This window comes from Eleutherodactylus coqui, chromosome 6 (genome assembly GCF_035609145.1).
Source record: "Eleutherodactylus coqui strain aEleCoq1 chromosome 6, aEleCoq1.hap1, whole genome shotgun sequence".
Classification (NCBI taxonomy): domain Eukaryota; kingdom Metazoa; phylum Chordata; class Amphibia; order Anura; family Eleutherodactylidae; genus Eleutherodactylus; species Eleutherodactylus coqui.
In genome coordinates, this window is record NC_089842.1 from 34,621,980 (window position 1) to 34,694,068 (window position 72,089).

At 46.3% G+C, this 72,089-nt stretch overlaps 1 protein-coding gene across 1 annotated transcript; it reads right to left on the reverse strand.

Moving 5' to 3' along the window:
* Positions 1 to 24,693: 24,693 nt before the first annotated feature.
* LOC136633520 (phospholipase A2 inhibitor and Ly6/PLAUR domain-containing protein-like) lies at positions 24,694 to 50,216 on the reverse strand. Its single transcript, XM_066609280.1, has 6 exons — positions 50,132 to 50,216; positions 49,723 to 49,774; positions 31,116 to 31,303; positions 27,979 to 28,131; positions 25,392 to 25,526; positions 24,694 to 24,984 (listed from the first exon to the last, which is right to left on the reverse strand). Exons 1-6 carry the CDS (start codon positions 50,214 to 50,216, stop codon positions 24,800 to 24,802), a joined length of 798 nt encoding a protein of 265 aa, XP_066465377.1. The 3' UTR covers positions 24,694 to 24,799.
* Positions 50,217 to 72,089: the final 21,873 nt, after the last annotated feature.

Here is a 72,089-nt window from a genome sequence, read left to right on the forward strand (position 1 = left end):
TAGTTGGAGGACACTTTATCAATATCTCTATATCATACATCCCCTTTTTGGATGAGCAATGGTGGTTGATCTCTACAGATCACTTCCAAAGCCCATCCCTGTCACCTAGTAAGGGGAAATTCAAGGAGGAAGGATGTCAGCTCAACTTTTCTAGTGTTCTGAATGGCAGCTGATTGATAGTGAACAGCTGGTGACACATTATCAATCTATTTATATCACACCTCCCCTTTTTTCAAGTGGGTTTAATAGGTTGATCCAACAGATCACCTATGAAGCCCACCTCCACTCCACTTTGACAGAACAGAGCAGCTTTCAGGGCTGCAAAGGAACATTCCCAATTGGTGGTTCAGTTTACTACCTGAAGCAGATTTTCCTTGGTCATGGGTATCTGCCAATACCCCTGACTCAGATCCATAATAGCAATGTACTGGGCCCTGGCTAGCCAGTCTAACAGCTCATCAATGTGGGGCATTGGATAAGCATCAGACACCATGATGGCATTCACCCTACTGTAGTCCATGCAGAACTGGGTTATTGGGTCCTCCTTTAGTACCAGGACTACAGAGGAAGCCCATGCACTTTAGGTCTTCTGGATGACACCCAGATGCAACATCTCCCTATTCTTCTGCTTCATATTTACCTGCATCTCCAGGGAAACTCGATAGGTGGTCTGCCTAACCGGAGGGTGGCTCCCAGTATTCACCTGGTGAACTGTAAATTGGGCCCTCCCTGGTTTCCCAATGAAGGGTGACATGAAGGGGAGCAGACTCTGCTGCAGTTGGGACTGCTGGTCCCCAGAGAGCTGTAGGTTGAAATCTGCATCCTTGATGGATCCACTCACCTGGGTGGTAGCTAGCAGGTCTGTCAGGATCTCTTCCTTATCAGGTGCAGAGGAGGGTCCCCTCGTGAGGTCCCTTATCATCCCCAGGCTGGCATCTAAATGCCCAGTGAGCTGGAACTCTTGGCTTAGGGCAGTCAGGAGGAAGGTTAAGGACAGAACCCCATGGGGCCACTCTGGAGCCAGCTCTAAGCTGTCCTTTGTCCAGCCTGCATTTCCTGGATGGGGAGGGAGAGGGTCCGGAAGGCAGAGGGCTCCCTGCATGCTGGGCACTCTGGCTGCAGGTGACAGCCAGTATGCCAGCTGGATTCTAGGGGAATACCACCTTTTGCAACCCACCCGGGCATACTTCTGGATCAGTGTTGTTTACCAGTTGGCCTTCACCTGCTGCATCACACCATGCAATGGTACATGCAGGCCCCAACTGAGTACAATTTACATTGCTGCTATATCTTGTATCATTGTCTGTACTTACGGTATTACCAGAGGTATGTTAGGATCCTCGGTAACATCACACACGGGTGTGACATCACTGAGTTCCATGTCACAGGATACAGCAACTTCATTATGCGGCGTTAGATCAGTGAGCTCGAGAGGGATGCATACTGCATCGTCGCTGTCACTGCTACACCCTGCCAGAGCATCACTGGTCTTCGCAGGATCACAGATTACATCAACATTTTTATTCACAGAAACATTGATATTATCCTTGTACATGTCACCATATTTTGGTAATACATTTGCGGGCATATCATCATATACCTCCACCTTCTGCAAACCCCTCCAGGCAACTCAATCAAGATATACCTAGACCATCAGCAGGGTAGGGTGTGTGTCCCCAATTCCCATCACAGTCATAGTCCTTCTGGGAAATATGTCTGTGAGGGACACCAGTTCAAGGCGGATGATGGTCATTTCTGCATCAGTGCCATGCAGCCCCACAGTCACAGTCTTTCCCACAGTGACAGCTTGCAGGTTGCTAATGTCCTTTCTACCATCCCAACCCACCAGGAGAATACCTTCAGCAGACACAAGGGGCTGACATGACCCACTTTGTTGCAGGAAAAACATCTGCAGTAGAGATGAGCGAGCGTACTCGTCCGAGCTTGATGCTCGTTCGAGTATTAGGGTACTCGAGATGCTCGTTACTCGAGGCGAGCACCACGCGATGTTCGAGCCAATTCCATTTCCTTCCCTGAAAGTTTTGCGCCATTTTCTGGCCAATAGAAACAAAGGGAAGGCATTACAACTTCCTCCTGTGACGTTCCAACCCTATCCCACTCCCCTGCAGTTAGTGGCTGGCGAGATCAAGTGACCTCCGATTATTTAAAGTGGGGCCGCCCGCGGCTCGCCACAGTCACACACTGGGAGAGATCAGGGATAGTGCTGGTGCTGCTATAGGGAAAGTGTTAGTATAGGATCCTGTGTACAAGAACCCCAACGATCCTTCTTAGGGCCACATCTCACCATGTACATTACTGTTATGGCTGCTGGTAGCAGTTTTGCAAGTTTTTTTTTTGTTTGTATATCGGGCGTGCAGCCCCATTACAGCTATAGCGTTCTCAGGCTGCAGTCTGTACTACATAGCATAGGGACAGCGTTGCTGAGATAGGGAGAGTGGTAGTGTAGGATCCTGTGTACAAGAACCCCAACAGTCTTTCTTAGGGCTACCTGTGACCGTGTGCATTTTACAGGTTATCTGATGGGAGTTGTAGTCCATCACTATTACACAGCTAGGCCGGTTTGCAGCCTTCCGTATAATTTTTTTCTGGCTGCAGTTAGCGTTACATAACCGCTGTCAGCCACCAACTGTATGCCAATAATTAAAAAATTTTTACACCGCTCTGTGTCTGCCGTCAACTTCATGCACAGCGCACGGCGACAGCCCCTGATAGAGGGAATGTCATATACACGCTATATAGTCTGTATTCTTTTTCAAAAAATGTTTTAAATAAAAGCTCCTTCTTACGGCTACCTGTGACCGTGTGCATTTTACAGGTTGTCTGATGGGAGTTGTAGTCCATCACTATTGCACTTAGGCCTGTTTGCGGCCTTCCTGACTATTTTTTTTTTGCCTGGAGTTTGCCTTACTATACTTCTCTCAGCGACAAAGTCTACACACATAATTCCAAGATTGTTTACAGCGGGCTGTGTCTGCAGTGAATTAGAGACGCACTGCATACGGCCACAGCGACTGATAGAGGGAAAGTGATAAACACACTATATAGCTTGTATTCTTTGACCCAAAAAAACTAAAAGCTCCTCAGTTGGGCTACCTTTGACTGTTTAAATTTCACTGGGTGTCTGATGGGAGTTGTAGTCCATCACTATTGCACTATCGGGCACCCAGTCTTCTACGCAGTCCACTGTTGAAACTCTAAATCCTCTGGCTGCTGCTCTTCTTCCTCAAAGCCTATACTGCTACTACAAAAATGGTACTGGGGTCTGCATATGCTTCTGCTACATAAATGTTACAGGGGTCTGCTGCTACAGAAATGTTACAGGGGTCAGCGTATACTGCTGCTAGAGAAATGTTCCTGGGGTCTGCCTAAACTTCCACTACAGAAATGGTACTGGGGTCTGCCTATACTGCAGCTACAAAAATGTTACAGGGGTCTGCCTATACTGCAGCTACAAAAATGTTACAGGGGTCTGCCTATACTGCTGCTACAGAAATGTTCCTGGGGTCTGTTTATACCTTTGCTACAGGAATGTTACAGCGGTCTGTCTATACTATGGGTGCACTAAGTCTTCCCATCGCGGTGTTTTACCTATGTGGCACAAATAATACAGTGACTGACTAGGCCAGAATTGCTGGCCGAGGCCAAGTTGCTTGGCGAGGCGAAACTCTCCCATGGTTGGGCGCTCCAATTTCTTCCTGTGTAATACCATCTTTGTGCACTTACAGCATAGGCTAGGCCAAGGAACTCAAAGACTCCCAGTGTTGAGCTATCTATGTTACAACACATGGATTTCCCGTTGCTATGTAACTCAGGGCACCTTGGGTCACAAAGGTGGAGGCTTGGAACCGAGCCTGACCCTGGGCCCACTAATGTGCTTCCCACACAGACTATAGCGGGTCCTGGTCATGGTGTCTTGGGCTTGTAATGCCACCTCCTCCTCCTGCTTGGGGTCAGGGGATCAGCACTGGGCATCATGTATTTTCTCCTGTGTTACCACAGTTATCTGCGACACTGGTTTGGGCCAAAGAAGAGGGGCGTTACTGCATTGATGAGACCTTCACAGCTGTACTAGCATCGGAGTCTGCTCTATGCCCACGATTGCTGAGGGTGTGTGCAGAGGCCTATGTACTCGGCACAGTGAAAGTCTGGCATGTTTGGGCACTATTGTTTCTTCATGTTTATTACTGTCTTTGGGTTCCTTCGGCTCGCCTACACTGTGGGTGCACAAAGACTTCCTATAGCGGTGATTTACCTGTCCGGCACAAAGTGACTGACTGACTGACTTGGGTAGGGTGCATAGTGCAGATGCCTTTCCCCTTGCAGTGCCGCTAGAGCTATCCGACACCTAGACAGAATAAATACTGTGTGGCCACATGGGCTGCCCATTGCTATGTCAGTAGCAGCACCTTGGGTCTCACAAGGAATTTGCTGGGACAGAGCCTGGCCAAGGGCCTGCTCATATCCTTTAAACACAGGCTACAGCGGGTCCTGGTCATGGTTTCTTGGCTTGTAAGGCCACTTCCTCCTCCTGCTTGGGGTCAGGTGATCAGCAAAGCGCATCATACATTGTCTCTCGTGTTACCACAGTTATCTGAGAAACTTGTTTGGGCCAAAGGAGAGGAGCGTAACTGCATTAATGTTACAAGGGTCTGCTTTTACTACAGAAATGTTACTGGGGTCTGTCTATACATTTACTACAGAAATGTTACTGGGGTCTGCCTATACCTTTGCTACAGAAATGTTACTGGGGACTGCCTATACCTTTGCTACAGGAATGTTACTGGGGTCTGCCTATACTTCTGCTACAGAAATGTTACTGGGGTATGCCTATACTTCTGCTACTGAAATGTTTCTGGGGTCTGCCTATACCTTTGCTACAGGAATGTTACTGGGGTCTGCCTATACTTCAGCTGCAGAAATGTTACAGAGGTCTGCCTATACTTCAGCTGCAGAAATGTTACAGGGGCCTGCCTATACCTTTGCTACAGGAATGTTACTGGGGTCTGCCTATACTTCTGCTACAGAAATGTTACTGGGGTCTGCCTATACTTCTGCTACAGAAATGTTTCTGGGGTCTGCCTATACCTTTGCTACAGGAATGTTACTGGGGTCTGCCTATACTTCAGCTGCAGAAATGTTACAGGGGTCTGCCTATACTTCAGCTGCAGAAATGTTACAGGGGTCTGCCTATACTTCAGCTGCAGAAATGTTACAGGGGTCTGCCTATACTTCAGCTGCAGAAATGTTACCGGGGGCTGCCTATACTTCAGCTGCAGAAATGTTACAGGGGTCTGTCTATACTGCTGCTACACAAATGTTACAGGGATCTGCCTATACTGCTGCTACACAAATGTTACTGGGGTCTGCCTATACTGTTACTACAGAAATGTTACTGGGGTCTGTCTATACTGTTACTACTGAAATGTTAGTAATACTGGGCTATGCCTATACTGCTGCTACGGAAATGTTGCTGGGGTCTGTCTATAGTGTTACCACTGAAATGTTACTAATACTGGGCTCTGCCTATACTGCTGCTAAGGAAATGTTACTGGAGTCTGTCTATACTGTAACTACAGAAATGTTACTGGTGTCTCCCTAGACTTCTGCAACATAACTGTTAGTGGGGTCAGCTTATACCTTTGCTACAGGAATATTACAGGGGTCTGTGCATAGTATGGGTGCACTAAGTTTTCCCATCGCGGTGTTCTACGTATCTGGCCCTAAAAAAAAACCCAGACTGACTAGGGCATGGAGTGTGGGCCAAAGCCAACCTGTATTTGATCTCACATTAGCTCAGCTATCGGGGGGCACTGCAATGGGATTTATTAATGTACCACCACAGCATGGGTGGCTTCCTGGGACCACACAGACTTCCAAAAGCGGAGTTGTACCTGCTTGTGACTATGAAAAAAGGCCAGACTGACTCTGGCATGCAGTGTGGGCCGAAGCCCACCTGTATTTTATCTGACGTTAGCTCAGCTGTCCAGGGCACTGCAATGGGATTTATTTATGTACCGTCGGTGGGTTCCAGGGAGCCACCCATGCTGTGGGTGCACACAGACTTCCCATAGCGGAGTTGTACCTGCCTGTGACTATGAAAAAAGGCCAGACTGACTCTGGCATGCAGTGTGGGCCGAAGCCAACCTGTATTTTATCTGACGTTAGCTCAGCTGTCCGGGGCACTGCAATGGCATTTATTAATGTACCATCAATGGCTTCCTGGGACCCACCCATGCTGTGGGTCCATACAGACTTCCCAGAGCAGAGTTGCATCTGCCTGTGACTATTAATAAAAAAAACCCAGTCTGACTCGGGCATACAGTGTGGGCCGAAGCCAACCTGTACTTTATCTCACGTTAGCTCAGCTATCGGGGGCACTGCAATGGGATTTAATAATGTACCACTGGTGGCTTCCTGGGACCCACCCATGCTGTGGGTCCACACAGACTTCCCAGAGCGGAGTTGTACCTGCCTGTGACTATTAATGAAAAAACCCAGTCTGACTCTGGCATGCAGTGTGGGCCGAAGCCCACCTGTATTTTATCTCACGTTAGCTCAGCTGTCCCGAGCACTGCAATGGGATTTATTTATGTACCGTTGGTGGCTTCCAGGGACCCTCCCATGCTGTGGGTGCACACAGACTTCCCATAGCGGAGTTGTACCTGCCTGTGACTATGAAAAAAGGCCAGACTGACTCTGGCATGCAGTGTGGGCCGAAGCCAACCTATATTTTATCTGATGTTAGCTCAGCTGTCCGGGACACAGCAATGGGATTTATTAATGTAGCGTCGGTGGCTTCCTGGGACCCACCCATGCTGTGGGTCCACACAGACTTCTGATAGCGGACTTGTACCTGCCTATGACTGTTAATAAAAAAGCCCAGACTGACTAGGGCATGCAGTGTGGGCCGAAGCCCACCTGTATTTTATCCCACGTTAGCTCAGCTGTCCCGAGCACTGCAATGGGATTTATTTATGTACCGTCGGTGGCTTCCAGGGACCCTCCCATGCTGTGGGTGCACACAGACTTCCCATAGCGGAGTTGTACCTGCCTGTGACTATGAAAAAAGGCCAGACTGACTCTGGCATGCAGTGTGGGCCGAAGCCAACCTATATTTTATCTGATGTTAGCTCAGCTGTCCGGGACACAGCAATGGGATTTATTAATGTAGCGTCGGTGGCTTCCTGGGACCCACCCATGCTGTGGGTCCACACAGACTTCTGATAGCGGACTTGTACCTGCCTATGACTGTTAATAAAAAAGCCCAGACTGACTAGGGCATGCAGTGTTGGCCGAAGCCCACCTGTACTTTATCTCACGTTACCTCAGCTATCCAGGGGACTGAAATGGGATTTATTTATGTACCGTCGGTGGCTTCCTGGGACCCACCCATGCTGTGGGTCCACACAGACTTCCCAGAGCGGAGTTGTACCTGCCTGTGACTATTAATAAAAAAAATCAAGTCTGACTCGGGCATGCAGTGTGGGCCGAAGCCAACCTGTATTTTATCTGATGTTACCGCAGCTATCCGGGGCACTGCATTGGGACAAACAAGAGGAGTGATACAGCGCGAATGAGATGTTCACAGGTACGCTAGCATTGGAGTCCGCTGTAGCCCCGCGATTGCTGAGGGTTTGTGCAGAGGCCTATGTCATGGTACAGTGAAAGTCTGATTCCTGCCTACGATTGCCGAAGCTGTTGGCCGAGGCCTATGTCCCGGGGGAACTGCAACTGCGCCAGGTTGGGGCTGTGGAGCTTTTTCCTGGCTAATCCAGTCATTGGAGCCGGGAAAGAAAAGGTAACTGATTCACTGAGCCCGTCACAGATGAACTAGCATCGAAGTCCGCTTCATGCCCGCGTTTGCTGAGGGTGTGGGCTGAGGCCTATGTCCCGGGGGAAGTGCAAGTACGCCAGTTTGGGGCTGTGAAGCTTTTTCCTGCTATTCCAGTCATTGAAGCGGTGAAAGGAAAGCTAACTGATTTAATGAGCCCGTCGCAGATGAACTAGTCCGCTTCATGTCTACGATTGCTGAAGCTGTGGCCCGAGGCCTATGTCGTCGGGGGGGGTGCAAGTCTGCCATGTTTGGCAGCTCTGATTTATTTATTGTTCATGTCTTGGGTTGCCTAGGACCCACTTATGCTGTTGGTGCACACTTAGTTCCCATCGCGGTGTTTGACCGGTCTGGCACAAAGAGACTGACTGACTTGGGTAGGGGGCAGAGTGCAGATGGCTTTCCTCTTGCGCTGTCGATTGAGCTATGCGACACCTAGACAGAATGAATACTGTGTGGGCACATGGATTCCCTGTAGCTATGTAACTCATGCCCACGTTTGCAGCTCCTGACAGAGGTGGCACAGGATTGGAATGAAGATCGAACGTCGATTTCTCATCGATTCTCTACAGCATTGTGGGCTATCGCCCCGCCCCTTTTAAAGAGGGTCGCTACCTGGCCCTGCCGACCCTCTGCAGTGTGTGCCTTCGGTTCCTCCTCATGGCAGACGCACTTATAAATAGACATGAGGGTGGTGTGGCTATGCGGCCAGCGTGTGGCATGAGGGCAGCTGAAGGCTGCGCAGGAACACTTTTGTGTGTGCTGCGAACGCAGGGTCGTGCGGGGGGTGGGGGGGTGGGCAGCATGTTACCCAACAGAAGTGGCAGCGGAGTGTCATGCAGGCAGTGATTGTGCTTTGTTGCAGGTAGTGTGGTGCTTAGCTAAGGTGTGCCTTGCTAATGAGGGTTTGTCCGAAGTAAAAATTGTTAGGGGGGGGGGGGGCTCACTCTTGCCGCTATAGTGGCTTAACAGTGGGACCTGGGAGCCTGAGATGCAGCCCAGCATGTTGCGCCTCGCCTGCCCTATCCGTTTGTGTCGTTTCCATCACTTTCGCAGGTTTTGAAGATTTTCACAAATGAAAACCTTAGCGCAGCATGGGTCATATACAAAAATGCTCAAGTCGCCCATGAACTTCAATGGGGTTTGGTACTCGAAACGAACTCTCGAGTATCGCGGAAAGTTCGACTCGAGCAACAAGCACCCGAGCATTTTGGTGCTCGCTCATCTCTAATCTGCAGATATCCATAGGAGGCCTAGAGGGGGGAGAGGGAGCAGACTCCCCCCTCCACCCCGGAAGATCTAGGAACAAGTGGGGAGAGTCTCTCAAAGCCAGTTTGGCTTACTCCCTCTTCAGCTGGTTTCAGATTTCTGCAGGTCCCTCCTGTCTGTGTCTTTGGGGTCATGCTCCAACGAACTGGCAGATGTTGGCCACACTAGTTTCTAGGAACTGCTCCTTCAGCACCATATCTTCCAGGTTCCCAAACTGGGCGATGGGTTGCCCCTTAATTTATTGCCAGATCAGGGCTATTTCAATGACCTTGTCACCATCCTGTGCTCAGGGCACTTCTGTAAACACCCTCAGGGCCTTGCCCGTAAATACCAGACCCATTGCTCAGTGGGCAGCTGGTAGTGGCGGTAGACCTTTTAACACCCCCTTGGAAAAATGCCCAGGTCCCAGCCTTCCTGTAAGACAGGGAAGCATTCTTGTGAGGGTTGCACGGGCCTGCCAAAATCACGTGTCTGTGGTGAACTCCACGCTCTGCCGAAACTGCTAGACTAATCTGTACCAATTTTGCTAAATAGTTAAATCAGGCATTTCAGAAGGTTTTAGATTGGATTTCAGCTCTCTAGGACTTACCATTTGCAACATATATGCAAAAAATGGAAAGGCTAGTATCTATATCATTTTGAAATGTAGATGCAATGCTAAGATTAGACATTAGGTGGCAGTATTACATATGACATCTAGATCTTCATTATTACTGCACAGGCATCCTCCTTTTTAGTAAAATAGAATTTAATGTAATCTTGATCAGATCTCACAGGAATCGGGACCGAGGTGATGTCACAATGACCGCTTTGGTGCATGCTCAGTGTTATTTCAGCTCTGGATGCCAACAGGGACACTTCTTTGCTGGTGTGTGGTCTGATTGGTTGGTCGGGAGATGGGTGACCGAAAAGCAGCAACTCTGTTATTGTCTGTATTTTTTTAATTACAGCTTGTGGCATAAATTATATGTTAGCGTTATTCATTGCATCAGTCATTATGGCAATACCAAATGTTATATTTTTTTGAATTTTATGTTATTACTGCACACAATAAACCCCATTTGTAAAAAAAAAAAAAAAAAGTATTTGCATCATCCCATTCAATGACCCATAACATTTAAATTTTTCCACCAGCGGACCCACATAAAGTCTTGTTTATTGCAGGACGAGTCGTAGTTTTCATTGTTACCATTTTAGGCTACATGTGACTCGTTATTGTGTTTTTTTTCGAGGGGCGGATGTTTAGCAATTCTGTGTTACACCATTCTACATGTGAGATAACAGACATGTTAACAGACTACTTATGCATGTGTTTCAACCATTCCAGATTTGGCAGGACAGTCCCAGATTCAGTCTCTGTTACTGTGAGGGGGTCACTGAAGAGCGCTATTTTAGGATACAGAGGTTGTGGCTTAGTGTAAAAGGGGTGTGGATGTCCTAAAAATTTGCAGTGCCGCCCTAAGCACCCCCGCTACAGTAGTCCCTCTTGTTGTTCCTCAAGAGTTAGGAAGTAGGGCCACCAGGGGTAAACCTCAGCAACACCAAGCGAAACGTGCATGACTCCATACACCAGGGTTTTGGGAGGGAGTGTGGAGAAAGATAAATGAATGACCAGCGCCCTCTAGCAAGAGGAGCTGGTATTTATGTGCAGCAGACCGGAGGTGATTGGCTGCTGTAGCAATGCACATCATGGTTTCAGCACTCCAATTAATCGGTAACTATTATCAAACATGAACCAGGAATTTCAACTAATACTTGGAAAACATTAATTGTGGGCAACAACTTAAAGCAGAATCACTGTAGGTATTCCGCAATGGAATACCCGCAGCAATTCTGCAGAACTTCCGCTCTGGCTAAATTGAGACATGGTGCAGATTTGGGTGCATTTTTAGTTGCGGAACAGCTACAAATCTTGAGCTATCTTTTGTGCTCAAAATGCAGGAGAGTCTATAGACTTCTGTGGGAGCTGAAAAAAAAGGGAGGGGGAAGGGAGTTTAGATGCGTCCAACGCTCGGAAAAGAAGACAGATGCCTGTATTTTAGACTTTAGAAGTCATTAGGAGGATTTCTACCGACAGAGGAAATTCAGAATAGCAGCGCATTTTTTCTGCAAAGAGCCACTCTAGAACGTATGAATGGGTGATATATATGCTAATGAAGTTCACGACTCTATGGAGGAAAATCGTTCATTCATGAGATTTTTAGCAGAGTTAGCCACAATTCTTTTGCAAGCAGAATGTTTGTGCGATTAGGTCGCTCAAGTGAATGAGCGCTTATAGCCAAAGGGTTGAATTCCACAGCATCATTCTGCAGCATAAATAGGCATCTTTAACCCTTTGCAATCCCATTTTGGATTCAGTGCTTTCTAAGGGGCTTTCTCTTTCTGCCATTATACAATGTCGCCATCTGCTGGCTAGAGCCAGTACTGCTGTATGGGACATGCTGCAGAGGCCCCCGACAACAGAGCGACCAGTAATATACAGTAAGAATTACCCTGTCGGACTAGAGATGAGCGAGCACCAAAATGCTCGGGTGCTCGTTACTCGAGATGAACTTTTCGCGATGCTCGAGGGTTCGCTTCGAGTAACGAACCCCATTGAAGTCAATGGGCGACCCGAGCATTTCTGTATATTGCCGATGCTCGCTAAGGTTTTCATTTGTGAAAATCGGGGCAATTCAAGAAAGTGATGGGAACAACACAGTAACGGATAGGGCAGGCGAGGGGCTACATGTTGGGCTGCATCTCAAGTTCACAGGTCCCACTATTAAGCCACAATAGCGGCAAGAGTGCCCCCCCCCCCTTCCAACAACTTTTACTTCTGAAAAGCCCTCATTAGCAATGCATACCTTAGCTAAGCACCACACTACCTCCAACAAAGCACAATCACTGCCTGCATGACACTCCGCTGCCACTTCTCCTGGGTTACATGCTGCCCAACCCCCCCGCACGACCCAGTGTTAACAGCGCACACCAAAGTGTCCCTGCGCAGCCTTCAGCTGCCCTCAGGCCACACCACCCTCATGTCTATTTATAGGTGCGTCTGCCATGAGGAGTAACCGCAGGCACACACTGCAGAGGGTTGGCACGGCTAGGCAGCGACCTTCCTTAAAAGGGGCAGGATGATAGCCCACAATGCTGTACAGAAGCAATGAGAAATATAATCCTGTGCCACCGCCATCAGGAGCTGCACACGTGGGCATAGCAATGGGGAACCTATGTGCCACACATTATTCATTCTGTCAAGGTGTCTGCATGCCCCAGTCAGACCGCGTTTTTTTTATAAATAGTCACAGGCAGGTACAACTGGGAATCCCCAACTCCGCAATGGGAATTCCGTGTGCACCCACAGCATGGGTGGCTCCCTGGAACCCACCCGCTGTACATAAATGTATCCCATTGCAGTGCCCTGGACAGCAGAGCTAACGTCAGATGAAATGCAGGTGGGCTTCGGCCCACACTGCATGCCCCAGTCAGACTGGGGTTCTTTAGAAGTGGACACAGATGCATTTACAACTCCCTGTGGACCCACAGCATGGGTAGGTGCCAGGAAGCCACCGGCGGTACATAAAAATATCCCATTGCATTGCCCATCACAGCTGAGGTAGTAATGTCATGTTTAATGCAGGTGGGCTTCGGCCCACACTGCATGCCCCAGTCAGACTGGGGTTCTTTAGAAGTGGACACAGATGCATTTACAACTCCCTGTGGACCCACAGCATGGGTGGCTCCCTGGAACCCACCGGCGGTACATATAAATATCCCATTGCATTGCCCATCACAGCTGAGGTAATAATGTCATGTTTAATGCAGGTGGGCTTCGGCCCACACTGCATGCCCCAGTCAGACTGGGGTTCTTTAGAAGTGGACACAGATGCATTTACAACTCCCTGTGGACCCACAGCATGGGTGGGTGCCAGGAAGCCACCGGCGGTACATAAAAATATCCCATTGCAGTGCCCAACACAGCTGATGTAACGTCAGCTGTAATGCAGGTGGGCTAAAAATTAATTTGATTACACTGTAGGCGAGGGCCCCAAAAATTAGTGTATCAACAGTACTAATGTACATCAGAAAAATTGCCCATGCCCAACCAAGAGGGCAGGTGAAACCCATTAATCGCTTTGGTTAATGTGGCTTAATTGGTAACTAGGCCAGGAGGCAGCCCAGTTAAAATAAAAATTGGTTGAGGTGAAAGTTTCAACGCTTTAATGAGCATTGAAACGTATAAAAATTGTTTAGAAAAATTATATGACTGAGCCTTGTGGGCCTAAGAAAAATTGCCCGTTCGGCGTGATTATGTGAGGTTTCAGGAGGAGGAGGAATATTATACACAGATTGATGAAGCGAAAAGGTCCCCGTTTTTGATGGGGATACAGAACGATGCTTCCATCCGCGGGTGCAGCCTACGTATTGCTTAGGTATCGCTGCTGTCCGCTGGTGGAGAAGAGAAGTCTGGGGAAATCCAGGCTTTGTTCATCTTGATGAGTGTTAGCCTGTCGGCACTGTCGGTTGACAGGCGGGTACGCTTATCTGTGATGATTCCCCCAGGCGCACTAAACACCCTCTCTGACAAGACGCTAGCCGCAGGACAAGCAAGCACCTCCAGGGCATAGAGCGCGAGTTCAGGCCACGTGTCCAGCTTCGACACCCAGTAGTTGTAGGGGGCAGAGGCGTCAGGGAGGACGGTCGTGCGATCGGCTACGTACTCCCTCACCATCCTTTTACAGTGCTCCCGCCGACTCAGCCGTGACTGGGGAGCGGTGACACAGTCTTGCTGGGGAGCCATAAAGCAGTGAAGGGCCTTAAAGAGTGTTGCCCTGCCTGTGCTGTACATGCTGCCTGATCTCCACGCCTCCCCTGCTACCTGGCCCGCGGAACTGCGCCTTCGGCCACTAGCGCTGTCGGATGGGAATTTTACCATCAGTTTGTCCGCCAGGGTCCTGTGGTATAGCAACACTCTCGAACCCCTTTCCTCTTCGGGTATGAGAGTGGAAAGGTGGCCAGAATGCGTGTAACGCGAGGGTCACGAGAAAGGCATCCTAACATGAAGTCAGCCATGTGTGCCAGGGTACCTGTACGCAACACATGACTGTCCTCACTAGGAAGATCACTTTCAGGATCCTCCTCCTCCTCAGGCCATACACGCTGAAAGGATGACAGGCCAGCAGCATGTGTACCCTCACCAGTGGGCCAAGCTGTCTCTTCCCCCTCCTCCTCATCTTCCTCCTCCTCCTCCTCCTCACCGCGCTGAGATATAGACAGGAGGGTGCTCTGACTATCCAGCGACATACTGTCTTCCCCCGGCTCTGTTTCCGAGCGCAAAGCGGCTGCCTTTATGCTTTGCAGGGAATTTCTCAAGAGGCATAGCAGAGGAATGGTGACGCTAATGATTGCAGCATCGCCTCTCACCACCTGGGTAGACTCCTCAAACTTTCCAAGGACCTGGCAGATGTCTGCCAACCAGGCCCACTCTTCTGAAAAGAATTGAGGAGGCTGACTCCCACTGCGCCGCCCATGTTGGAGTTGGTATTCCACTATAGCTCTACGCTGCTCATAGAGCCTGGCCAACATGTGGAGCGTAGAGTTCCACCGTGTGGGCACATCGCACAGCAGTCGATGCACTGGCAGATTAAACCGATGTTGCAGGGTGCGCAGGGTGGCTGCGTTCGTGTGGGACTTGCGGAAATGTGCGCAGAGCCGGCGCACCTTTCCAAGCAGGTCTGACAAGCGTGGGTAGCTTTTCAGAAAGCGCTGAACCACCAAATTAAAGACGTGGGTCAGGCATGGCACGTGCGTGAGGCTGCCGAGCTGCAGAGCCGCCACCAGGTTACGGCCGTTGTCACACACGACCATGCCCAGTTGGAGGCTCAGCGGCGCAAGCCTGCGGTCGGTCTGCTCTGTCAGACCCTGCAGCAGTTCGTGGGCCGTGTGCCTCTTATCTCCTAAGCTGAGTAGTTTCAGCGCGGCCTGCTGACGCTTGCCCACCGCTGTGCTGCCACGACGCGCGACACCGACTGCTGGCGTCGTGCTGCTGCTGCTGACACATCTTGATTGCGAGACAGAGGTTGCGTTGGAGGAGGAGGAGGAGGAGGGTGCTTTAGTGGAGGAAGCATACACCGCCGCAGATACCACCACCGAGCTGGGGCCCGCAATTCTGGGGGTGGGTAGGACGTGAGCGGTCCCAGGCTCTGACTCTGTCCCAGCCTCCACTAAATTCACCCAATGTGCCGTCAGGGAGATATAGTGGCCCTGCCCGCCTGTGCTTGTCCACGTGTCCGTTGTTAAGTGGACCTTGGCAGTAACCGCGTTGGTGAGGGCGCGTACAATGTTGCGGGAGACGTGGTCGTGCAGGGCTGGGACGGCACATCGGGAAAAATAGTGGCGACTGGGAACTGAGTAGCGCGGGGCCGCCGCCGCCATCATACTTTTGAAGAACTCCGTTTCCACAACCCTATACGGCAGCATCTCCAGGCTGATAAATTTGGCTACGTGCACGCTTGCGCTCAAACATTTGCGCTAGCGACGGCTGGACGCTGCGCTGAGAGACATTGGTGGATGGGGCCGAGGACAGCAGAGGTGAGGGTGTGGGTGCAGGCCAGGAGACGGTAGTGCCTGTGTCCTCAGAGCGGGGTTGGATCTCAGTGGCAGGTTGGGGCACAGGGGGAGAGGCAGCGGTGCAAACCGGAGGCGGTGAACGGCCTTCGTCCCACCTTGTGGGGTGCTTGGCCATCATATGTCTGCGCATGCTGGTGGTGGTGAGGCTGGTGGTGGTGGCTCCCCGGCTGATCTTGGCGTGACAAAGGTTGCACACCACTGTTCGTCGGTCGTCTGCACTCTCAGTGAAAAACTGCCAGACCTTTGAGCACCTCGGCCTCTGCAGGGTGGCATGGTGCGAGGGGGCGCTTTGGGAAACAGTTGGTGGATTATTCGGTCTGGCCCTGCCTCTACCCCTGGCCACCGCACTGCCTCTTGCAACCTGCCCTGCTGCTGCCCTTGCCTTCCCCTCTGAAGACCTGTCCTCAGTAGGCGTAGCAAACCAGGTGGGGTCAGTCACCTCATTGTCCTGCTGCTCTTCCTCAGAATCCTCGGTGCGCTCCTCACTTGAGAAAGGCGTCTTAAGAATGCCGAAACGCGTTGTATAACTATTGCTGCAAGATTTCCACTTGCATGCAATCTTTTATTCGGAAATAAATTTATGATTAATTTATATAAATACTGTCTGCCACGACAGTTCATTTTTTCCTAAGAGGAGCTACAGCAGGAGCGCGGAAAGAGTTTTTTCTATTTGAAGATTTGCTCTTTTTAACCCATTGAGGGAAGTTTTCTCTCTTTGGGATTGCTTTTATTCCGGCGGCTCTCCTTCCCCATCGAAGGATATCTGAAGTCTCTTCGTATATTACTACAGGCATACTCGGATCACAGGTGCAGGCGGGGTGTTCCCCAATGATTTAACGGTCTACGGGAACCCCGCTGTGCACCAGGTGAGTCACTCTCATTATTTATTATATGGTGGCGCGGATCGTTACTCTGAATAGTGTCTTTAGAGGTAGATACTAGTTCCCACCAGTAATTAATTTGGGAGGCCAAGTAGTAATCATGGACACACAGCATGCCCATCCCACCCTCCTCTCTTCTTCTCACCATAAGGCTATATGCTAAGCGTGGCCTTCTCTGCCTCCAGACGTATCCCGAGAAGGCTGAACGTAGTGTTTTAAAGAAAGCCTGAGGAAGTGCAACCGGAAGCATTCTAAGTTTATACAGGATAGTATAGCACGTTTTTCCTGCCGAACCACGAAATGAACAGCATGTCGTATGTGTGGAGAAGGTGTTTGACTTGTGTTAGCAATGGGATATAGTTATGTTTATAAAGATCCTCAGCTTCTTTGGTAATAGTGATTCCTAGGTAATCGACTGACGAGTTGGACCATTTGAAGGGTGAGCCTGTGCTTAGTATTTTAAATTTGCTTGGGGAGAGAGAAATATTTAGGATGGTGGACTTGGAAAAATTGATTTTGAAATTGGAGATATTGCCATATTCTTCTGGTAGAGTTAGTAGGTTTGGGATGCTCCTTTCTGGGTCGGAAATGATAAACATCACGTCGTCTGCGAAAGCAGCCGTATGCAGTTCCTTGGAGCTTGTTTTAAGACCTTTTATGTTAGGGTTTAGTCTCACTCCCTGCAGGAGGGGCTCCATCGAAAGGACAAATAGGGTCGGGGAGAGGGGGCATCCCTGACGAGTGCCGTTCCTGATGTTGAATGGTGGTGATAATAGGTTATTTATTTTTATTCTGGCGTATGGTTCTTGATATAGCGAAAAAATCGCTGATATAAATGGAGGGGGGAGATTGAAGTGAGTTAGTACTTTCTTAATGTAGGTCCAGTCCACCCTATCAAATGCCTTTTCGGCGTCAGTGCTGATCAAAACTAAGGGAATTTTCTGGGTTTGTGCATATTTCGTTGCATGGAGGAGTCTATAACAATTGTTTCTGCCTTCCCTGCCTTTAACAAATCCTGTTTGTTCGTTGTTTATTAAGGAAGGGATCAGATTCTCTAACCTTTTTGCAAGCAGCTTCGCCCAGAGTTTAACGTCTACGTTAATCAAGGATATCGGTCTGTAGCTGCTACAGAGTTCGGGATCCTTGTTTTCTTTGTGTATAAGCATTATGTGCGCTTCCTGCGCCTGTTTAGTGAGCGAGTCTCCGGCCAATAGTGCGTCAAAAAGGTTTTTAAGTTTTGGGATTAGTATCTCTCTAAATGATTTGTAATAGGTACTTGCTAGGCCATCCGGTCCAGGACTTTGCCTGGCGGGGCATTGCATCACGATGTCTTCTATTTCTTGCGTGGTTATAGGAGCCAGGAGGGATTTGGTTGCACTCTCCTCTAGTTTTGGCAATTGGACGGAGTTTAGGAATTGGTCAATGTAGTCTTCTCTCTCTGAATGACTTTTAAGGGGGTTTTAATTTTTAAGGTTATATAGGTTTGTGTAGTAGCGTTGGAAGTTTTCTGCAATTTCATGAGAGGAAGAGGTCTGTTTACCCGTGTGGTCTTTAATTGTAGCGAAAGCATTTCTAGATTTTGCTTTCTTAATTAGGGATGTGAGGAGCTTACTTCCTCTGTTGCCATGGGCATATGTCATATGTTTAAGATAGAGATGTTTCTTATTGTGCCTGGCCTCCAGAAGATTTTTAAGTGCGCGTCTGAGCTCTATTAAGTCCTTTTGTTTATCTAAAGCTAGCGAGAGCTTGGCTATTTGTTCTATCTTTGCTATTTTGGATAAAAGGGTATCAATTTCGGCTTGGAGCTGTTTTTTGATCCTGGACCCTAACGCTATAAAAAGGCCTCTTATGTAGGCCTTGTGCGCTTCCCATACCACTGGGAATTTCAGGTCTTCCGTGTCGTTTAGTAGAAAATATTCTGACAATTGTTTAGACAGTTGCGCTTTTTCTTTCTCGGAGTCTAGAAGAGAGATGTTTAGCTTCCAGTTCCACTCCCTGGGGCCACCTTCTTTGAATTTAATATCCGCATGGGTAGGTGCATGATCGGAAACTGTAATAGCTTCCATATGTGCCTTTTCGACTTTTGTTAGTAGGTTCTGGGACACAAGAATATAATCGAGCCTATGGTATGAGGAGTGCAGTTGGGAGAAGAAGGAGTAATCTTTTAGGGAAGGGTTGAGAGATCGCCATGTGTCCACGAGGCCTATGTCTGCTAAGGTTTTATTTAGCTTTTGGATTTGTTTCTGGGGGATCCAGGATCTACCTGTTGAGGAATCTAATAATGGGTTTAGTACGGTATTTAGATCTCCTCCTAGAATTATAAAACCTTCTGTGAACTCTCTCAGTATATTTAGTTGGTCTATCAGCCAGTTGACCTGGTTGGTATTAGGGGAATATATATTAGCTATCGTTAAGTTAACGTTATCGGAGGTGCCTTTAATGAACAATACTCTACCTAATTCATCTGAGTACTTAGCCTTAAGATTAAATGTCAGGGATCTATGGAGGAGGATGGAAACCCCCTTGGAGGCGGAGGTCGGATGGGAGTTATGGAAACTTTGATTGAATTGCCGCCCTGGTAAGTTGGGGCAGTTGTTTGATTTAAAGTGTGTTTCTTGTAATAAAAGTACCTTAGATTTGTACTTTTTAATTAATTGTGAGACACTATGTCTTTTCTGAGGTGTATTGAGACCCCGAACATTAAATGACGTGAATCTTACCGCTTCCATGCTTTCTTCGCTGGGGCTGGTCTTGAGGTCCTGTTTGGGTGGTTGTTCGGACAGGCGGAGGCGCAGCCGAGACTGGGTAGGTTCTGCAATGAAGGGATCAACAGGAGTCAGAGACCACTTGAATCAATCGGCCTGTCGGGAAATTAGGGTCTGAGTGTCCGCGTGGATAAAGATAGGCGGGAGGTCAGGTGGAGTAGGTGGTGGGGAAGGGAGGAGTTAAGGGGGGTGAGAGCACGAGGGGGAGGAGGGAAAAGGGGAAACACAATCAAAAATAAGAAACAAACAAACAATGGACCACGTGAGTGATGAAAATGGTTAATGCAAGCTGAGTCCATGAGCAGTCCTCTTTTCGGAGGAACGGCTAGTTTCTTTCACGTAGAGAGGTCTAGCCGTCTGGTCGAGGCGGTCGAAACGGTGAACTGGTGAACTTTAAACTGTAGCTTTAAGTAGGTTTAAAGAAGGGAAAATACAAAAGAAAAAGATAAAAAGAAGTTGCCTGATCGGAAGGGTACGGCCGGTCTCCTTCTTAGGTGGGGGGAAAGGTGGTCCAACAGGTGGACGTCTTGGCATCCTAGTAAAACCAGGGTGGAATAAGATGGAGTATCCAAAAAGGACTATGTCCTTGTAGAAAAGGTATTTGCGGTATGTCCTGTAGGTCAGGTGTCTCCAGGGATATTATCCTCTCTGTTTTTCCTTTTTTGTTTGCTTCTGGGAGATTTGGCGTAGTTGACTGTACGCCAGTGCTCTGGAGCGGGGAGAGGCGGGAGACCAGGAAACTCCGGTAACGGGAGCCAGTTAGGGAGCTCGATGGGGTCCAGGTCCAGGTGTTTCCAGTTGTTCTGGAGGTCTTCCGGGGTACGTATATTTAATCTCTTCCCCTTGTGAGTGATGCCTAGACCGAACGGGAATAGCCATGCATAGCGGATATTTTTCGCTTTGAGGGCCTCCAATAAAGGCTTGAGCATTCTGCGCTTAGCCAGTGTCGAGGGCGAAAGATCCTGGAATAGTTGAATCGACTCGCCTTCATATGTTAAATTCCTGGCGTTTCTAGTGGCGTTCAGGATTGCTGCTGTATCTGGGAAAGCCAGGAGTCTGCAGATAATATCTCTGGGGGGGTCATTAGTTGTGGGTTGTGGCCTTAGAGCTCTATGGATCCTCTCTATAGTTATGGAGGCTGCTCTACCCCCCCCCCCCCCCCCTCCCCCAGTAGATCTGTGAAGATCTCTCGGGCGATTTTTTTCAAGAGTGTCCTGTGCCCAAGACTCTGGCAAGCCCTTTATGCGAATACTCTTTCGCCGGCTCCTGTTCTCCATATCTTCCTGTGCGAGGAGCATTCTGTTAATGCGTAAGTGTTGCTCTTTAACTACTGTGGCAAGCTCACTTGAATGTGTGGTTATAGTGGCAGCAGAATTCTCTAGGTCTTCTACCCTCCTCCCCATGCTCCTCACCTCTTCCTTGATTTCTGAGAGTTCAGACATTACTGGCCTGATGGTTTTAAGCAGGAGGTCTTTCATAAAACCTTTAGAAAGTGGTTCATCTTCTTCTCCCTCTGAGGAGCTCTCTCTCTCCCTTGCTGAGGACAGTACTGCAGCTGCTGCCGGCGCCATCTTGCCCGCTCCGTGCGGGGAGCGGGAGCTCCGGTCTTTCAGAAACCTCTGCATATCTGTCTGGCTCCGGGCAGGGCGAGGTGTCCCCTGCTGTTCTCCTCCTCTTTCCCTCGTGATTTTCCCCATTTTGCTGCAGATCGCTGCTGTTTGGAGCCGGGTTCTGTGCCTTAGTGATGGAGCACTGTTCTCATGCGGCTATCACAGTCCGCGGCCAGGCTCAAATGCTGCGGATTCTGCCATGGATTTTCTGCAGCATTTCCGCCTTGTGTGTATATATATCTTAAAGGCCGCAACTGTTCAAGACTAAAGCCGGCTCTACACAGGCGTAAGCGTATTTACGCACACGCTTGCACTTCCTATTTGCACGATGAGCATGGTGTTTTTGTGCGCACATGCGTATTTTACTGTATTTTTGCACGCACACACCATGCATGTTCGCACACGCAAATAACAGGCAGTCATGTTCCCATTGATTTCAGTGGGCAATTAAGTTTAATTAATTTGATATGTACTATACGCACAAAAACAGAACATGTTGTGTATTTTTATTTTTTTTTGTGCAAATGAAATGCAAAATGCATCCATGCGAACGAACTGCGTATTCACGGCATATTGAACTTGCAAATTTTGCACGCGTAATGTGCAGTGCAAATATGTTTCTGTGAATAAGCCCTAAGGCTGCCTTCACATGGGCGATAAAATCGTGCGATGCGAGAATGAGTGAAAAAGCAGAATTATGAAACCAATGAGTTTCAATGGTTTCCTTCCCATTAGCGATGTTTTCACGGATGCGATGTTGTGAGAAAAAAAATCGCAGCATGCTCTATCTTTCTGGGGGCCTTAAGACCTGCGATCGCGATATCGCTGCGTTTTTTTTATGCGAATGTCAATTGGACTTACTAATGTTAAAATCGCATCACACAAAAATCACAAGTTTGTGCTTTGCGATTCTTGTGCCATGTGTTTTTAACATTAGAAGGTCCTATTGACATTTGCGTTTAAAGAAACGCAGCGATATCGCTATCGCAACTGCGAAGGCCGCCTCTGTGATATGCGATTTTTTTATTTTTTTTATTTCCCATATTTCCCCATGGAGCCTCCTTTTCATTGCAATGCAACAACTTGTGATTTTCGTGTGATGCAATGTGTATTTAACATTAGAAAGTCCTATTGACTTTCACGAAAAAAAAATTGCGTCATTTTATCGCAGGTGACAGTGACTCAATGCGCACTTTTTCTCAAGGAAAAACACCATTGACACCCTAAAAAGTTTTCTCGCACAAAATCGTGGTCGACCATGTGAAACCTAGGCCTCATTCACACCGGGATATCGCTGCAGAAAAAAGCTTTCTATCCGCGATTTTTGAGTGTCAGCGATGCTTTTTCTTGTGAAGAAGCGTGCATCCCGTCGCTGCTGCCCGCGATTTTATCACAAGGAAGATAAGTGGAGTTTCTAATGTTAAAAATGTATCGAATTGCAAGTTTGTGCTGTGCGATACGGTAAACAAGGAAGCTCCATAGGGAAACATAAGAGATCTAAAAAATAGCGCATCGCAGAAAGATAGAGCATGCTGCGATTTTTGTTTTCTAGCAACATCGCATCAGTGAAAACATGCGTTTTCTTGCGTTAGCACATCACCAGAAAACCGTACAATTTCGTAGCCCGTGTGAAAGCGGCCTTAGGAACATAAACAGTTTGTGGCTCACAGTCTGTCCGGTGTCCACAATAAGCATTTTCAGTCCCGGGGTGAGCTCTTGTGGTGAGATGGGAAATTCTACATAAGGTGCAAGCAGTTGCTCCTGCCTTAGCACTGCGTCTTTGATGTGGGGGACCCAAACTGTCAGCCAGCCCTAGCTTGGGACATTAACCTCTTCACTCCTACGACACACTTATTTTTTTTTATTTTGCTTTTTCTCTCAAGGTTCATTACTTCTTCGTTTGCTTTCTGTCAGCATCTTCTAAGCCCCTTAACTTTCTTAGCTTTCTGTTGATGGTGTTTTGTGAGGATTTATATAGTAACACAGTATGTTGGGCTGAAAAAAGACAATGTCCATCCCGTTCAGCCTGTTTCCACCCCCCACCCCCACCCCCCCATCCCCTTCTGCTTGTTGATGCATAGGAAGGCAAAAAAACCCTGATGAGGCAAAAGCCAATTTTTTCCCATTTCGGAGGGAACAATTCCTGCCCGACTCCATAATGGCAGTCAGAACAATCTCCTTTTTGTTGGAGTAATTTCTATTTGTACTATTTTGGAGTACATATGAATTTGTGACAGACCACAGCGTGTAAAGGTTTTAACCCTTTGCAATCCAATTTTGGATTCAGGGTTTCCTAGGGGGCTTTCTCTTTCTGCCATTATACAATGGTGCCATCTGCTGACTTGAGCCAGTACTGCGGTATGTGACATGCTGGAGAGGCCCACAACAACAGAGCGGCCAGTATAATATAGTAAGAATACCCTGCTGGATGTCCTCTAACATCAGAACTGTACAGGCTTCAATCAGAATGTCTTCAGACGTCAGACAGTGGATTGGAAAGGGTTAATGGCTAGGATCAGAGGTTGCTCTGCTCCTGACCATTAGAGTTGGAGCCTGGCTGTCATCAGACAGATGACCCCCTGTTCCTCTTGGCACGGGATACCTGTGTTGGCCTTATTCTGATGCACCGTAAAAGGCATATGCATCATACCATGACCCCTTTGAGCGAATTGTTGTGTGTAAAAGGTTCCATCGTTAGCTTTTCGGGCGAACAATGATTTTAGGTGTGCATAAAATCCATTGTTCAGCCAGAGAGCTGATAGCAGGGACCACACTCTGCCATCTCCACGGGAGGGGTAATTACATTATATTCAGCTTGCAGCCCCATGGCAGGACAAAGGAGCTGTATGCAGAGAACAGACCACCTACTGTTCTCTGCATGCAATTCCTGGAGGCTCATTTACATGCAAATGAAGGTAATAAGCTGCTAATTTACATTAGAGCCCAGTAAGGTCCATTTACACACTGATGATTGCTTAAAATTCAGCAGAAACTGACAGTTTTGAGTAATCACTTTGCATTAGGTAATAATGGGCTAATCAGCCCTTTAGTAGCTAACAAGCTTCATTTGCGTGTATTTACAAAACAGTGGGTGGCCTGTTCTCTAAATATATCGCTATTGTTCTCCAGCGGGAGAGCAGCTGTTAAAGAATGTTATCATCGCTACCCGCGGAGAACTCAGTGTGCGGTTCCTCTTCTCAGGGACAGCAGAGTTTAAGCTGAGCTGAACTCAGCGATAGACGAAAAGTGCATGGTAAGTGCATGATGGGCACACATTTACAAGCAACGATTATCGATCAAAAGATGGCTTTTGAGCGAATTTTGAGCGATAATCGTTGTGTGTAAAAGGGCCTTTAGCAGCTTATTCAAAACGATCGCTCAAACTGTCAATCATTCTATCTTTTGAACAAATTTTGAGAGATCATCCATGCGTGTAAATGGGCCTTTAGTGGCAGCTGTAAAATGGCATATCGGTGGTCACTCAGGAATTAGGATGCCTTTTGTTTGCAGTATTTGCAATTGTCTTCCATGTAAAAGTAAAATGAAATTAGGGCGATGAAGAAGAGAAGGTAGTTTTTTGTTGAAGTAGGGGAGGGGTCAGTTCACAAGTTTTTATTTTTAATGGAAGCCCTTTGGGAAGGAAGGGTAAAATTACAGAATAAAAAGCAATAAATACAGACAACTGTTTCATTAACCTCAATTTCAATATTTTTAAGCCACAGAGAAACAAAAATCCAACAAAGTAAGAAACAATCCAAAAATATTCCATCCGGTATCATTTTCTTGTTTCGGGATCCTTTACAACTGTTAGAGGAGTAATTTCAGCAGTAGAAGACACACAATGGTCGGAGACAGGACGACTTTATGGAGACGTATGCCACCATTGGTGCATTTAAACGTAAGTTTCATTGATGATCCCATAATATTAGATTGGCTGGAAAGATCACAGATGGACTTGGTTGCGCACCCTCGAAGGGCTTCTGAGGCTGATCCTGTAGAGATACATAAAAGAGTTCTCACTTATCACAATATTAGGCCTCATAAATGAAGATTGTCCAACAAACACTGGCCTTATACCATACCAACTAATCAAATACAATGTTTCCATAAATTATCCTGGAAATAAAAGCTTTGCTGTGATTGGCCAGTTTTTCTGATACATAGCTTTCATAAAAGAGGCTTATTCAGTATACTTTTTTCAACTTCACTTACAAACCTGACAAGCTCTTAGATGTTTTCAATTAGCCATACTGCCCTCAGCAAATACTTACCGGCCCCTGAATAGGCACTCGACGACTATTTAGCTCAGTGCTGATAAGAAATCTTATGCAGAGATCCTTTCAATCTTAGTCAGTGAGTCTCTATGAAGTGAAGTAAAAAATTAAATACTTAGCAATACCGGTTTGTGTTGTCAGGAGAAGACACATATTCTCATCCCCTTTACATGCGATAGTATCTGAAGTGTAACACCAAGTAGATTTCTCAGAAACGCAGGATCGGCAGGTCACATTATTGGGTTGAAAGCTATTTGAAACTAGAAGAGAACAGCAGAAATAAATAAAAAGATGACTTGTATTCATTGCACGTAAACCATAATGTATGAACCTATGAGGAACCTTCTTCATCCACCCTTCTAAGTGATGAATCGGTTGCCCCTCTGTTAGAGCCTATTAACATCACAATCAGAACACTTCTTGGTCACCTTCTCTATACAGTAGGAGGAAGTCAGTGATCTTCCATGCAATACACAGACACAAGAGGTCCTTCAGAGCGAGATCTACTCATTGCAACAGGTGTCTGCTCTACCGACAGTGAGATGTCTTACTAGATGAACCACCAGTGTTATCTATACATTTCCCATCGGGACACACAGAAAGATGTTCTCCAGTCCCATTTAAATCTTTTACATCCATAATATCCTGTATATTGGATGTCTCCTTTATTAGAGACCCAAGGATTCACTAAGTGTGGAAATCGTTCTGCAGGAATATTGGCCCATGCGGACAGGAAGCTTCTTGTAGTTGCCGCCAATTAGATAGAGGTACTGACGGGCTCTGAATAGCTGCCTGGAAGGGGTAATCTATTCATGCTGCTTGCACCAAATTCTGACCTCCCATCAGCACGGGGCACCAGAAATCTGGATTTATCTGACCAGGTGATGTTTTTCCACTGCTTGGTGATACAATTTTTACTTTTTTTTGCCCACTTGAGTTTTGTCTTTCTGTTTCTCTTACAAAGCAATAGCGCTTGGACTGATCATCTGCCCATCCATACTAATGGATGGCAAGTTGTACGGTCAGACACGTTACTCGGACTACCAGTGTCGTATTCGACTGCTCCTGACCGCATCTCCTGTTTGTCAGAACAATTCTCCTTTTTACTTCTTTCAGTGCCAAATTGTTTCCATCCACAGGATCCTCTTTCGCTGGGTGAGTAACCTTGATCACGCCATTTTCCTAATACTTTTATCACCATTGCACAAGACAACCCCACAAGGCTGGCTGTGACATCTTGGCCACTGGTAGTCTAGCATTGGTGACCAGTCCTCACTGGAAGTCGCTCAGATTACGGGATTCCCTCACTCTAGTGTGGATTTGTACTGAAAATAATCAGCGGAAAACCTGTCACTTGAGTTTACGCTGCTCTCCGGGGTAACAGCTCTAATTGTGAGAGGGACGGGGGCTTGAAAAAAAGATCTCTGTCCACTAAGACCAACCTATTATTCTGCAATATGGATTTAGGGTAAGGCAAAAGATCTCCATCAGACGGAAGCAGATTGTCCTCATGGTAGGAAAACATTTTGTGACGGACTCATCATTTCCATTGATGCAGTGATATAACCTGTATTACTACACTCTGGGTCTCATTCCCAGTGATCTGGTGATATAATCTGTATTATTATTACACTCCGGGTCTCATCTCTGGTGATCTAATGATAATATTATTACACTCCGAGTCTCATCTTCTGTGATCTAATGATATAATCTGTAATATTATTACACTCCGAGTCTCATCTCCGGTGATCTCGTGATATAACCTGTAATATTATTACACTCTTGGTCTCATCTCCGGTGATCTGGTGATATAATCAGTAATATTATTACACTTTGAGTCTCATCTTCAGTGATCTGGTGATATAACCTGTAATATTATTACACTCTGAGTCTCATCTCCGGTGATCTGGTGATATAACCTGTAATATTATTACACCCCTGGTCTCATCTCCGGTGATCTGGTGATACAACCTGTGATATTATTACACCCCTGGTCTCATCTCCGGTGATCTGGTGATACAACCTGTGATATTATTACACCCCTGGTCTCATCTCCGGTGATCTGGTGATACAACCTGTGATATTATTACACCCCTGGTCTCATCTCCGGTGATCTGGTGATACAACCTGTGATATTATTACACCCCTGGTCTCATCTCCGGTGATCTAGTGATATAACCTGTAATATTATTATATGTTATAATGATATAACTTTGGGCGCATTTAAAACTCTTTCGCTAATTAAGCTATTGACAATAGTTGAAATTTCCCTGCACCGCGGTGGTGCTTAACAATGCCACTACTTTGGTGATGTGTCTGTCTGGAAATGTGACCGTGGGGTAAATAACCTGACACAGTGCTGATGTGTGTTAGAATGAGGTTACCACTGGGGCCGCTGTTTGGCTGTGGCGGCGATGCATCAACATGTAAATGTACTATAAATGTAGATGGGTGGAGAACAGGGAATCCACTGGCGTTGGAGCCGTGATGCATTTTGAAAGGTAAGTACAATATTTTTGGGATTATTTTGGGCTATTGTAACTTTTACTCAGTATTGTGCAGATCTGAGTGATAGTGCGCCACATTACTGAAAGCACCCACAGTTATACAGAATGGAAATTCTGCTGTGCTGGTGAACTGGGAGCTGAAGGGTCAACAAAGAGTTTGCTGAACTAAGGGTGCCAGCAGAAAAAGCAGAAATGAATGACTTACATGTAGGAAGAGGAGCAGTACAGTTGTCCGTGTCGCAGCATGAAACGCCGGTCTCGATGTGATCATTCCGTGAAGTCACAGTGCCGTTGAAGGAACATTTAGTTTCATCTATGCAATTCCTGGTCAGATATTCAGTCGTCTTATTCTCTGCAACTAGAAGGAAAAAACTTTTTTTCTTACTGAAATTTGACCCTTCCACTGCCAGGGGCGTCTGGACATTTTGCACCTCCAGTATCCCGGAGAATTTTCACACAATTGTCATGTACAAATAAAATCTCAGTTTCAAAATAAGAAAAGAAACCTTTCTGAAGGTACCTTCACACAGTACGACTATCGAGCGCATTAGCACCCAACAGCCGTACCGGCGACTATCACCTCTGTGCTCCTACAGCAGAGAAATAGTGGTTCAAGTGAATGGAAGCGGAGTGGACCAGAGATCGATCTGGCTCGCTGGCTTCCATTCACAGCAAACAGGCAGTCACTTAAACACTGAGCGAGACTCAAGACCAAGAGACTGTTGGGCTGAGTAAACAACAGGTCAAAAAGGTGAGCCACCGCTCCATTCATTTCCATCACAGCACCCGAGATGGTTTATAACTCAACAAGTTCTGGCACCATTATCAAAATGAATGGACCAGCAGTGGGCCTACGTGACCTCCGCTCCACTTATTTGGTGACCCCCACTGATCAACTACTTATCTTCTAGACTTTTTCCAACCGGAATACCTTCTTTAAAAGCAGGTAGCATAGAGAAGGAACCAAAGAAGAGGCACCTCTGATGGAAACTTGTTCTGCCCCTCGTATAATAAGGTGGGACCATTAAATAATAGCGTATAATTTGCCTAAGGTGGGACCATTTAAATTTTAAGGACTAGTTTATTTTTTAAGAGTGGGTGATTATCTAAACACCCCCTGTGTTTTCTCTTCCAATGGATTTGCCAATTCATTTCTTCAGTACCTCCCTGGATCGGAAGGGGTGCGCCATTTTCATTCTATCCTTTGGCTGGCCCATCTAGAAGTGTCCTCTTTACTCCATCTACATCCTTTATTATTGGTGTTAGGTCTGCATTCCTTGAGGTGCTAGGACTTTGGTTCTTTCTATATGGTACTTGCTGTATGGCCTTGTGGATTGTTTGACCAGAGTGGCTGCTCACCCTTCCAAGAAGGCTGAGGATGGACATACAGTGATTGCACTCAGAATTTTACTGTCTGCATCTTCTCGGATTTTAGTGTGGCATCATTGCATGCAACACACCCAGTGAGTCCCTTCTTGATTTGTTTCTCCTTTTGTTACATTTGTAGCCTTTGAGAACTTTTTCTAAAGGCCCGGTCACACGAGCGGAGATCCGTGCGTATTTCCACGCAAAAAAAAACACACCCCAGATGCGGACAAAAATCTGCACCTACCAATGAAAGACATATGGGTGGCAATGGATGTGGTCATGCGGATTTCTTTCCGCACGGAAATAGGCGCAGATCTCCACTCATGTGACCGACCCCTAATAATGCATTTCCTTCAGCCCCATTGAGGACACAACCCTTTTTTTTAACATTTTCCTCCCTGCTTTTAAAAAATCATAACTTTTATTTATCCATCAAGCCCCCCGGATGCCATGGCAACCAAACAGGCACCGGTCATCTCATCGCAGGGGACCATTCAACACCTGTGAACACTGATTGGGGCATTTAAATGCCGCTGTCAGAATTGACTATTGCATTAAAAGAGTTAACAGCTGCGATCAGTGGGAGTGCTTATCGAAGTGGGATCAGTGGGAGTGCTTATCGAAGTGGGATCAGTGGGAGTGCTTATCGAAGTGGGATCAGTGGGAGTGCTTATCGAAGTGGGATCAGTGGGAGTGCTTAACATTAAAAAGTCCCATTGACAATTGTGTTAAAAATGCGCAGAGATATTGCAGCAATAAAAAACTCAAGTGGTAGATAGCCATAACAGCTGCACGAAGCTCTCTCCTGTCCTGATAAGTTGTTACAATGTATCAGTGCAGGTAACATGTATCAGTCTGAATTCCAGACTGATTACATCCCAGAAGATTGTCTAGACTAGTGCACATATCTGTAACAAACCCCCAGCTGTGACACTTATTAGCGCTCTATAGGTTTTCAACCTCTACATATAAACAGGAATGTGCCTATTCACAGACAGCAAGCAGGAGTATTAAAAAAATGAGAGCTTAAAATATGAAATCTGCACATTTTGTGGCATAAAATAGTCACAAATTTTGAAGCAAAATTTCTCTGCTGCCCTTTTTTTAAAATATGGGTAGGGCTTCGCACAAGGAGCGAGGCTGTCCATATCACAATAGCTTTACCATAATTTATACCAGAAATTGGTGAATTTTATCAGAAATGTACTCCACCTATGACCTAGCATAGATTTCAGTTTGTGGTGCAGAGACGGCCGCTTAAAGGGGTTGTCCCGCGCCGAAACGGGTTTTTTTTTTTTTCAACCCCCCCCCCCCCGTTCGGCGCGAGACAACCCCGATGCAGGGACGTACAGAAAGCTCACCGGAGCGCTTACCTTAATCCCCGCGCTCCGGTGACTTCTATACTTACCTGTGAAGATGGCCGCCGGGATCCTCTGCCTCCGTGGACCGCAGCTCTTCTGTGCGGTCCACTGCCGATTCCAGCCTCCTGATTGGCTGGAATCGGCACGTGACGGGGCGGAGCTACACGGAGCTACACGGAGCCCCATAGAGAACAGGAGAAGACCTGGACTGCGCAAGCGCGGCTAATTTGGCCATCGGAGGGCGAAAATTAGTCGGCACCATGGAGACGAGGACGCTAGCAACGGAGCAGGTAAGTATAAAACTTTTTATAACTTCTGTATGGCTCATAATTAATGCACAATGTATATTACAATGTGCATTAATATGGCCATACAGAAGTGTATAGACCCACTTGCTGCCGCGGGACAACCCCTTTAATACATTTGGTGTATGGTCTTGCAGCAAGCTGCCAATTAACACTGGCATACTTGTATATGAACTGCAGAAGTTAGCACATCTATCACAAAGTCTACTATAAAGTTCCTGAACTTTATGGGATGCTTAAAAACTTGGACACAAAACTGAAACCCCTTCAAAACAGTCCAAAAATGTGTCCTTAATCATACTACTCACCGCGAAATCTTTTTATGTATGTTGATCCACACACAGTTCCATTCGGACAAGTTATGTTGTTGCCTGTGCATTCTGAGGATCTAGATGTACACTCCGTACACCAGAGAGCGGAACCTAGAGAGATGTCACACAGCACACAGTCAGCACAATTATCACTTATTACACTCTGGTTTGCCAAGACTTTTCTGCTGCCAAGTCACGGAGATCAGCGGCATCAGAGACAGAAGTTTAAGAGCTCATCTCCCAGTATGAACAGGTGGAGAGGTAAGAGCGGTCGTACAGAGACATATACTGCTATAGTGGAAGTATTAATATGTCTTATTACCACCACAACTACCGCTATCTATTATTTACTATTATTATTATCCTCTTCCCGATGCCATATGACTATCTGCGTCCTGCTGAAGGCTCCCAGGACTACCATGCGTGTTTGTCTATTAAGACAAGCCTGTGACATGTTATAGGAGAATGCCAGTAAAAAATAAAGTATAATGCTACATGGTATTGCATTTTACCGTTAAGCAATCAAACATTGTCAAGTCCCCAAAGTGGACAAAAAAAGTAAAATAAATATAATGAAAATGAAATAGAAAAAGTTCTATATAAAAATTGGTATCACTGAATCCATAAAAGTTCTATTTATTAGTCACGCATGATGAATGCCTTAGATGGGTTTTCTGGATTAGAAAAACATGACTGCTTTCTTCCAACCACAGTGTCACCCTTGTCTGTGAGTATTGTCTGGTATTGCAGCTCAGCTCCCATTCACTTCAATGGAGCTGAGCGGCAATACTACATAAAACCCTACAAAGAAGGGTTGCGCTGTGTTTGGCAGAAAGCAGCCATGTTATTCTAACCCTAGACAACCCCATTTAAGAAAAAAAACGCACTGTCAGAATAGCTTTTTTTGGTGACCCTGTCTCTTAGAAAAAATACATAAAAAGCAATCAAAATGTCATGTCTACCCCCAAATGGTACCAATAAAATCTACAGATCATCTCACAAAAAAGAGCCCTTACCCAACAACATGAATGGAAGAATAAAAAAAGTTATGGAGAGTCAAAAGATTAAGACAGAAGCATCACGTTCTTGAGCTCCTGGCTTCATGGCACTCAGGATGTGAGCACCGATGCCAAGAGAATGGGTGGTGATGCTGCAGCGTCTCATTGGCTGCAGCAGTCACCAGGAATTACCGGGACTGCAGTGGGCTGCAGCGCTGGATCCCAGCAGCCACCGAGGGGTAAGTATACTTCTGTTTATTATTTTCACACAAGGGAGTCCTAATGAAATCGGACAATCCTTTTTCATTTTTTAAAGGCATTTATTTAAGTAGTAGTATATAAAAAAAACTAGTATTTAAAAAAAAACAGCCATCATGTAGTTATGTTCCAGAAAAATAAGAGCTATGATTTTTTGAAAGTGTGAATGGCATAGCAAATAGAGATGAGCGAGCACGCTCGGATAAGTCAGTTACTCGAGCGAGCCTCGCTCTTCTCAAGTAACTGCATTCTTGTCCGAGCGTGCTCGGGGGGTAGCGGGGGAGAGAACGCTAAGTCAAGAATGCAGTTACTCAAGAAGAGCGAGGCTCGCTCGATGAACTGACTTATCCGAGCGTGCTCGCTCATCTCTAATAGCAAAACTTTCAAAATGTGACCTGGACACAGCAGCATCAATGTCCCTTGGTCACGAAAGGGTTAACATTACACAAAAGAAATCCATAAAAATAAAGTGAATACAAAGACAAATAGTTTACATGTTACAATTTAAAAAAACAACAACGTACCTGTCACTGTAAGAGCTGCGATGAGACTCAGAATTCCAATCAAGGAAGACATTGTTCAGCTTAGGTGCTTTCAAGAGATATAAACCTTGGGTGAGGCTCTTGATATATCAGGTTTGGGGGAGGTGGGACATAGGAGGAGCTTTATTTAATAGAAAGGACAACCAGCTCACCGAGAAATAAAAGTTACAGGTGACCTCCCATCACCCTCTTCCTTGATAATAAAGGGGATGTATCTTCAGAAGATTCTTATATTGGGGTCTCTATAATACAAAATAAAAATTTGAGACATCTAAGGCCCGATGTCCACGGACGGATTTGATTTGTGGCACCTGTGCTGGAGATCCGCAAATCAAGCCGCCCATAGGGATGCATTAGCATCCGCAAAACAATTTAAAGCATACAGATGTGATTTTTTTTTCCTGATGTGCGGATCGCACACGCTGGAAGAAATCGCAGCCCGCTTTATTTTTCTGCGAAGCCCGCAGGACGGCTTCTATTGAAGTCAATTTTAGCCGTACGATCTGCGGCTCAGCCACAGGTGTCACTGTGGACGTGCTATGGATCCGTGGGAAAGCATAAGATTTAGAAAAAAACAAAACTGCACTGTGCATGTGGCCGTGCTGAAGAAAGAAGATCTGTCTGGCACGGAGGAGACCCGCGCTGGACCTCGACAGGTAAAAAATGTCTTTCCCTGTCCATGTCTGTGGGCACAGCTGGATTCCGCTGTGGGCCCGTAGACATTGGGCCTAAGGTAGGATTCTCTCCTGGTGGGGGACAGAGGCAAGCTTGGACTGGCCCACAGGGAAACAGATGATTCCCTTGGTTGAGCTCTGAGCCAAGGTAGGCTTCCACCCCTCGCAAAAGCTTTGTATAAGATCTGCACATATTAGGTGAATGGCATTCTACCAAATCCTGCTTGCTGCATTCTCCATACTTCAATGGGAACAAGTCCACACCAAGACAGCCATCTTTCTGTTGAGGTATGCGGAGAAGAATTTGTTAATGAGATTCAGGTAATATTTGCACGTAGCTACATAATAAGCTCCCAGAATGAATTAAACTAGTAGGCCGTAGACAGCCCAATCAGCCACTAGATGCAAGAGTCTAGAATAGGACCCAGGAATCCAATGGAGGATAGCATCCGTTATTGCCATGTACAGAGGGAGGATGACAGCTGAATCCTGAGGGAGTAAGATAGCATATGATTATTGCTAATTGAGGTGGGGGTGATGATGTTAAAAAAGTGAATTGTTCTGTCTCCTGAGATGTCAGGACAATTCCCAAAATGCGGTACTGTCCCTCCTCTAGGATAGTTGAGAGACCGCTCTCTGCCCAAATTATCCAAATAATTTTGCTATAGCAAACGCATGTTTTTAATGGTTTCTCAATAAATGTACTATACATTACCTTGCTTGGACCTGATTTATCTCCTCTCATTGCAGGATAACTGCTGTATGTACAGCATGCATATGTTATACATGCTTGTGTGTATATGCAGCCTCAGACTGGGAACAAAGATGCAAAAGGGCTTTATGACTGGCGCCAGAGAGAGAGACAGCAAAAAGACCCAGACCATTCAGAACCGAAGGTGCGAAGAGCATCGCTGTGGATTCAATAGCAGGAGACCACCCGGACTTTGGTGGAGTTTTGTCGAGGACAGTGATATGGAGCAATGGTGGAGGTCATACTTCCTGCCATCAAGACATGTCAGTAAGGCTCGGCCTTGTTAAACCAGTGTCCACATATAAATGGACTTGCTAGTTAGCCCGCAGGTTTGTAGGGTATTGGTGCAGTTCAGTAGTCCATTGTTTAGTTAAGTATAAGAATGCTAATTAATGACATTTGTATGACGTTTATGCTGTAAGGGTGCGGCAAGTCACCTGGCATGCAGCTGGGAGACGTGGTGTAGTCATGGGTGGTTCTTCAAAAAAATTGTTGCTTTTAGTGTGACACCATGCATTTACCTATTCTACTGCTTGGATAATGTCCAGAGATGGGTGGTTATGTAAAGTCATTTACATTCTATTGCGGTTTTATAAGACAGTTTTGCTGTGTGAGAGGTGAAACTCGGCCCAAGTCCTTTTCGGCACGATTCCCAACTCTTCCTGCTTGGCAGCAACACAAATGGAGCACCACAGAATCCAGAGTTGTAGGCAGGCTTCCTTTCCCCAGGGCAAAAGATTCAGCACCCCTATCTTTGTTTGAAATTTTCATAGCACTCAGGATGTGAGCGCCGATGCCAAGAATACGGGTGGCAATCGCAATTTTACAAATGCAATATCAGTTCTCATTTCTCTGACTGATACTCTACTTGTTCGTGTAAATACAGTCCAAGTAAAACCTTTGAGATCCCCTGGGTTCCTGCGTTGATTACTAGTAAATATAGTCTCATTGTATCTTAATCACAACTATAGACAAATTCACTGGGGCGTATTTAATTGAACCACCATTTCATATGCCCACCTAAGTTAAGCGTGTGCCCGCCAATTGCAACAAATGTAATAAGAGGCATCTGGTGGCACCTCCATGCACCAGATGGAAGCCTACGCTAGTTACGAAGTAGCGAAGGTTTCTGCTATAATATACGACAGTATCTGCTGTACATTCATGCAAATGTAAAGGGATGCACCCATAATAATTGGCTCCACCCACTTTTAAAAAGAGTGACTATGCCCAGCCTCTAACAGCAGAAAGTCTCAATCTTGGTGTGTGTTCCAAAATTGTGACTTTTCGACACAGAAAAATGGCATGCAAACAATAATACATGTGTCCCAATGTAGCTAATAACACCCAGACAATTCTAATGTTCATGTCTTGTATTGTAATCATCCATAATGCAGGGAGAAAAAAGAAAGTGAACCCTTTGGAGTTGCCTGGATTTTTTGCATTGATCACTAATAAAATATAATTGTATCACGTCAAAATTATAGACAAACACAATGTAACTAATAACACAGACAATTGTACCGACCAGCATCCACAGCGCAGGGAGTAAAGTAAGTGAACCCCTGTGACTTCTCTAGCTAACAGTAATCGTCTCTTTCTTTATTTTTCATAACAGTTTCATTGAATTTTTCAAAGAATTAACAATTTAAACACAAATATCCATAAACTTGTGTCTGCATGTAGTTTTGATAACGATTAGAGATGAGTGAGCATACTCGCTAAGAATAATTACTCGATCGAGCATTGTCCTTAGCGAGTATCTCCCCGCTCGGCAGAGAAGATTCGGGTGCCGGCGCGGGTGACAGGTGAGTTGCGGCGGTGAGCAGGAGAGAGCGTGGGGGGGGGGGGAGAGGGTGAGAGAGATCTCCCCTCCGTTCCTCCCCGCTCTCCCCCGCCGCTCCCTCCCCGCCGCTGGCAGCCGAACCTTTTGTCTCGAGCGGGCAGGTACTCGCTAAGGGCAATGCTCGCTCGAGCAATTGCCCTTAGCGAGTATGCTCGCTTATCACTAATAACGATCTATTCGTACTGAAGAAAAAAGAACAAGAATTCAGCACTGAATGAAAATGATGTCATATTTAAAAAAAACAAGTTAAACCAAAATATCAAAAGGGAAGGGGACATCAGTGGGAAAAATAGGTAAAAGAGAATCAAAGGGGAGCTGAAATAGTTGCACGTGGGTCTTGTGTGACCCGCTAGAACCCCCCTTATTTTCTCTATTTAGGCACCAGATTTTATGGCAAAAGGTTTCCTTAACTTTTATTTGGACGTGAGGAGGAAGATAGGAAATAAAACCCTCCCACACCTCAAAGCTTAAGAATGGAAATTTCCAGGCATTCCATCTTAAAGAGAAAGGACAATTTGTCCAAGTGTACGGGGTGTAGCAATGACTGGGGAGGGGGGAGGGAAAGGCAACTAAGACATAAGCAGGCTTGTAGTCTTAAATAATCAAGCTATGTTATGCCATTGCCCCTTACAATCCGGGTTGCCCACATCCAACTACCATATGTAGCAATGTCTGTGTCGGGAAATGGGATCGGTGAAGTGACAGAGACTTACTTAGTCCAGATAAAAGTCCAAGTTGCTTTTTATTTTCTTTACTTCCAGCAATAACAAAGGGACCCAAGGAAAAACAGTGGCCACTGGCAGCACATGAGCTTAGTGCAAAACAGAACACAAAAAAAACATAGCTCAGCAAGTCCCCAGCTATACCTTAGGTTCTTCTCACCCAACGCTTGTAGCAAATGTTGATTAGGAACCCACAGTAGTTGTACTCACTTTCAGCCTCTGACCCAGACAGCATGGTCTTGCAGTCTTTTATGACACAGTAATGAGCTCAGTGTTTTCTGCTGAGCTTACTGGGACCCACAAGAAAGTCCTGGACTGGATCCCTACCTCCCCCAGTCTAATTCTGAGTGAGATACACACACCGTCCAATAGCCTCCCATTTACCTGTCCACATATCCCACCCCTCTTTTCCAGACCGGAAGCCTGGGCAACTTTAACCATCAAACACTGTATTCTTCACAAGGCATCAGCATTACCCTGAGACTTGCCTGGTGTTGTGTCCGCAAATGACATGCTGGACCTGCACCTGTGGATATGCACAATAATACGCCAAAGGGCAGCAACTGAAACAAACAGAAAATAAATGGGAAGTTTTTCCCTAAATACGAGACGAGGAGGGAGAGAGCCCTGCCTAACACAGCAGACTGATCGATCCGATAGGTGCGGGCCTGCACTCGTTCCTGGGACCTAAGTAACCGTACTTGGCCAACCAAATAAAGGAAAATAAAAACCACAAAACGAAAATAAAATGACAAACAGCACTTAGCTGGTAATGAAGCCGCAACACACAAAGCCGTCCTCTGTTAGCGGATACCACGCTATCCACGGGAGCCACTTACTGCCAGCTCAGACAGCGAGCAACTGACAATACCCAGCAACTAGCTCACCATCCAGCCCAGGTAAATAGCCAGCTAATCACCCACAGATGTGACCCCATTACATCACACCTACTAAGCTAGAAAGTGCAGAACCATATCTAAAACCCGTTATACGATGGAATAGCCATGATGAGGCCTCAAAATTTGAGCCATCATCCTTTGAAAGGTAGCCTGTGCCCCGTGTAAACCAAATGGCATGTTTTTGTATTAAAACAATCCCTCTGGGGCAGAGAAAGCATTTTCTCTTCTGCACTGTCAGTTAAAGATATTTGCAAATATCCTTTTGTGAGATCAAAAGTGGTAATATATCTGGCATTACCCAGTTTCTCAATCAGCTCATTAATTCTTGGCATGGGGTAGGCATCGAACTTGAAGATTTTGTTTTACTTTCTGAAGTCACTACAGAATCTCCAAGTGCCATTTAGTTTAGGAATCAACACAATTGGGCTTCACCATTCACTTTTTGAATCCTCTATTACCCTTAGCTTCATCATGCATTTAACCTCAGTAGAAACTGCATCTCTATGTGCTTCTGGTATCCTGTATGGTTTGAGATTTACCTTTACCCCAGGTTTCCCTATTATGTCATGATTTATCTCCTTAGGGAGAGCAACTATATACTATAAATAAGTGAGGAGACTCAAATGGCCACGCACGCTCCTCTGGGTAATATGCAAATAAGGGAGATGGAATAAATCCTCCACAGTGCCACCTACTGTACACTGATGATGGGCAATAACCCGGAAACAGCTGTATGTACATGGGGTCTGGCTTTGCTTTTGATTCCCAGTCATTGTAGCAAGACTTGTATAAAAAGTCCCACTTTGACTCGAAGGAATGCTGCCTTTCAGTAGGTGGCACTGTGGAGGATTTATTCCATCTCCCTTATTGTCATGATTTATGACATGGGTGCATCCCGGCAGGTCAGAGAACTTGCTTTTGTTTCTCTACAGAAATTCCTTAGCTGCTTGCTTTCCGCATACTGAGAATATCGCGTATTCTGACCACAGGAATGGGTGGCTGTGGCTTTACCTTCCGAGTCCTCAAGGTCCCTAAAGATTCTCTATCTTCCCAGGGCTTAATTAAATTGACATGGTAATTCTGGTATGGCTTTCATTTGGCTGACTGGTGTACTTTATAATTTACTTCCCTGACTTTCTCTACGACCTCATAGGGTCCTTGCCCTCTAGCAAGAAATTTACTTTCAAATGTGGACACCAAGATCAGGATGTTGTGCCCAGGGTAAAAATTTCTAGGCAGACCAATTATACACCCTGTTCTGGGCCTCTTGTGCCATTTGCAGGTATTCTATAACAATAGGCATTACCATTAGAGTTGAGCGAACATACTCTGCCGAGCTTGATGTTCGTTCGAGTATTAGCGTACTCGATGGTGCTCATTACTCGAAGGAGCATCAAGCTGTGTTTGACCCCGCCCCAGTTTTTGGCCCCTCCCTGCTGTGACATGCCTGTTTTGGCCCCTCCTGCCGCAGCGCGCGTCAATGGAAAAATTTTTGTCTGGCAGGTAGGGGGGTAGGGGGGAGAGAGAGAGAGAGAAAAAAAAAAAAGAGCTCAGCACCCAGCGTCCCACATACTAAAATGCTCGAGTCTCCCATTGTAGTCAATGGGGTTCGTTACTTGAGTAGAGCTCTCGAATTTTACTTGACTCGAATAACGCGGACCCAAGCATTTGGGTGCTCACTCATCTCTAATTATCATTCTACATTTGTTCCACATGCTCAATACTACTTTTGTAGGGAGCTACTCGGTTCCCCATCTTTCCTTGGCTACGTCTAGTAGCCCCCTTGGGTGACAACCATAGACCAATTCAAAGGATGAGAACTTTATAGAAGCCTGTGGCACCTCTCTAATTGAAAACATCAGGTATGGAAATAGACAATCCCAGTCATGCCCATCTTATTCTACCACCCTTATTAACATTTTAGGGTCTTATTAAACCTCTTTACTAATCCATCTGTGCTTTTTTTCCTCTTTGCAGCCCTCTCAAACACAGTCAAATAAGCCTCTACACCATCTTCAGAGGTCATCTTTTGCATAGACCATTAACTGTTGCAGGGGTCCCTTCTCTGAGGGCGAGCCAGAAGTGCTTCTTTTAGCAGGTCAATCGGTTCCTGCTGACGGGCGTTTGTCTGTTGCTGCTAAATATTTACTTGCACCAACTGTTTGATGAGCTCCTCCATAGCGGTGGACAGTGACTGCATGAAAATAGCAGGTTTCACCTAAGACATCAGCAGACTTTTAGTCTTTATTAATCAAGTGTTCTTATGCTGTTGCCAATAGCAACATGGGTTGCCCGCATCCAACCACCATATCTAGCAATGTCTGCGTGGGGGAATGGGGTCGGCGAAGTCACAGACGCTCATTTAATCTAGATTAGAGTTTAAGTTGCATTTCATTTTTTCTTCTTCCAGCTAAAAAAAGGTGACCCAAGGAAAACTGCGGCCACTGGCGGCACATAAGCTTAGTGCAAAACAGAACACAAAATAAATCGTAGCCCGGCAAGGCACCAGATGTACCTTAGGTTCTTCTCATCCTAGGCTAGCAGCAAATGTTGATCCGAAATCCATAGTAGTTGCACTCATTCCAGGTTTTAACCCTGACTGCATGGCCATGCAGTCTTTTCTGTCCCAGTAATAAGCTTAGTGTTTCCAGGTGGGCTCACTGGGACCCACAAGAAAGTCCTGAACTGGATCCCTATCCCACCCAGGCTATCTGTCTGATGAGATATAAACCCTGTCCAGCACTCTCCCATTTACCTGTCCATAGGAGGTAAATACCCATGCATATATATCTAATGTATGTACAATGTTTTAATGCTGGATTTTGTATATGTTCTTGTTAATGGATCTAGAGAAGTCACATGACTGTGTTTTGTTTTGTTTTTTACTTTAGCTTTGCTGCTGTGAATTAGAAGTGAATGAGCTGCCTGATGATTGTCCTATGAGCTAGATATAAAATGCAGTCTAGGTTGTGGAGAGAGCAGAGAGCCTTGTGAGGTGTGAGCTGCCCCAGTAATATTTAAGAGCTTGGTTTTCCTGTGTCATAGACAAAGGGCAACTCAGATTCCTGGATTGGTGATACACACTGCTGCAACGTGAGTGCAAAAAGAGGTCTTCCAATTTTCAAAAGAACTGTTAGCTGAAATGACTGACTACAAGTCCTGAGCTATCACTGGAGTGAGACCCCCAACTGACAGCTTGTGTCAAGATATTCAAGTTTTGGTGGTCGTGAGTACCATCATCCAGGCTCATCACCAGTTAAATGGATTATTTTGACTTCATCACTGTATAGCCTCCCTAAAGATACTGTGCTAATAATTTGTTCAGAGGATAGTAACTGTATGTTTTAGGTAGCAGATTTAGTAATTTGGTCAACCAAAGCTCCTGCAAGGACTAAGTTACCCCAGTGGAGACTCCTATTGTCAACCAGAATCTGTAGAGCTATTTACCCCTGGCCAGGGTAAACCATTTATTGACTGAGATAATTAATAGAGATGAGCGAACGTACTCGGTAAGGGTGATTTTGCAATCGAGCACCGCGATTTTCAAGTACTTGACTACTCGGGTGAAAAGTACTCGGGTGCGCCGGGGGTGAGCGGGGGGTTGCAGAGGGGAGTAGGGGGGAGAGGGAGAGAGAGAGGGCTCCCCCCTGTTCCCCGCTGCTACCCCCTGCTCCGCCGCGCCCCCCCCCTGCCCCCCGGCGCACCCGAGTACTTTTCACCCGAGTAGTGAAGTACTCGAAAATCGTGGTAATCGATTGCGAAATCGCCCTTAACCGAGTACGTTCGCTTATCTCTAATAATTAAGTATACTGTGTGTACAATATTAAAATCACCCTATTCGCAGGGTATTGAACAAGTTATAGCGTTTCTGGAAGGTTAGCAAACTGTTTACATTGTATGAAAATAATACCGTTGTATAATACCTTAGTGACCAAGCCTGTTTGCGCCTTAATGACCAGGCCAAAGTTTGCAAATTATTTTTCGCCACATGTTGTACTTCATTTAGGTGGAAAAAAAAGACTGATAGAGTTTGTGTTTATTTATTAAAAGCGCCAAAAATGTGAAAATTTTGAAAAAATCGTCATTTTTTCACATTTCCAACTGCAATATCTCAAATATGTGCAAACATAATATAAAAATTTTTGCTAAGATTTATATTTCCATCCATTTACTTTATTTTGGGCGCACATTGGAAAAACTTTTGTTTTTTTTAACCATTTAGGAGACGTACAAATGTAACATTACTTTTCAGCATTTTGAGGAACACTTTGTTTTCCTACACCAATCCAAGATTGGAAAGGCTCATAGGAGTCAAAATGATAGACACCCCCCCCAAGTGACCCCATTTTAAAAACTACACCCTTTAACGTATTCACTGAGGGGTGTCATGAGTATTTTAACCCCACAGTTTTTTTTCAGGAGTCAATGCAATTTAGAAGAGAAAAACTAAAATTTCATATTTTTGCAAATATGTCATTTTAAAGACAGGACTTTTTTCTATAGTACACATGAAAATTAGGATTTGCACCCCAGAATGGATACTCCTGTTTGTCCCGTGCTCAGAAACATACCCATTGTGGCCCTAATCTTACGTCTGGATGCACAATGGGGCCCAAAATGAAAGGAGCAACCGGTGGCTTTCGGAACAGAAATTTTGCTTGAAGGAGATTTAGGCCCTATTGCCCACTTGTAGAGCCCTTGAGTGACCAAAACGATGGAGAACGCCCACAAGTGACCCCATTTTGAAAAGTAGACCCCTTAACGAATTTATCTAGGGGTACGATGACTTTTTTGACTTCACAGTTTTTGAATGAATCTAAGCCAACCCGAAGGAAAAAAAATACGATTTTCATTTTTATGGTAATTCTGTCATTTCAAAAGCAGTTTTTTTTGTACCGCACATATATGAATGAAGACTTGTACCCCAAAATGGATACCCCTGTTTGTCCCGTGCTCAGAAACATACCCATTGTGGCCCTAGTATTACGTCTATATGCACAATGGGGCCCAAAATGAAAGGAGCAACCGGTGGCTTTCGGAACAGAAATTTTGCTTGAAGGAGATTTAGTCCTCATTGCCCACTTGTAGAGCCATTGAGTGACCAAAACGATGGAGAACCCCCACAAGTGACCCCATTTTGAAAAGTAGACCCCCTAACGAATTTATCTAGGGGTATGATGACTTTTTTGGCTTCACAGTTTTTGAATGAATCTAAGCCAAGCAGAAGGAAAAAATTATGATTTTGATTTTTTTGGCAATTGTGTCAATTTAAAAACAGGTTTTTTTAGACAGTGTACATAGGAATGAAAACGTTCACCCCAAAATGGATACCCCCGTTTGTCCCGTGTTCAGAAACATACCCATTGTGGCCCTAATCTACTTAAAGGAAACATAGCTAGGCCTATAATGGAAGGAGCACCCATTGGATTTCAGGGTACAACGGAATAAATTCCAGTCCCCATTGCCCACTTGTAGAGCCATTGAGCGGCCAAAACGATAGAGAACCCCCACAAATGACCCCATTTTGAAAACTAGACCCCTTAACAAATTCATCAAGGGGTGTACTGCGTATTTTGACCCCAAAGTATTTGAATGAATCTAAGCAAAGCAAAAGGAAAAAATTACGATTTTCATTTGTTTGGCAATTTTGTATATTTAAAAACTGTTTTTTTTTTACAGTGTACATAGGAATGAAGGCTTTCACCCCAAAATAGATACCCCCATTTGTCCCGTGTTCAGAAACATACCCATTGTGGCCCTAATCTACTTACAGGACACATGGCTAGGCCTATAATGGAGGGAATGCCCGCTGGATTTCTCGGCAGAACTGAATAAATTCCAGGCCCCATTGCCCACTTATACAGAAAAAAATTGACTTCCTAAAAATAATCCCCCCCCCCCCCGCCATCCCCATTTTTTTGGCATTCCCTAAATATTAGATAAAGGTAATAATATAAACTGCGTTTTATGTCCGAAGACAGGGGTAATTATGGAGGCTGCTTGGGATGGGCACATGGAACAAGAAAACCGGGTATTCCCCCCCTCCTCTCATGTATTTTGGGGGGTATTTCGTAACCTCAGCAGCGGGTATGGGGTGTAAAAAGTGGCGCTCTGTGAGGCTTTGTAATTTTGCTGCGGTGCGGTGGTCTCACAGAGAAGGCGTTCAACAAGCTGCTCCTGGAACTGCAGGAAGGCAAGCGTTCCCGGGGCTTCTTGTAAATTACGGATTACAGGTAGCGGTCTGAATAACGCCGGGCTCACGCAGCCGTATGTGGAATCTGCTTGCGGAGGCCCGCAGCGGATTCCAGCTGTGAGCCCGGCTGTGACCCTGCGTACAGCCGCGTAATGTACTGCGCATAACTGCGTACTCACACAGGCGTTTTTTTGTTTATATTTCCCGTGCCGTCGCTTAGAGATGACCCGGGTACCCGCAGCCCGTACACAATGTGTTTGTATATGGGCTGCGGGTATATCCGCGGTCATAGAGCACAATGGGCTCTAGGTCGCGGATATCCGCGGTAAAATATAGCATGCCGTGTTCTGTTTCTGCGAGTGGATTCCGTAATTCCGACCCGCTAATTGGGGGGAATTGTGTAATCCAATGCATGCGATTGATCCGTGGATTACCGCTGATCAAGCGCATGCAGAACCCGTAATTCCTCTCCGGTCATGTGTGACCGGCCTAATGTTATATCGCTACTTTATCACGTGACCGGGGACCGCTCAACGAGGCCTCCGGTCACTGCTCCAAGCACTCAGTGACCGTTGGTCGCTGGGAGCAAGGAGATTTAAAATTTCCTGGGCTCCCCGGCTCCTGCGAATGTGTCCGGCATTTTGCCGGCGGGCGCATGCGCAGCAGCCGGAAGGGTCCATGGAGGATAATCGCATCTGGATTCAAATGCAGAAGCCTCCGAGAAGATGTTTCATCTTCCCCCACCGATCGCATCGGTGAGGGGAGATGAAACTGCCACTTTTTAAAGAACTTTTACGTGATCGCCATTATGCATTGGATAACGGCGATCACTTGACCAGTAACCGCATACCGTGGCTCCCCGTGACATCTCCAGGCTCTTGGCTACCTTTGGTAGCCAGCAGCAGGGAGATTTTACATTTCTTGGGCAATCTTTCACTTTTGCGCATGCGTCCGCCATCATGCTGACGGGCGCATGCGCCGAAGCTGGGGTAAGGTCCATGGATCAACATCCCACCAAGGAACAAATCCGGGACCTTGGGTACGTAATTTCATCCCCCCTTACGGATACGATCCATAAGGGGAGATGAAACTTTAACTTTTTAAACTTTTAACTTTTTTTTTTTTTTTTGACTTTTTAACTTTATATGATCACCGTTATCTGATGGATAACGGTGATCATATGACTGGAAACCGCATACAGCGGTCCCCAGTCATATCTCCCTGCACTCGGCTATCTGTGACAGCCGGGTGCAGGGAGATTTTGAATTTGCCGGGCTCGCCGGCTTCTGCGCATGCGCGCCACATCGGCACATCGCAGAAGCCAGCGGGGGGTCCCGACACCGGCCGGAGGACATCGGCGGACCTGAGGTGAGTATTTTCACCTCCCCTCATGGATCCGATCCATGAAGGGAGGTGAAACTTTTCTTTTTTTACACTTTTTTGCACTTTTCCGCGATCGCCGTTATCCATTGTATAACAGCGATCGCGGTCCCCGCTTACATCTCCTGCCTCCCGGCTACCTACAGGAGCCGGGAGCCAGGAGATTTTAAATTTCCCGCGCCACCGGGCCTTCTGCGCATGCGGCTGACGTAATGCTGCCTGGCGCGCATTCGCAGAAGGACGGCTACGGGGCCTGAAGCATCAGGACAGCGGGGAACCGTGCCGCGGACCTCGGTGAGTAATTTCAGCTGCTCCGATGGATCCGATCCATCGGAGCAGCTGAATCTTTAACTTTTTGGGCACTTTTATTTACTTTTTTGCGATCGGCGCTATCCATTGCATAGCGCCGATCGCAATCCCGGGGGGGGGGTCCGAACAGCCCGGGATGACAGCTCCATGCTGTCAGCTACCTGCGGACACCGACAGCATGGAGCTGTCACGTCCACAGCCCGAGGGGCATTATTCTCTGCAGGACACATGTTTTTACGTCCTCAGAGAATAAAGCCCACTTCGGGAGGACGTAAAAACACTATGGGCTGGTCGTTAAGGGGATATTATTGCCATATTTTTATACGTAAAATAGTGAAATACAACTCACCAAAAATCTTGATCCACAATGTTGTACCAAACAGCCAAACAATGCAGAGCTGATTTCTCAGGAATACAATGTGGAAAAAACAATGTATATATCTCCCGCAAATTTGAATCTTAGAATATATCCATGCAAGGGTAAAAACGTTCACATGTACGAACAGGGACCAACACGTGTGATAAATAACTAAGCCTTAGGGCGCCCACCCACTGGCGTTTTTTTACCTGCATTTTGCGTTTTGCGTTTTTCCTGCACAGGCATAGAGATAACATGTGTTCCTGTCCACTGGCGTTTTTTTTGCGTTGCGTTGCGTTTTTTAACATAGGAACTGTCAGTTGCATATGTGTCCTTATTTTTCTCCTAATGCACCCATGAATGTCAATGGAAATTAACGGAAAAGCCGCGAAAACGCTGCAAAAAACGCCGCGAAAAACGCGCGGAAAAATCGCAACGCCAGTGGGTGGGCGCCCTTAATCATAGCATATAGCCTGTGCAAGAAACAAGTAATTTAAAGGTAACAGAATATGACGCAACAGTATGACCCCTCCTACTAACAAATACATAATGAGGGCATGAAATGAGGCTTTAAACCCCTCTGAGCATCACCTAAATTAAGGTGACTATCACCTACTTTTAGCCCTATAAGGTAAGCTTACGGGATGAACGTAGGTGACCCACGGAGCCTGGTGATGTAAGTTTTCCATTTACACCCCCATCATTTTTCTGGTGTGAGAGCTGGAAGCCAGAGCTGCAGTGCATTGCGTGGTACCGCTAAGTAAAACAGACAGACTACCTAGCATGCCGCTCAATGTATTGAGCAATAACTTGCAGCGCTGCCACTGGGGGAACAACAGAGAAGATAAGTATAGCACTTTCATCCTCGAACTCCACGAGTCACTTACTTTCAGCCCACACGCTTAGCTTATAGGGCTAAAAGTAGGTGACAGAGTCTCTTTAACCCCTTAAGGACCAGGCTGTTTTCTGCCTAAAGGACTAGACACTTTTTAGGGATTTTACCCATGTGTTGGTTTTACTGCCCTATTTTTTTCCTTCAATTACCAAAATTATTTTTGCTGCTTTTTTTCACTGACTTTTTTTTAAAATTCTATTTAAAAAGGCTAAAAAAAGATTTTTTTCTTCAACATTTCTAAATGGTTTTTTTTAATTAGCACATTTACACTAAAATAAAGTATGAGAATGGGTTCCTCATTTTGTTTCGGACGTTTCAATATATAACATGTATGATTGTGGATTACAGGGCGCCTACGGCAATGGATTCGGTTGGCGGCGGCTTTGGGTCATTTATTTTTTATATGTATACATGTTTTTTTTTTATTCTGCTTTTTTTTAACTTATTTACGAGTATATAACAATTTTTTTACCATTTATGTCCCCCTATGACATCATATAAAACCTCTGGGGGTCATTCACATGGTCTTTTTTTCTTTATTATACACTTTTTCATTGTAGCTGGGACATCCATAGGAGTTGCTAACAGCTGATCAATGTCTGCTAGGACCCTACAGCTCTGCTGTGGCAGGATGACCGGGCAGTCATATGATCGCCGGGTCACGCAGTGGAAAAAAAAACACTTCCACTTTCACTTGTTAGTACAGCTGAGAACCCACCTGTTCCTGCTTGATTGCAGGAGCAGAGGATTTAATCCTGTGCAGTATTTCTGCTATTGGGCGGGATTAAAGCCCAAGACAAAGCGCCGTAAATTTACAGCGGTGGTCCTTAAAGGGTTAAGGGATTACTGTAACAGTAGATATATAACAGCTGCAGAACATAACACCATTTATGTAAAGGCTTTATACAAGTTCAGTTAAACATGAGAAAATAAAACATTTGCAGAGCAGGCGTTGTATTAAAATCTCTCAATCCTTTATTGCTTCATCCATAAAATCAAGGAAGCTAATAATACAACAGCGGTGTAAAACCAGGTAGACAGAATGGTCATCATGAATAAGGGTGAGGCCTGAAACGCGTTGACAAGGAGATCCCCTTGAATTCTGCCTGTATGTCTGGTTTTATTGCTGTATTATCAGTTTCCTTGATTTTATGGATGAAGCAATAAAGAATTAAAAGAGTTTAATACAATGCCTGCTCCGCAATTTCCTTGTTTTCTTCATTCCTACTGTGAAGTCTTTATTCCTGGACACATTTTGGGTGAGCAGGTTACTTGTTTTTGTATCTGCTGAAAAAAAAACCCATGACAACAACATACAATGGAACACTTTACTGATGTTCTGTAAGTCTATATGAATAAAACCCCTTTTATACATCACACTTATCAAGCAAATCACTTGTTCAATCAAGTGATTTGTAAGATAATTGTGCAGTGTGAAAACATGAAATGACAGATCAATAAGATTCCGGGTTCAAGTCCTGATAGCACCCCCTCCTTCTAGGATGGCCTTCTAGGATGGCCTTTTCTGGGTACCTGTGGTAGAAATCCCGAGTCTTGGAGCATGAACATCCCGGTCCAGTTCCTAAGAAGTTTCCTCCAGGCTGTACAGTTTCCACTTCGCAAAGTATTGTAGTTTACCCCTGTGCATTCTTGAGTCCAAAATTTCATCTATCACAAACTCTTACTCCCCTTGGACCCTCACTAGTGGAAGAGGTGGCTGGCTACTTCCTGAAAAGGTGTTGTCCTGTCACAGTTTTAGCAAGGATGCATGGAAAAGAGGATGAATTCTCAGGCTGCTTGGGAGCTTTAAATAGAAAGCCACCAGGCTGATCCTTGCAGTGATTTGAAAAGGGTCAATAAAACTTTGCCCAAGCTTGGGAAAAGGTACATGTGCCTTTTGATTCTTGGTTGACAACCATACCTTATCACAAACCTGGAAGATAGGGACTGCTTGGCAGTGTCTGGCTGCTACTTTCCTATAGGCATCCCAAGCTTCCTGTAAGGTTTCCTTCAATTCTTTGGAATGCGCCAATCCAGGATTGCTTTAATCTTGCTGGGATCTTTACTTAAGCCGTCTAGGGAGATAATGTATCCCAGGAATTGCATTTACGTCTGTTCAAACTTGCACTTCTCTAGTTTGATGTAGAGATTATTTTTTTGGAGTCATTCCAAAACCATCCAAACGTGCCTGCAATGTTCCGCCAAGTTATCAGAGAAAATAAGAATGTCGCTGAGATATGCCACTACGAATTGGTCCAACAGTTCTTGAAATATGTCATTGGTAAAAGGGCTGGAAGGTGGTGGGAGCATTGCAAAGGCTGAAAGGCATTTGCAAGGTATTAAAAATCACTGTACCTTGTCCTAAAAGCAGTCTTCCATTCGTCCCCTGGGCAAATCCATACTAGGCTATAGGCCCCTCTTAAATCTAGCTTTGTGAAGATTTTTGAAGCACCCAAGGCCCTATCAAAAGGAGAATCTGACAGACTAAGTCTTAATCGAACATATCAAGAGATGGTAGTAATTTTAAAGTTAATTTCCATAAATCTGAGATCCTCAATGAAACAATTCCATCAGCTAAGGCCTTAAACCAGAAACCATTATTCACCTTTTGCTGGAAGGATGATTGCATTAAGTATCTAGGGGTTCAACTCGTAGGCGATTCAAAACTATCTATTTGACTTGACCTACAAACCAATGCTCTCTAACTTTGGAAAAGTTAGAAATAACATCCTGAAAATGGACTCCGTCCCTAAATTTTTGTACCTATTTCAGACTTTACCTTGGAGACTCCTTAAAGCCTACTTTTCCCAGATCCATCGGATGTCTCTGGACTGTGTATAGGGAGGATCAAGACCTCAGGTGAAATTCAAGACACTCTTGCAGCATAAGGAAAATGGAGGTGTGGGTCTACCAAGCTTTTTTCCTATATCATAAGGCAACTATCTGCAATTGCATACTAGATATTATCCATAACGAATCTACAAAACTCTAGGTGGACCTAGAGCACAAGAACGCTCCATTCCAAATAAATGGTTCCTTCTGGCTCTCACCCACAGTGAACCATCAACTTCCAACAGTGTGTCCCTTTTTAAGGTGGCTCCTTGACATTTGGAATGGCTTTGATACTCACATGAGACTGGTGTCCTGGCCAAGCCCCCTGACTCCTCTGGTAGGGAATCTGGACTTGCCTTCCTTTATGGGAGGCTCATCCTTTTTTTCCAGACTAGAATCCTCACCCCCACAGGTTAGAGATGTCATTTCATCTTCAGGCATCCTCCCTTTACAGGAGCTAATGGGACCTTGAGGCTCCAGTACTGGCGCATGGTTTCAGTACCTACAGATTGGCCACTTCGTTAGTTCTCTAGGTCCCTTATCTCATCTTCTTTCTCCTCCCTCTTTCACAGTTCAAACAATTATGCATTTCCCCTGTGCCCATCTCAGCTGGGATTTCGGCACTATACCGCCTCTTGTTGGCGGTGGAGACCCGTAATGAAACGATGCATGTAGAACTGGGAAAGAGAGTTTTGAAAATCCTTCCTAGTGGAATTATGGTCCAAGCCTTTTATTTTAACTCACTCTCTCTCAATTTCCTCTAAGTACCAGGAGACCAACTACAACATGGTATAAGACACTGACGTGATTGGCTAGGATGTATCCCCGGATCCCGGACACCTGCTGGAGATGCTCGCAGGAGAAGGGCAGTTTTTTACATATATGGTGGTCCTGGCCATTAAGGTGAGATTATCAACCCTGATATCCATGATTCCTGGATCCTTCTCGTAAATCAAAAGAGACCCCTAAGATTTTACCTCATAGCCATGCACCAGATTATTCCAAAGCTTTGGAAATCCCGCTCGCCTCCCAAAAAATAATGTGGCTGTAAATTCTAGACCACATAATTCATATGGAAGAACTCAATGCAAACGATGAAAACAAACTCACAAAATGTTATTCTGTATGGACGGCATGGTTGCTTCTTCGTAGTTCGTCCAAACTGAAAAACTGGCTCCAAAAGGGTGTTTTTCCATAACAAATCTAACTACAGTAACTATCTGTTCTTTTTCCGAACAGACTATTGGGTTCCCTTACCGCCGTGGGCACAAATCCCTTCCCCTACAGCTGCCTTGTTATACTCTCCGACACCTCCACACGTCTCTGTAAATATCATTCTATCACTACGCATATGTCTTTCCACTAAGTTTCTTTTCCTTCAAGGTCCTCTGCAGTGGGGTTGTTAGCTTTCAACCATAGTTCAGTTGAAATTAGAATTAACAAGTGGAAGAATTTATGTTTAATCATTTTTCACTGTTCTGCTAAACTTGTCATTCTAGATGCAAATATGTTTTCTTTGTGACCTTAAATCTTAATAGTAAAAATATTTTGAACAATAAAATTAATTTAACGCAGTGTTGGGAGCGTTCTATTTGCATGGCAGCGGTTGCTACTGCTCTTAGCTGCTTTAATAACCATTTCCTATGTGAACGTTACGATTGCAATTCCTTTTTTTGCCTCTTTCATTTCTTCTCTATTCCCTGACATCTTCATTCTTTTGCCTTCTTTCTCTTTTCCTCCCTTTACTTACACTTTGCTTTTTTTCTTTCCTCTCTTCATTTACACTCTTGCTTATTCCTTTTCTCAAATTTTTCCCTTTCTTCACTTTATTTATACTTTTGCTCAAGTCCTATTTTTAGTTTATTACTAGATGCAAATGCAATATAACTTTATATAGCTTTTTATGGTGTTTGATGTTCATACAGCTTTACAGTCTTTATTTGTTTCATTTAACTTGATAACGATGGGGTCATTGAACTTGCCCCATACTGTATAGTGAAATGCACAGTCTTGTTTATATGGTCCATCAATAAATGAAGCTTCCTTCTACCTTTAGGGTGACTACCCACTACAGTTCTTTTTCACTGAGAAATCGCGATTTTGCGCGATTGCGATTTTAACATTAACAAGTCCCATAGACCCCTGGAGAAAAAAACGCTGCGAATTTCGCAGTGAAAAAGAACTGTAGTGGGTAGTTATCCTAAAGCAGATGTGTGTGCCAACAGGTTTCGACAACGACTTATGGAACCCCCTGCGACCCCTCCTTTTGCGATTTCCAGAGGACCGGTACCCCTTCTGTCCCACCCTGTAAGGCTCAAATACCGACAGACTCTCCTCACAACGCAACTGCCTACGAGACCCCACCCCTTTCTTCCGTCCCCTATGCAGGGCATCGGTGGCGACATCAGCAGCAGGGGGGGCGGACGGGGTTTGAAGGTAAGTGAGACCTCGGGGACTGAGTGCGGTATCGACTGGGCAGGGAGGAAGGGGAGCGTGATGGCTATGGCAGGATGGCCCCCACTGGGTTAGCTCCCCAGTGGCCCAATCGAATTGGGGGTTGTGCAACGCCAGCCACGGCATCCCTAGTATCATGTCTACCGACATTTTCTCCATTACCAGGAACGATAGACCTTCCGAATGGCGACCCCCCCCACCGTGAGTTGTAACACTGGGGTCCTCCATCGTACCAAGCCCGAAGCAAGAGGAGTAGCATCAATGCTAGCAAAACGAATTGGCGTCTTTAGTGCCACAAATTCAGCCCTCAGGGGCTCAACGAGACGCATGCTTATCAGGTTAGCAGCTGCTCCGGAATCAATAAACGCCTGCCCTAGGCGGGAGAAGTTCCGGAATCTAACCTGACAGGGTATCAGAAGTCTAGGACGTACCTGAGGTCCTAGGCGACCCTCCCTGCAATCGCCTAGGACTGGAAGTCTTTCTGCCGATTCAGACTGTGGACGCTGAGGCCTCCGGGGGCAGGTTATCACCCGATGTCCAGCTTTCCCGCAGTAGAGACAGAGATGATGTAATAACCGAATCCGGCGTCGCTCCTCGGGGTCCAGCAGGTCCAGTTCCATAGGTTCGGGAACAGAGACTGGTACGGGCGGGGAAGGGACAGGACAAATGACCTCCCTGACTCTATGGGTCGGTCTATCTTGCTTCCCAGCCCTGAGCCTCCTATCTGCCTTCACTGCTAACTCCATAGCCTCCTTTAAGGACCCGGGAACAGGATGGGAGATCAACAGTTCTTTGACCGCGTCCGAGATACCTTGCATAAAAACGTCTTTCAGGGCGCTATCGTTCCATGCAGTATCACCCACATAGCGTCTGAAACTGGAGCAATAATCCTCCACACAAAGCGACCCCTGATGCAGCGCCAGCAACCGTGAAACCGCCAACCCCACTCTGTCCGGTTCATCGAAGATGCCCCCGAGTTCCTGAAAAAAGGAGTCCACCGAATGCAGGGAGGGGGAACCCTCGGGAATGGAAAAGGCCCAAGTCTGGGCAGAGCCCCGCAGCAGGGACATTATGAGCCCGACCCTCTGGACCTCCGAGCCGGAAGAGCGGGGACGCATCCGGAAAAACAGGCGACACGCCTGTTGAAAAACGAAAAACTTGTTCCTCTCCCCAGAGAACACCTCGGGAAGAGGGCACTTGGGTTCGGGACTGGTAACGGCATTCTGCTCCTGCGACAACGCCCACTGCTCCTGGGCCACCATGCGAGCTGACAAATCCCGGATCACCGGCACCAGGTCTTGCAGCTGGTTTGCAAGGGCGCTGATCGCCGCCATGAAAAGAAAAACAGTATTTTAAGGGCCAGTTATTATGTTACGGCACTCTGCCCCCCGAGCGCCAGTTGGGGTGCCCTGATCTCCCGCACCCCCCCTGTCCCTGCCTACTTGCCTCGGCCCTGGCTAACCCCAGGCGGACAACTGGACGGCGGTCCCTGCCCTGGCTAGGGACCTGGCGACTGACAAGCAGGAAACTACCTAATGGGGGGAACAGAGTGCCGACAGAGGAGGCAGATGAATCAGACCAACAAAACTTACAAGGCTGGAGATGGGACTCACAGGCAAACTAGCAGGGTGCTGGATAGCAACTAGTACTGACGGGGCCAGACTAGATTAGAAGCAAACAGAACCAACACAAACAGACAGAGTAATAGGGGACCAGAGGGAGCTGACCGACAACTAGGGACTGGCTGAGGCTGCGGTTCGCCTCAGCCAGTCCCTAGTTGTCGGTCAGCTCCCTTGCAAACCAGCTGCAAGACCTGGTGCCGGTGATCCGGGATTTGTCAGCTCGCATGGTGGCCCAGGAGCAGTGGGCGTTGTCGCAGGAGCAGAATGCCGTTACCAGTCCCGAACCCAAGTGCCCTCTTCCCGAGGTGTTCTCTGGGGAGAGGAACAAGTTTTTCGTTTTTCAACAGGCGTGTCGCCTGTTTTTCCGGATGCGTCCCCGCTCTTCCGGCTCGGAGGTCCAGAGGGTCGGGCTCATAATGTCCCTGCTGCGGGGCTCTGCCCAGACTTGGGCCTTTTCCATTCCCGAGGGTTCCCCCTCCCTGCATTCGGTGGACTCCTTTTTTCAGGAACTCGGGGGCATCTTCGATGAACCGGACAGAGTGGGGTTGGCGGTTTCACGGTTGCTGGCGCTGCATCAGGGGTCGCTTTGTGTGGAGGATTATTGCTCCAGTTTCAGACGCTATGCGGGTGATACTGCATGGAACGATAGCGCCCTGAAAGACGTTTTTATGCAAGGTATCTCGGACGCGGTCAAAGGCTAGGTGCATGCAGAACCAATAACTGGCAATGAGCTCACTTCACTGCCAGTCTTTTAACCACAAGGTTCCGCCCAGGGGCGGAGAGTGGGAGGAGGCAACTCCGCCCACCGCTGTATAAGAAGAACGGAGGAGGGCGGGCGGCACCCTACGGGCGGACACGCCCATGCCGCCGCCCACAGCTGCTGGGATAACCTCGACACAGGGCTCCAGGCCGCCGGAGCCGACACCGGAGCGACGCGCCGCGCTGTATGGTAACAACATGTTTATGGCTACAATGCTGCCGATATTGATTGCATCCTCAAGCTTCCAGTACTCGTATTTTGGTTCCCAATTTCACAAATGCTTATTAATCTTCATCCACAGAAGGATTCAGCATTTTAAGGGCAATGCTGCTCAAAAGAAAAAGTTATAAACTATGATGGTCCTACGAACCACACTAGAAAACCATTACATCACAGACGAGGCTCCTGGACTCTGATTGAGAACCTGCACAAGAATGTTTTGTAACGAAGAAACGCGGTTGATACTATGGTGTTTTATTCTGTTTCTTGACTTGGTTGTTAAAAATATGTCGTTGATGTGATATCTGTGCCTTTAAGAGTGATACGCCAAAGGTGGCTCACGTAGTGGCTGCCTGATTGCACACGCTATCCTGGACGGGTACCTGGAAGAGTAGTAGGGTTTTGGTGAGCGCCTGATTGAGTAAGGGGAAGATAGAGCCTTCTGAGCTGCTGGGGACTGCAGTGTTGCTGGACCCTACAGGTCAATCAAGTGGAAAACAGTATGTTAAACTGTAAGAACTGTGGATATGGAACCACTGTACCAACCTACTGGGAAGGTGAAGATCCGATCCAGCACGGCTGACAGCCAACCTTAGGTTGGGAGGTAAGATACTAGATGAACAGCCCCGTATATAGATAGAAACTGGGGAAGGTATCTTGCCAATACCTGATAACAGGAGAGGCAGACCCTTGCCTACAAACGGAGCACTCGTCCCGATAACGACGACCCCACGGTTTTCCTCTAGGCGCTGACTTACCCTGGCGGGCCAGAACGACTATAAGACAAAGATAGAACAACACCGGGGAATAAAGAAACAAAGGAGGAACAAGCGGACAAGGATAAACAGAGAAGCGTACAACGGGAATAACAAACTACAGAGTACATGAACAAAGAACACAGAACACAAGCAGAACATAAGGTAGCAAAGGTAACTGCCGCAGCAGCGGCTGGACATGAAGTGAAAGGAACAAACTCTCAACCTTTCTGCTCTGGGTCTGAAAGGCCCAGGGCAGCTATATAGGACAGTGATTAGAAAAGGAGCATTAGCTGAACAGGAGACCAGAAGCTATTAATCCTAGAAGTGCTGGAAGAGAGTGAATATATGCTCAGGGAAAAAGAGAGAATGGGCCAACACCCATATTTGCCAGACACAGAAGCAGAAGATTGTGTTTGAACAGTGCACCTAACATAAACGCCCTATGCATATATAGGAGAGAGTGCTTCAGCAGACCTGCATCATCAGCAGTAAGATGACAACCTCCAGGACTACCCTTGAGCACCTGGCTCCGTACCACCAGCCAAAGACAAGCGGAGATTGGTATTTAAAAAGAAGGACTGAATCAACTTTTTAAATCCCCTTGTATAGCTTTTTTATTGGAGACAGTGTGACAAAAAAAACATTCCTTATTTATTTATTTTTTTGACGACATCCACCGTGTGGGGTAAATAATGCATCACTTTGATAGATTGGACTTTTACGGACGCACAGATACCAAATATGTATTTTTAATTTCATGATTTCGATTCTCTTATTATAAAATATGGCAAATTATTTTCAATAATTAGTAAAAAAAACTTTATTGTTCTTACTTTTACCTTTTTTTTTGTCCACTTAGGGGACAACAACTTTTGATGCTTTGATCCCTCCTGTAGTATGATGTAATGCTGTAGTATTACATCATACTGCGATCAGGAAGGCAGTCTATCAAGCCACCCCACGGGGATGGCTTGATAGGCATTCTGCCAAGATAGCCCCATGTCCTTTCAGAAGGCCCCTGGCTGCCATGACATTCACACAGCTCCCTGCGATCTTATCGCGGGGGGGAAGTACAGAACCCCACAAACATAATTCGGGGGATTTAAATGGTGCTGTCAAAATTGACAGCAGCATTTACAGGGTTAACAGGCCTGATGAGCCGCGCAGCTGATCGGAGCTGTTGCCGTCGGGTGTCGGCTGTCAGAAACAGGTTGGCACCCACGGTGTATGATGGAAGATCGCCATGCGATCTCTCTTCATACATGTCCTTCCGTTGCATGACGGAACTGTACGACCTATAGCGGTAAGGAGTTAATTGCTGAACTTGTTCTAGTTTATATATTACAGTTTCTTGTTCAACATGAGCAAACCACATACTTTTATTTAACCCCTTAAGGTCCAGGAAGTTTTGGTCCTAAAAGACCAGAGACTTTTTAGGGATTTTACCCATGTGGTGGTTTTACTGTCCCTTTTTTTCATTTAGGCCTCCTTCCCACGAACGGTTTTCCGCCACGTAATTCGCGGTGAAAATCCGCTGCGCTGCCCGCAGCTATAAGGTTCTATGGAACCTAATAGCTCAGGGCACATGGTGCGGAATTCCACCACGGAATTCCGCACCGTGAAATCTCCCGTCCTCACCCGCGGCATGCTCTATTTGCCGTGAGTGTACGCACTGACGGCTTCCATTGCAGTCAATGGAAGCCGTCCGTTCACGCTATCTCCCGCTGTAACACAGCGGGAGATAGCGTGAAAACGCTTTCCCGCCTACCGTCGCCGCATCACATGACACGGCCGGTGCGTCATGTGACGCGGTGGGCGTGTCGTGTGACGCGGCGGTGGGCGGGGAAGCGTCATGCGGGAGCGAAAACGCCGGATCCGCTGGTAAGTATAGGGGCTCTGGGGGGCGCCGTGACGGGCTTCACCGTGGAATATTCCGCGGTGGAGCCCGTCACGCTCGTGTGCAGCCGGCCTTAAGCTACCAAAATTATTTTTGCTGCGTTTTTTCCATGACATACAGGACAATTTTTTAATATCTCTTTTTCACTGATTGTTTTCTTTTTGCTCTTTAGTTTTATTAGGAGTAAAAATCCATAACTGTTTTAATTTTTTTACTTTGTTTTATTGAATACATCATATAATTGGCACATAAGCATATTCCATATATCATTGGTATATAATGACAATTAAACTTGTCTCAGGATCTAAACTCATCTCATAACTCCATTTACAGCTCTTATTGTCCATTTTGCAATCTTCAAATATCATTAAGACATCAATGAAACATTTTCACAAACAATAAACCTATCTGCATTGGTGTTTATTTACGTTGCATGGTTATCAAATAGACTCATAGACAAGTAGAGTTGGAAGGGACTTCCAGGGTCATCGGGTCTAACCCCCTGCTCAATGCAGGATCACTAAATCATCCCAGACAGATATTTGTCCAGCCTCTGTTTGAACGCTTCCATTGAAGGAGAACTCAGCACCTCCTGTGGTAACCTGTTCCACTTATTGATCACCCTGTCAGAAAGTTTTTTTTAATATCTAGTCAGTGTCTCCTCCCTTGCAGTTTCATCCCATTGCTTCTAGTCTTTCCTTGTGCAAATGAGAATAGGGCTGATCCCTCTGCACTGTGACAGCCCTTCAGATATTTGTAGACAGCTATTAAGTCTCCTCTCAGCCTTCTTTTTTGCAAGCTAAACATTCCCAGATCCTTTAATCGTTCTTCATAGGACATGATTTGCAGACCGCTCACCATCTTGGTAACTCTTGTCTGAACTTGCTCCAGTTTGTCTAAGTCTTTTCTAAAATGGGATGCCCAGAACTGGACCCAGTATTCCAGATAAGGTCTGACTAAGGAAGAGTAGAAGGGGATAATGACCTCACGTGATCTAGACTCTGTGCTTCTCTTAATACATCCCAGAATTGTGTTTGCCTTTTTGGCTGCTACATTACATTGTTGACTCATATTCAATCTATGATCTATTAGTATACCCAAGTCTATTTCACATGTGCTGCTGCTTAGCCCAATTCCTCCCATTCTGTATGTGCTTTCTTCATTTTTCTTGCCTAGATGTAGGACTTTGCATTTCTCCTTGTTAAATAACACTCTGTTTGTCGCTGCCCACTGTGCAAGCTTTTCTAGATTTTTAAAAATAATCTCTCTCTTCCCTAGTGTTAGCTATCCCTCCTAGCTTTGTGTCATTAGCAAATTTGATCAGTTTCCCATCATTTCTCTCCTCTAGATCATTTATAAAAATGTTGAACAACACTGGGCCAAGGACAGAGCCTTGTGGTACCCCACTTGATACATTCTTCCACTTGGATGTGCAGCCATTTATGACCACTAGAGATGAGCGAGCACCAAAATGCTCGGGTGCTCGTTACTCGGGACGAAATTTTCGCGATGCTCGAGGGTTCGTTTCGAGTAACGAACCCCATTGAAGTCAATGGGCGACCCGAGCATTTTTGTATATCGCCGATGCTCGCTAAGGTTTTCATTTGTGAAAATCTGGGCAATTCAAGAAAGTGATGGGAACGACACAGCAACGGATAGGGCAGGCGAGGGGCTACATGTTGGGCTGCATCTCAAGTTCCCAGGTCCCACTATTAAGCCACAATAGCAGCAAGAGTGGGCCCCCCCCCCTCCCAACAACTTTTACTTCTGAAAAGCCCTCATTGCATACCTTAGCTAAGCACCACACTACCTCCAACAAAGCACAATCACTGCCTGCATGACACTCCGCTGCCACTTCTCCTGGGTTACATGCTGCCCAACCCCCCCCCCCCCCCCGCACAACCCAGTGTCCACAGCGCACACCAAATTGTCCCTGCGCAGCCTTCAGCTGCCCTCATGCCACGCCACCCTCATGTCTATTTATAAGTGCGTCTGCCATGAGGAGGAACCGCAGGTACACACTGCAGAGGGTTGGCACGGCTAGGCAGCGACCCTCTTTAAAAGGGGCGGGGTGATAGCCCACAATGCTGTACAGAAGCAATGAGAAATATAATCCTGTGCCACCGCCATCAGAAGCTGCACACGTGGGCATAGCAATGGGGAACCTATGTGCCACACACTATTCATCCTGTCAAGGTGTCTGCATGCCCCAGTCAGACCGCGTTTTTTTATAAATAGTCACAGGCAGGTACAACTGGGAATCCCCAACTCCGCAATGGGAATTCCGTGTGCACCCACAGCATGGGTGGCTCCCTGGAACCCACCCGCTGTACATAAATGTATCCCATTGCAGTGCCCTGGACAGCAGAGCTAATTTCAGATTAAATGCAAGTGGGCTTCGGCCCAAACTGCATGGCCCAGTCAGATTGGGGTTCTTTAGAAGTGGACACATGTAGTTACAACGCCATGTGGACCGACAGCATGGGTGGCTCCCTGTAACCCACCGGCGGTACATAAATATATCCCATTGCAGTGCCCAGCACAGCTGATGTAACGTCAGCTGTAATGCAGGTGGGCAAAAAATTAATTGGATTACACTGTAGGCGAGGGCCCCAAAAAATTGGTGTACCAACAGTACTAATGTACGTCAGAAAAATTGCCCATGCCCAACCAAGAGGGCAGGTGAAACCCATTAATCGCTTTGGTTAATGTGGCTTAATTTGTAACTAGGCCTGGAGGCAGCCCAGTTAAAATAAAAATTGCTTCAGGTGAAAGTTTCAACGCTTTAATGAGCATTGAAAGTGAAACGTATAAAAATTATTTACAAAAATTATATGACTGAGCCTTGTGGGCCTAAGAAAAATTGCCCGTTCGGCGTGATTACGTCAGGTTTCAGGAGGAGGAGCAGGAGGAGGAGGATGAATATTATACACAGATTGATGAAGCTAAAGGTCCACGTTTTTGATGGTGATAGAGAACAATGCTTCCATTACCATCAGTTTGTCCGCCAGGGTCCTGTGGTATAGCATCACTCTCGAACCCCCTTCCTCTTCGGGTATGAGAGTGGAAAGGTTCTCCTTATACCGTGGGTTGAGCAGTGTGTACACCCAGTAATCCGTAGTGGCCAGAATGCGTGTAACGCGAGGGTCACGAGAAAGGCATCCTAACATGAAGTCAGCCATGTGTGCCAGGGTACTTGTACGCAACACATGGCTGTCCTCACTAGGAAGATCACTTTCAGGATCCTCCTCCGGCCATACACGCTGAAAGGATGACAGGCAAGCAGCATGGGTACCCTCAGCAGTGGGCCAAGTTGTCTCTTCCCCCTCCTCCTCCTCCTCCTCAACGCGCTGAGATATAGACAGGAGGGTGCTCTGACTATCCAGCGACATACTGTCTTCCCCCTCCTCTGTTTCCGAGCGCAAAGCGTCTGCCTTTATGCTTTGCAGGGAACTTCTCAAGAGGCATAGCAGAGGAATGGTGACGCTAATGATTGCAGCATCGCCGCTCACCATCTGGGTAGACTCCTCAAAGTTTCCAAGGACCTGGCAGATGTCTGCCAACCAGGCCCACTCTTCTGTAAAGAATTGAGGAGGCTGACTCCCACTGCGCCACCCATGTTGGAGTTGGTATTCCACTATAGCTCTACGCTGCTCATAGAGCCTGGCCAACATGTGGAGCGTAGAGTTCCACCGTGTGGGCACGTCACACAGCAGTCGGTGCACTGGCAGATGAAACCGATGTTGCAGGGTGCGCAGGGTGGCAGCATCCGTGTGGGACTTGCGGAAATGTTCGCAGAGCCGGCGCACCTTTCCGAGCAGGTCTGACAAGCGTGGGTAGCTTTTCAGAAAGCGCTGAACCACCAAATTAAAGACGTGGGCCAGGCATGGCACGTGCGTGAGGTTGCCGAGCTGCAGAGCCGCCACCAGGTTACGGCCATTGTCACACACGACCATGCCCGGTTGGAGGCTCAGCGGCGCAAGCCAGCGGTCGGTCTGCTCTGTCAGACCCTGCAGCAGTTCGAGAGGCCGTGTGCCTCTTCTCTCCTAAGCTGAGTAGTTTCAGCACGGCCTGCTGACGCTTGCCCACCGCTGTGCTGCCGTGCCGCGCGACATCGACTGCTGGCGACGTGCTGCTGCTGACACATCTTGATTGCGAGACAGAGGTTGCGTTGGAGGAGGAGGAGGAGGGTGGTTTAGTGGAGAAAACATACACCGCCGCAGATACCACCACCGAGCTGGAGCCCGCAATTCTGGGGGTGGGTAGGACGTGAGCGGTCCGAGGCTCTGACTCGGTCCCAGCCTCCACTAAATTCACCCAATGTGCCGTCAGGGAGATATAGTGGCCCTGCCCGCCTGTGCTTGTCACGTGTCCATTGTTAAGTGGACCTTGGCAGTAACCGCGTTCGTGAGGGCGCGTACAATGTTGCGGGAGACGTGGTCGTGCAGGACTGGGACAGCACATCGGGAAAAGTAGTGGCGACTGGGAACTGAGTAGCGCGGGGCCGCCGCCGCCATCATACTTTTGAAAGCCTCCGTTTCCACAACCCTATACGGTAGCATCTCCAGGCTGATAAATTTGGCTATGTGCACGTTTAACGCTTGAACGTGCGGGTGCGTGGCGGCGTACTTGCGCTTGCGCTCCAACACTTGCGCTAGCGACGGCTGGACTGTGCGCTGACAGACATTGGTGGATGGGGCCGAGGACAGCGGAGGTGAGGGTGTGGGTGCAGGCCAGGAGACGGTAGTGCCTGTGTCCTCAGAGGGGGGTTGGATCTCAGTGGCAGGTTGGGGCACAGGGGGAGAGGCAGCGGTGCAAACCGGAGGCGGTGAACGGCCTTCGTCCCACCTTGTGGGGTGCTTGGCCATCATATGTCTGCGCATGCTGGTGGTGGTGAGGCTGGTGGTGGTGGCTCCCCGGCTGATCTTGGCGCGGCACAGGTTGCACACCACTGTTCGTCGGTCGTCTGCACTCTCAGTAAAAAACTGCCAGACCCTTGAGCACCTCGGCCTCTGCAGGGTGGCATGGCGCGAGGGGGCGCTTTGGGAAACAGTTGGTGGATTATTCGGTCTGGCCCTGCCTCTACCCCTGGACACCGCACTGCCTCTTGCAACCTGCCCTGCTACTGCCCTTGCCTTCCCCTCTGAAGACCTGTCCTCAGTAGGCGTAGCAAACCAGGTGGGGTCAGTCACCTCATCGTCTTGCTGCTCTTCCTCCGAATCCTCTGTGCGCTCCTCCTTTGGACTTACTGCCCTTACTACTACCTCACTGATAGACAACTGTGTCTCATCGTCATCGTCCTCCTCACCCACTGAAAGGTCTTGAGACAGTTGCCAGAAGTCCCCAGCCTCATGCCCCGGACTCCGGGAACTTTCAAAAGGTTGGGCATCGGTCACGACAAACTCCTCCGGTGGGAGAGGATTCGGAACCCTTGCTGCCCGGAAACAGTTCCTGGGAGTCTGCCTGCTCCTCAGAATGTGTCATTTTCATGGAGTGAGGAGGCTGGGAGGAAGGAGGAGCAGCAGCCAGAGGATTCAGAGTTGCAGCAGTGGACGGCGCAGAACTCTGGGTGTTCGATAGATTGCTGGATGCATTTTCTGCCATCCACGACAGGACCTGCTCACACTGCTCATTTTCTAATAAAGGTCTCCCGCGTGGACCCATGAATTGTGAGATGAATGTGGGGACGTCAGAAACGTGCCTCTCTCCTAATCCCGCAGCAGTCGGCTGCGATACACCTGGATCAGGAGCTCGGCCTGTGCCCACACCCTGACTTGGGCCTCCGTGTCTTCGCCCGCATCCACGTCCTCTAGGCCTACCCCTACCCCTCAGCATGGTGTATTACCAGTAGTGCAGAAACAGAACGCTGTAATTAATGTGCCGCTTATTGGCCTGTGGTTGGAGGCTGACTTCGCTTATGGAACGCACAGCAGAGCCAGGAAATAATTTTGCGCAAGCCTGCTGTAACACTTAGCTGGCTGCGTATGAATTAGGAGGACAACTACCCCCAGCACAGACCCAGTACACTGAGGACAGTCACAGGCAGCCCAAATTGATTTTTTTTCCCAAATGTTTTGGGAAAGGCCCACTGCCTATATTCAATAAATATGTCTTCTGTCCCTGCCTCACCACTACTGGCCCTGGAGTATGTAAAATAACTGCAGACTGTTGCACTGTGGACTGGAATACAGCGGTGATGTAACAGCCAACACAGAGCCAGGAAATAATTTTGCGCAAGCCTGCTGTAACACTTAGCTGGCTGCGTATGAATTAGGAGGACAACTACCCCCAGCACAGACCCAGTACACTGAGGACAGTCACAGGCAGCCCAAATAGATTTTTTTCCCAAATGTTTTTGGAAAGGCCCACTGCCTATATTCAATAAATATATGTCTTCTCTCCCTGCCTCACCACTACTGGCCCTGGAGTATGTAAAATAACTGCAGACTGTTGCACTGTGGACTGGAATACAGCGGTGATGTAACAGCCAACACAGAGCCAGGAAATAATTTTGCGCAAGCCTGCTGTAACACTTAGCTGGCTGCGTATGAATTAGGAGGACAACTACCCCCAGCACAGACCCAGTACACTGAGGACAGTCACAGGCAGCCCAAATAGATTTTTTTTCCCAAATGTTTTGGGAAAGGCCCACTGCCTATATTCAATAAATATGTCTTCTGTCCCTGCCTCACCACCACTACTGGCCCTGGACTATGTATAATTTACTGCAGGGCGCAATGCTCTGCACGGCCGATATACAAAAAAAAAAAATGTGCAACACTGCAAAAAGCAGCCTCCACACTACTGCACACGGTTAGATGTGGCCCTAAGAAGGACCGTTGGGGTTCTTGAAGCCTAAAATACTCCTAACGCTCTCCCTATTGCAGCTCCGGCACCAGCAGCACTGTCCCTGATTTCTGTCAGAACACATCTGTGGCGAGCCGCGGGAGGGGCCGATTTATATACTCGGGTGACACCTGATCTCGCCAGCCACTCACTGCAGGGGGGTGGTATAGGGCTTGAACGTCGCAAGGGGAAGTTGTAATGCCTTCCCTGTCTTTCTATTGGCCAGAAAAGCGCGCTAACGTCTCAGAGATGAAAGTGAAAGTAACTCGAACATCGCGTGGTACTCGTCACGAGTAACGAGCATCTCGAACACGCTAATACTCGAACGAGTATCAAGCTCGGACGAGTACATTCGCTCCTCTCTAATGACCACTCTTTGAGTACCATCACTCAGCCAGTTGTGAATCCACCTAACAGTTGCCTTGTCAATCCCATATTTGGTCATTTTTTCAATAAGTATAGTATGAGATACTTTGTCAAATGCTTTACTAAGGTCAAGATAAACTATCTCCACCGCATTTCCCTGATCAGCCCAGTCGGTGAGTCTGTCATAGAAGGAAATTAGATTCATCTGGCGTGACTTGTTTGTTACAAACCCATGCTGGCTCTGGTTAATTACTCTGTTTTTATACAAGTACTTGCATACATGCTGTTCAATAATTTGTTCAAAGATCTTTCCCAGTATAGAAGTCAGGCTCACAGGCCTGTAGTTTCCTGGATCACCTTCTTCCCTTTTCTAAAGATAAGGACAACATCTGCCCTTTTCCATTCTTCTGGGACTCCTCCTGTCCTCCAGGAATTTTCAAAGCTTATGGCGAATAGTTCAGCAATTACCTCCGCTGCTTCCTTTAGTATCCTAGGATGTAATTCATCTAGACCTTGAGACTTGAATTTATTTAAGTTAGCTAAGTGTTCCCTCACCGTCTCTCAGCTTATAGATAGCCTGCATTTTTTTATTCCCCCAATGGCACAGGGAAGATCAGTTGATGTTCCATCGACTTACTGAGAGAAAACCGATACAAAATAGGAATTTAAAAGTTTGGCCTTCTCAACATCATTCTTAACCAATTTACCATTTTCATCTTATAAGCATCCAATAGCATCTTTGACATTTCTTTTGCTTTTGACATACCTCCAAAATCCTTTTTCATTGCTTGTGGCCTCTGTTGCAAGCCTTAATTCATTATCAGTAGAGATGAGTGAGCGTACTCGCTAAGGCAAACTACTCGAGCGAGTAGTGCCTTATGCGAGTACCTGTCCGCTCGTCTCAAAACATTCGGGTGCTGGCGGGGGAGAGGGGTAAGTTGCGGGAGTGAGCAGGGGGGAGCGGGAGGGAGAGAGTGAGAGAGAGATCTCCTTCACGTTCCTCCCCACTCTCCCCCGCCGCTCCCCGCCCCCCGCCGGCACCTGAATCTTTTGAGACGAGCGGGCAGGTACTCGCATAGTTTTCCTTAGCAAGTACGCTCGCTCATCTCAATTATCAGCTTTAGCTTTACTGACACTTGCCCTACAGTTTCTGTAGACTGCGTTATAATCATTAAAATCACAGGTCAATCACAGGTTGCTCAGGAAATGTTATTTTTCCTGGCATTCTCCCTCTGTGATGTCATCTATGTAATCTCAGAGGGTTGATGGGCTACCTTGTCTGCCATGACCTGTGATTGCTATTGCAGAAGTACTACAATGCATTATCATAGTGATAATAGCATTTTTGGTTCAAGTTACCCACAGGAACATTAGAAAAAAATGAGAAAATAGTAAAAACAAACATAAAAAGTCGTTAAAAAAACAAACCATTTTTTCACACTTTCCCTCTTTGCATAAAAAAAGGAAAGAATAAAAACCCCTCATATTTGGAATCTTCATATCATCGCACCCATAACTACTTGTACAAGAAATTGATCATGCTATTTATCCTGCACAGGAAAAAATGTAAAACAAAAACTGCCAAAATGCTTGCCTCCCAAAAAAACGCAATAAAAGTTAGCAAAGAAGCCGTATGTATCAGTAAGGTAACAAAAAAAACTACAGCTTGTCACACAAAAAACAAAGTCGTCACAGAACTCTGACCATGGTACCACTAAAAATTACAATTTGCCACACAAAAACAAGCCCTCGTATGGCCATGTCAATGGAAAATGAAAAAGTTATGGATTTTGAAAAGTGGAGTTGAATCCCCCAAAGATGATCACGCCATTATGTACCATGTCCTCAAGAGGTTAATAACTTAATTGGCATTGTTGTGTCCGTGAACGTCTGATCTAATGAAATCTGAAATTATGTGGTTTTTAAGCAACCTGAATAAAAAATGATTAAAAAGTCATACATATCTCCTCATATGATTTTGAGTTGCATAACAATTTACTAAAATAAAAACAATGAAATACTTCAAATTTTTCCACATATTGTGATTTCCTGGAGAATATGTTGAAGTTATCTCAATACGGGTTAATGTGTAACAGATGCGAAATACGACTACATGTCTGGAGAGGCTGTACACAGTTCAATAGGAAAAACAACCCTTTAGGCCTCCTGCACACGGATCGATTTGCATTGTGAAATCCGGAGCAGGATTCCACCTCCTGATTCAGCAGCAAATCCAGACGATAGCGTGCTATGAGAGAACACGATTTCCTGCCCACAAGCGGAAACTGATTACGATTTTTTACTCGTGTGTTACGCACAAAATGAAAGCAGTCTGTCCAGCGGCCATTCTGCAATCATCATTGCAGAATAGTCGCAGGAGCCACGTCATCGTCATAGCGACGGCATGGCGTCCTCTGAACTACGCATGTGCCGGCTGGCCTCCGGGCCGGCACATTCGCAGCAGAGGAGAGGATGGCGGAGCGGTAAGCTGGGGTCACCGGCCGGGCACCGGGTCGAACTCCACTGCGGTAATCCTACATGTGACGTCTGACCTGCCTATGTGCAAGCGGCCTTACTGAATATTTTTAAGTTGCGAATACAAATAGGAAGCAGACAGTTTCCACCCGTAATATGCTTTTATTACTATGTGATCCCAGTCAGCAAACATTCTGTATCGCACTGACGCACATCTCTGACGTAACTATATTTATATATAAACTCTGCTGCAAAGGTAAGCAACCCAAGAAAAGTTCTAGCTATTATAGAGGTTTTCCTGAGACTTAAAATTGCTTCACAACTGCTCTGCCCTTTCTTATTGCTGCTGACTAAGACATGTCACTGCTGTAGCCAATCACTGGCTATAGCAGTGACAAGTAGAAGGAAACCAATGTGCCTCAACAAGACTGTGAGTGGGCAATAAGCGAAAAAAAATTACTAAAGCAAGAAGACGGCGAAGAAGCACTAAAAACACAGAGGGAAAAAAACTAATTATGTAAGGAAAAGATAAAAACTGCCAAGGAGGAGGCAGAGAGACTGACTGCCAAAGAAAGCAAAAATAACCCTAAACTATTCTTCAATTATATAAACAGTAAAGGGATTTGCACTGAAAGCACTGGCCCTTTAACAAATAATGCAGGAGAAATCATAGAAGATGATGGTGGGAAGGCAAATCTATTAAATAGCTTTTTCTCAAGTGTATTCACGAATGAAAAAAAAAAGTCACACAAGATGCAATGGAATAAAGCAAACCCCCCATTAAGTATTGCATGCCTAGCACAGGAGGAATTGCAGAGGCGATTAAGAAGGATTAAAATCGATAAATCACCGGGCCGAGATGGAATACACCTAAGTGTTCTAAGAGAACTAAGTAATGTGATAGATAGACCACTATTTCTTATTTTTAAGGACACTACTGAGACCAGGGTTGTACCACTGGATAGGTGCATGGCAAGTGTGGTCCCAATATACAAAAAGGGGTCTAAAAGAGAACCTGGTAACTACAGGCCTGTAAGTCTCACTTCAATAATTGGGAAAATATTTGAGGGGTTTCTGAGAGATGCAATCCTGGAATACCTCAAGGAAAACAACAGTATAACTCCTGATCAGCATGTGTTCATGAGATGTCGATCATGTCAGACCTATTTGATCAGCTTCTACGATGTAGTAAGTTCTAAGCTGAACCTGGGAGACTCTATCGATCTTGTATATCTGGATTTTTCTAAAGCATTTAACACCATGCCACATAACAGGCTGATATATAAAATGAGGCAGCTTGGATTGGGTGAAAACGTGTGTATCTGGGTAAAGAACTGGCTCGGAGATAGAAAGCAGAGGGTGGTAATAAATGGCTTGTACTCTGATTGGGCCACCGTCGCTAGCGGGTGCCACAGGGATGAGTAATAAACCCCATTCTGTTCAATATATTTATCAATGACCTGACAAAAGGACTACATAGTAAAGTATTAATATTTGCAGACAATACAAAATTAAAGAAGATAATTAATACAGAAGTAGGATAATATGCGGCTATAAACGGACCTAGATCAGTTCGGGGCTTGGGTTGTAAAATGGCAAATGAAGTTCAATATTGATAAATGTAAGGTTATTCACATGGGCAGAAGAAACGGATGTCACCAATATACACTAAATCGGGTACTGCTAGGGAAAAGGGATATGGAAAAAGACCTGGGGGTACTAGTGGACTGTAGACTTAATTGGAGCAGTCAATGCCAGTAAGCTGCTGCAAAAGCAAATAAATAAAGGCTTGGGATGCATTAAAAGAGGTATAGGGGCGAAGGATGAGAACATTATTCTTCCACTATATAAGGCACTTGTCAGGCCTCACATGGAATACTGTGCACAGTTCTGGATACGGGGGGCTCAGGAAAGATGTTGCAGCGCTTGAGGGAGTTCAAAGAAGGGCAACTAAATTAATAAACGGAATGGGAGAACTGGAATACCCAGAGAGGCTATCAGAATTGGGATTATTTACCCTGGAAGAAAAACGGCTAAGGAGTGATCAAATAACTATGTATAAATACATGAGGGGACAATACAAGGATCTCTCCCATGATCTGTTTATACCCAGGACTGCGACGGTAACGAGAGGGCATGCGCTATGTCTAGAAGAAAGCAGGTTTCATTACCAACACAGAAGGGAGTCTTTACTGTAAGAGCAGTGAGACTGTGGAACACTCTGCCTGAGGACGTGGTGATGGCAAAATCCATAGGGGAGTTTAAGAGGAGACTAGATGTCTTTCTGGAATGCTATGATTTTACAGGATATAGACATTAGGTGACCAGTGGGTTTATAGTTCCGGGTCTTACTGTCAGGAAGGAACTTTCAAACGTTGATCCAGGGATTATTCTGACTGCCATTATGGAGTCGGGACGGAATTTTTTCCTCCAAATGAGCTAAACTGGCATCTGCCTCTTTGAGGATTTATGCCTTCCATTTGATCAACAAGGGGGTGAGGGGGGGGGGGGGGGGTTAGGGAGTAGAAACAGGCTGAACTAGATGGACATTGTCTTCATTCAGCCTAACATACTATGTTACTGTGTTCTATAGCCAGTGATTGGCTGCAGTAGTCACGTGTCCTGCACAGCAGCAACCCGTAAGGACAGAGCAGTTGGGAAGCAATTTTAAGTCTTGGGAAAACCCACTTTTTTAAATCAGATTATTTTTATTAATAAATGTAATTTATACATTTTCTAACAACCCCCTTCACCCCCACACCAACACCACCCCCAACATTCTCACAGAGAGTGCAGAAGTCAATACGTACAGTACAAGTCCCACAGAAAACATGATATATCAAGAAAGCAGTAAAGAAAATGCAACACTGCCTGAGACATAATATTAATTCCTTAAGGCTCATGCCCACGGCCGTGACAGGCTCCTCAAGCGGAATACCGCAGCGGAGTCCGTCACGGCGCCCCCCCAAAGACCCCATACTCACCTCCCGGATCCGCTGTGCAGGTCCCACATGACGCGCTGGTGTGCATGCGCAGTACAATGTCATATGACGTGGTCGGCTGCAGGCGGGGCGTGTATTCATGCAAACCATTCCGCTGTGCTACAGCGGAAGTATAGCGTGACGGCCGGCTTCCATTGACTACATTAGAAGCCAGCCGGGCGTATTTCCGAGGAAAAAAGGACATGCTTTGGGTTATTTCACGCAGTGGAATTCCGCAATAGAATTCCGCAATGTGAACATTGGGCTATTAGATTCAATAGAACCTAATAGTTGTGGTGAAACGCCGGCCTTGGGCATTAGCCATTAACACTATATTATGTAAGTTTACGTCCTACTTGCGACAACAGGACATAAACGTACGTCCTGTGCATGGCACGTAAAGGGTTCACAGAGGGAGTGCACTCATTGAAACAACGTAATGTCATCCTAGTGGCTACCAGCTATTTCCTGGCATCCGGGTCTGCCATGGCATATGATTGCTAGCAATAGCGATAATTCATTGCAGTACAGGCATACTGTAATGTACTATCATAGCGATCATGCAATCACAGGTTCAAGTCCCCTACAGGAACATAATAAGTGTGTAAAAAAATAAATAAAAGTAGAAAACAAAAAAAGTGCAAAAAATAGTGGTTAAAAATCTTTATTTGCCCACTTTACCCTTTAAAAATAACAACGAAAAAATCCAAAGCCCTCCGCCTCCCCACATGTTTGGTATCGCCATGTCTGTAACAACACTGTTAATCTTGCACGGCAAAAAACATAAAAAACAACTGTAAAAGATGGAGCCAAAATGCTTATTTTGTTTATTTTGCCTTCTAAACAATAATGAATAGGCGATAAAAAATTTTTTTTTAAAAATCACACGACACGTGCGTAAAAAGTGAGTGACCGAAGCTAAAAATTGCACATAAATGGTGCGTCCTCATTGAAAGCAATGGGAGAAGATTGGTATTCCTTGCTGCGGCTGTGACAGCTGCAAGAGGGGATTCCTTTGATGTGAAATCCATGGATGCTGTCACATCCAGGGGTTTCACCTTGTTGTCAATGGGGCCGGTGGTAGCAGCACCAGCCCCATTGAAAACATAAGAAGATCATGCACCTCTGCCACTGTTATGACAGTTGTGGCAGGGGATTCCTTCATCCTCATGGGAAGTCCCCTCCTGTCACAGTGTTCAGTTATGAGGGGACTCCCCGTGGAGATGAAGGAATCTCCTGCCACAGCTGTCACAGCAGTGGCAGAGGAGCGTGATCTGTGACAGCTGTGGCAGGGGATTCCTTCATCTCTGCAGCGAGTCCCCTTATCACTGAACACTGGGACAGCACTCCCCACGGTGAGGAATTTGGGGTGCGGGGCTTGAAATATAAGCCCTATCCTGAAAATAAGCCTTGGTCTTCTTCATTTCTTCTGGCTGGGGATTGAAAAATTCCCGCCTTCTGGAAGCGCTGCCTCTGATTGGTGACAGCGCTCAGCCAATCAGAAGCAGCGCTTCCAGGAGGCAGGGATTTTTCAATTCCTGGACCATAAGAAATGAAGGAACCTGGGGAGAAGACCCACCCAGAGTCACACAAAGCTTCTAGGTGATGTATTATTTGTTTTTATTTTTCCCTGCAGCTAGGGCTTATTTAAGGGCTTTGACAGTAGGTTTTCCTACAGTCAAAGTTGCATTCCATCGCACAAAAACCGCATTTTTATGCAATGCGATGCTCTGCTTTTTTAAACGCTGTCCTATTTTTCGCAGGGGCCATTTTTTTCGTGCTTGTGAATATTAAACATGTGAATGCTTTTATTGGAAAGCATTGGTTCTAACTGAGCTGCTTTTTTCGCGCACCTGTTCATGCGCAAAAAAAAAACGGCGGCCTTAAAGTATTTTAAAAAGCCATATGTATTTCAAAATGGTACAAATAAAATCTA

What these genes read in the sequence shown, in the direction of transcription:
- LOC136633520 (XM_066609280.1), bottom strand. Translation starts at nt 50,216, where the DNA reads ATGCCTGAAGATGAAATGACATCTCTAACCTGTGGGGGTGAGGATTCT. An exon ending in TACTGCTCCTCTTCCTACAT is followed by an intron (nt 25,527 to 27,978) that starts GTAAGTCATTCA and finishes GTTCTCTTCTAG; the next exon opens with TTTCAAATAGCTTTCAACCC. An exon ending in TCTCCTGACAACACAAACCG is followed by an intron (nt 24,985 to 25,391) that starts GTATTGCTAAGT and finishes GTATCTCTACAG; the next exon opens with GATCAGCCTCAGAAGCCCTT.